At 43.1% G+C, this 54,795-nt stretch overlaps 1 protein-coding gene across 1 annotated transcript; it reads right to left on the bottom strand.

The window, feature by feature from the left end:
- Nucleotides 1-2,383: 2,383 nt before the first annotated feature.
- Nucleotides 2,384-46,294, bottom strand: LOC144489722 (cytosolic 5'-nucleotidase 1A-like). Its single transcript, XM_078207575.1, has 7 exons — nt 46,225-46,294; nt 27,759-27,822; nt 12,798-12,965; nt 12,215-12,344; nt 9,589-9,711; nt 8,755-8,933; nt 2,384-6,915 (listed from the first exon to the last, which is right to left on the bottom strand). The coding sequence occupies exons 1-7, from the start codon at nt 46,248-46,250 to the stop codon at nt 6,610-6,612; spliced, it is 996 nt and encodes a 331-aa protein (XP_078063701.1). The 5' UTR covers nt 46,251-46,294; the 3' UTR covers nt 2,384-6,609.
- Between the last annotated feature and the right edge of the window lie 8,501 nt (nt 46,295-54,795).

The raw sequence follows: 54,795 nt of genomic DNA, 5'->3' as shown, positions 1-54,795 counted from the left end.
CCAATCTAAATTTAACTTCACATTTTCAAAAATAAACCTAATCATTCTTGTGCATGCCCAAGTGGCTTGCTTTTCACATGTCCCTTTGCCTCTCAGTATTTCCATGAGGTCCTCCCCAGTAGCTACAGAATGCTGTGGTGGTGTAGTGGTATTGTCACTGGACTAGTAATCCAGAGGCCCCGAGTGATGCTTTAGGGACCTTGATTCAAATCCCACCATGACAGATAGCAATAATGACTGTGATACCATTGTCGTAAAAAAACCATTTGGTTCACTAATCTGACTCCAGATCCACAGCAATGTGGTTGATTCTGAAATAGCATGCTTTTCACATGTTTTTGCCTCTCATATTGCTTCCTTGAGGTCCTCCTCAGCAGTTACAGAATGCTGTGGTGGTGGGTGGCAGAAATGAGACACATGGGGCTACTTAAGTTGGAACCAAATCTGCTCTCTGCATTGCTCTCAGTAATCCAACATTTGAGGCTGGCAGTGCAATAAACTTGAGGACACTGAACCTCCACATTAACTTATTTTTGGGGACCTGGAGGTTGATTCTGAAATGACTTGGTTCAATAGGATGGGCTGCCAGCTAGCCAGCGATGCCCACATCTCATGAACGAAGAAAACTTACAGTAAAGGGAATTTCAAGTTGCTCTGGGACTAGAAGGACTGACTTCAGACTGGATCATTTCTGCCAGGGTTGCTAAGGTCTGGCTGGTTGGCTGACTACAGCAAAAAGCACTAGTGGGGTGTCAGGGATGAGAACATGAATGCAGCCATCCTGAGGTTGAGCAGGTTTGTATTCCAAGGAGACACTGCCACTTCCTTGAGTGGTGCCTCAGGATTCCTATCAATCAATCTGCTGGTGAATGTATTGCCGCAGTGCTTTGATACCCTCAAGGCCCCATTGAACACCGGTATCTAGACCCATGATGACAGCAATCTGAACTTCCACTTCTGCAATCAGACATTAACTGAGTGGCTTCTGTGTGAGCTAGCCTAAAATCTGAGACATCAGAAGGTCATAGAATCCTTACAGTGCAGAGGGAAGCCATTTGGTCCATCAAGCCTGCGCTGACTATCCGACAGAGCATCTTACCCAGGCCCTATCTCCTTAACCCCTTGTACTTACCCCACGAATCCCCCCTAATCTACACATCTTGGGACACTAAGGGGCAATTTAGCATGGCCAATCAACCTAATCTGTGCATCTTTGGACTGTGGGAAGAAACCAGAGCACCCGGAGGAACCCCATGCAGACATGGGGAGAACTTGCAAACTCCACACAGTCACCTGAGGGTGGAATCAAATCCAAGTCCCTGGCGCTATGAGGCAGCAGTGCTACCCACTGTGCTACAAGATGTACTGCGGTTGGTTCCAAAGGTGCGATGATGGAGGTGACAACTTATTGCAGATTGGAAATTATTGGCTCCAAGCTCTGCACAAAGAACTGTGCCAAATTGGTACTGGGCACCCTGTACCCCATCATATTGAGCACCAACTTTCCAACCAAGAACTTGGATGTCGACATCCAAATGTCGATGTCGCCTTCCTCTAGCCTGGTTCAATAATACCCTCATCTGAGTACTCAGCAGCAGAGCTCGTGGGCGCTCCTGTCCAGCGAGTTAGCATCTGTGCTATTCTTTTTCCCGCCATGGCTCCTGTCCAATTGTATCTGCTATCTCACCATGTGAGAATATAGGAATGCAGTGCCTGAAAGTGAGGTGGAAATGGACTAAATTGTGGTTTACAAAGAGAATTGGATAAACAGTTGTAGGGAAAAATATTTCAGGGCTACAGGGAAACAGTAAGGAAATAGGACCGACTAAGTTGCTCTGCCAGTGAGCTGTCATGGACTCGAGACAATGAATGACTTCCTTCTGTGCTGTAACCATTCTATGACTCAGTTTATGATTCTGTTGTGCTTTGCACCCACTTCTTCAGATTGTGAATTTTGTTGCTCTGGGTTTAATAGAAATGGTGAGTGTTATTGTTTTGTTGGGAACACCAAGCAGACCTTTTGCAGCAAGCACTTCTCAATATAAAGAGTAATGTTTCCAATAGTGCTTTTTAAATTTTTTTTACACACCAGTTGTTTTGCAGTCATTACTGCAGCCTCATCAGTGCAGACCCTAATGTAAAATCCAACAACTCCAAAATACCATCTGACTTTGTTGTTGTGCTGAGCTCTTTGTGAAACACCTTTGTGTGTTCCAATATTTGGGGGGGGGGGTTAATTGTGGCTTTATGATTTCACTTATGCCTTCACCTCTTCAAGCCGTGCTCTCCCAACTTGCTGAACAAAATTCTGAGATCTGTTTATTGTGATAAATTTATATATTTAAAGCCTCTGCTTGAAAGAACACAAAAACAACAGCATTTTGTAAAACCTGTTGGTTTTATTGTGGTGTTGACAGCATGAATCAACTCATTCTTTGCATAATACAGAGTAAATAGCAATCCAGGCCGCTAGCCATTTCCAAACTATTATACAATATACCATCAAAAAAGCTAATGTATTGTAAATTGGAATATAACAGAATTGTTCCCAAATCTAGGAGAAACAACTTGATGAAACCACTCTTCTTGCCTTTGTATAAGTGCAAGGACAATATTTTCTGAATTAGGAATTATACACTGCTCACATAATTAGTTAATAACGACATCCAAGTATTGAATAGTATTGCATAATTTGATTGAATACAACTTAATCTCAATTACATTTTGAGAATGAGTTTGGTAGCACTCTGGCAACAACTGAAACCTAATTCCCAGGAACTTTGGCAAGGAAAAGTTCTTGCCAAAGAACTTCGGTCACAATATTTAAAAGGATGAAAGCCCATTTGGATACTGAGAAAATAATTCCCACCTCACCACTTTTTTCTCCTATGAAACACAATATAGGCTGCACTGTGTTCCTAAAATGTGCATACAAAATGTGCTACTCTTTTACCATGACGGTACAAATTCTGGTGGTGCATTGCTAGACCGGGCAGAACCTAATCTGCTGCTTTTACCCCACTACCCTATCCCAAATCCTGCAGGCAGATTTGTTTGTTTGGCTGTTCATAACTTCATTAGCACTTAATCGTCTGGGGTAATGGAATAATGGTGCAGCCCCTCACTTCTCTATGAAAGGGTCAACAGACTGCTCTGACCAACAAATGCAAGGATTTAAAATACTTTCTGCATAGATTCTTCACCTTGGGCCCTAGATTCAAACTATAACCATCCTTCTAGGATCAACTGTTGTAAAATTTGTTCTTAGTGGGGCTCATATAGCCAGCAGTTTCTTGCAGGTAGAGGCATTTGAATTATCTGACAGGATCTCTGGGGCAGCTCAGAAAAGTGTAAACCCAAGATAATACCAGCATGGAGTGCAGAAGTGGAATTTAGGATCGCAGTTGTAAAGGGGCCAGAGCACAAGGTGCATGCCCACTTTCCAGCAAAGCATCCTAATTCTATCCCATGAACTTGTGGAATTTCCAGGCTAGTGTGTAATATTACCCATTCATATGTATAAAGAGTGTGCTATTCTTGTGTTAGATACACAGGGTGCGATTTTCCTACACCATCTTTTACCATAGAGACAGGGCATGTTATTATCCTATAAGGTCTCCATTCCCCATGTTTAGTGTTAATTTCCTGCAAGATGCAGGAAGATTGATATTTACAATATAACCACAGCCTTATTAAATTTTCAGCCCTTGTAACTGTGGAACTAAGTGCTCAGTGTTCTTTTGCTGATTTGAATTCAAATATAGATTATATAAATTAGTTGGCTCTTTGGCTTAGATCTTGCAATTTATGACATCATCTAATGTACCATAGGATATTGCCTTGTAACATTGTCTCAGATACTGTAAGGTTCATAAAATGCTCTTTAGTTCACATAATTCAAGCTATGCTACAGACTGCATTTTTATACCATTTTGCTCACAGCTAAAAAGGCTATCAGTGACACATTTAAGCAAGCTGTAGTTTTAAAATTGCTCTCAAGCTGGAAGAATGAGACTTTGGAATTTTGCAATGCTCAATTGCATTTTGGTTGTGCTCCGATAATTCAGTTTCACACTGATAGCACAGTTTCTACAATAATGAAACACTGCCATTTGTGAAAGTCAATCGGTAATCAGTGCTCCCTTTTCTGGTCTGAATGTATTGCTTTCTTTCTGGAGTATGGTTCCATTGGGTATCAATAGCCCTCTGATGCCTCAAGCAAATAATTCTCCATGTGCAAACCTAGAGAGTAAATGCCAAGTCATTAGTCCAAGGGAAGGGCAATATAACCAGGACTCAGGCCATCTTCCCTTGACATCCATATGCAGTCACTGGAAGAGTCACCAGGGTGATTGGAAAAAACCCAAGCCAATGCCCTCCTCAATAATCCAGGCATGTTAATGAAAACTGCAGCATCCCTACTCCTCCCCAGAGATCAAACTTAGGTTTTCCTGGTCTATACAGCCCACCGATGCAGTGTACAAACTCATGAGCCACTAAGTGGGGGTCAATAATCAGTAAGTATATAAAAAAGGACATCAGCTATAAAGAGAAACACATGTAAGCTAAGGAATAAGGCTCATTTCATATTCAAATACAGATTTTTATAAAGCCAATATAGAACATAAAAAATGGGAGCAGGAGTAAGCTATGTGGTCCCTGTAGCCTGCTCTGCATACTGTTGGAATGCAAGTAACCTGCAGGTTGTGCACACTAGCCGTGCTTAGTCTCCTGTCACGACTCATTTCCGAGATGTAATAGTTCAGCTACAATTTCTACTACCAACCTAATGCACATTGCACCACAAACCTTAAAGATCAGAAAAAACATCTATATTATTTTCAAATGCCTCTAATTTCCCTCACTAAATTACATATTTAGTTTGTCAGCATTACAAATGTAAAAAGAATACAACTGAATGAAAATATTCCACGCTTGAATCCCTCACCGAAAAGAACTCCTCGGAGCTCCAAAATTACAATATTGAACTGCACTAACACTTTATCACAGAAGCCAACAAGTGCACCTAAAGAAGCAACAGTGACTGTTCCGTGTATTCCTTAAACCTAATACTTCATCGTGGAAGGACCATAAACAGTTCTTTGTTTTTTTCATACAGTTAACACTTGAAAATGTTTCCTGTTGCAGGACCCCTTTATACCCTCTATTCCAGCAGTGAGGCACACATTATAGGATAATGTAAAACAGAGCCCGAATTCCTTCCTGGAATCTGTCTACCTTCCAATGTTTATATTAGTGTAGCTGCAAATTGATAGATTTCCACATGTGGTATTGCTCACCAGGTTCTCCAGCTTTAATGTTTATTGGCATATTGGAGAATATACAAGGCTCTGTAGAGGAGGAATTATTCTATGTATGAGCAACTATTTTAAAAATAGCTCCACAGAGCACATTTCCAGCAATGAGAGCTCTTCCCTTTGCGCTAACTTTCTGATAATATCTGAATAGCTTTTGACTCCCCAGTAGAAAATCAGAAATGGATGGTAAAGGAAGTGTGACAGCCAAACATTCTATTCAGGTGTGTCTGTGGGAGGTCAGGATGACTTTCTACTGACCTATTGGGGCCTTCATTGGGTGTCTTAAAAGATTCCATTTGTCAGTGTGACTATGATGGCTGCCCTGGCCAGGAGGTTATTAAAATTACCTCGCAGGGTCCTATTTTAGTGATAGGACCCAGACTCAAATATTATAATGAAGCATTTACCTGACTCAGGCAGATGCCTCAATCACCTGGCATTTAAACAGCTTGCAGGATGGGATCAAAGCAGGGAAAAGAGCTGCTCAATTTTAACTCATGTTCTGCCCTGGTGGAGGGAGTTAAAATGTCTCCAATGTATGAATTATTTTTTTATTGGCTTGTCATTTAAAAGATCTCCCAAAATTGTCAAGTTTACAAACAAAACACTTGAATTTTAGCCAGGCAATCAAGAATTTGACACCAAGCTCCAGTCTGGAGAGTTACAGCCTTTTTCTGTTGACTTTGGTACAACTCTCCAGTGCAACCTAAATTTAGGAGAACTTGAGGCAAATTAATAGAATTCCGGAAATCATAAGTTGTGGAAATCAGAGCAAAAAAAGCCTCCACCACTGATAAAATAAAAAAAGTTCATAAAACAAGTTGAAAATCAGCATCTTCAACTTGTTAAAACTTCTTTTAATTTTATCAACCAGGACACTGACTTTCTGATGGCAGCACTAGTGCTTTGATCCTTTTTAAAATAAATGTTCTGTGAATTTTGTGATTGCAAGTGCTGGGAATGGCACTAGGAGTAAAGAAAAACCCATAATTATTTTACAAGCGCTCTTCAGCGAGGGAGATTAATTTCTATGGTCTATATTTGGATGGAAGACTTTAATATACAAGGGTAAATTTTCCAATTTTGCGCTTCTTCTGAGGAGCCTCACCTATTTCAAAGTACATGTTGGTAAATTGTGCATACGCAGACCATGGTTTCAATGGATAGAAATTCTCGGCCTGTGAACAAGCCTGCTCCTGTGAAGCTCTGCTCCTAGAGTGAGCAATCAGAAAATTAACCCTACAATGCTAGGCAATATCACTGCCCATGAGAGGTAAAGGGCCACTTCAAACTATTCGCAGCAACTTGGCACAAAGCCAGATGGAATTCCATGTGCACGTGCCCCTTTGATATTACGCGCATTATCATCAAAGAAAATGTGAGGTTGGATCTGGGCTAAAAGAGGGCCTTTCGGAGACCCTGCCATAAAGAAAGCTTCATCTATCTTGAGTCCCCAGTTACGCAGTGTTTTAATAGCTCGTATACCCAGATCATTGCCACTTCTCGCCGTCACCAGGTATGTGCAGATTGGGTCATTCTCTGGGCTAAACTTCTTTTTCATCTCTCCAAGAATCATGGCAAACTCCTTCAAAGGGCCCTATCAAAAGAACATTAAATTATTAACAGGATAACAATGAGCTTTTAAAAAGTTAGCAAATATATGAAAGATAAAGGTGTTGGGGTTTATGTAAAATTTAATGAATGGCACTAACTGCATATGGTAAGTGACAATCCCATGCTGAAATTGCAATGGCATTCTTTTCCCCCTTTCTATTTTGCTGTTTACTCACCCTTGGATACAGCTCACAGGCTCGCTCTGATAGCTTGGGCAATAATTTAGAGGTTCAACAGTGAGTGTCATCAAAATTTTTGACTTTTTTGTTCTAGGGATAATATTTTTTCTGTCCATTTTAGTGAATCAGTAATGAACAGGTGTTTACAGATTAACTAAAATGAACAGAAATAGGAAAATATTTGTGCGGTGAATAAATATTGTACATACCAAACTAACAATACAAGTTTTATTTATTTGTGCCAACAAGTAGGCTTCCATTAACATTGCAATGAAATTACTGTAAAAATCCCCCAGTCGCCACACTCCGACGCCTGTTCGGGTATGCTGACAGAGAATTTAGCATGGCCAATGCACCTAACCAGCACGCCTTTCAGACTGTGGGAGGAAACTGGAACACCCAGAGGGAACCCACGCAGACACTGGGAGAACGTGCAGACTGCACAGATAGTGACCCAAGCCGGAAAGCGAACCTGGATCCCTGGTGCTGTGAGGCAGCACTGCTAACCACTGTGTCACCGTGCCGCCCTGGGAGCCATTTCCATCCAGTTTATGTTTGGGTTTTGGAAATGCAATCATATTGAGTGTACTTTCCATAGTCACGCGACGCTACAATGAGGCAGGCTACCTGTAGGCTGCCATTTCTAACGAGTTCAATAAAGACTCTCACTGAGTACACACTGAAGTAGTATGACTGTCCTTATGCATGAAACAGTTTACATTCGTGTTACCTGTGGCAGATTCACTGCTCCATTCACTGCCTCGTTGATTGTGGGATGTCGATCAAAGCTGATTTGCATCACTGCTTTCTCTCTTCCTCACAAATGAAACAAAATCCTTTTTGGACAGAGGGCTATTCCCGAAGTGCAGAAATCGAGTGAAAAAACATCTATTTGTAATTTTAATAGCATGATCTGCCCTATTATTCCCCCTCTCAACTCACTGTGGAGGTGTAGCACGGTAGCACAGTGGTTAGCACTGCTGCTTCACAGCTCCAGGGTCCCGGGTTCGATTCCCGGCTTGGGTCACTGTCTGTGTGGAGTTTGCACATTCTCCTCGTGTCTGCGTGGGTTTCCTCCGGGTGCTCCGGTTTCCTCCCACAGTCCAAAGATGTGCGGGTTAGGTTGATTGGCCAGGTTAAAAAAAATTGCCCCTGAGAGTCCTGGGATGCGTAGGTTAGAGGCTTTAGTGGGTAAAATATGTGGGGGTAGGGCCTGGGTGGGATTGTGGTCGGTGCAGACTCGATGGCCGAATGGCCTCCTTCTGCACTGTAGGGTTTCTATGATTTCTATGTGTGTTCACCCTCTGCTCAAAAACTACCCAGACTGCATGTCTGAAATCAGACAGCAGCACAATACACAAAGAACTCCAAGTAAGTATAAACCACATGCAAAAAGATTATGATCTACTACTAGCTAGCTATTACTACTGATCTAAGAGGCAAATCTCCTGATTGCAGTTCTCCATTATTCTGCCTGAAGAACTACAGCTGCTCGGTTAAACTGTTATCAGGTGTTAGGATGTAGCTAAGATGCTTCAGGGTGAAGTGTGAGGTATAATTGTGGAGTACAGAGAACATGGCCAAGCACTGAAGCAAAATTCTGAATATCATGCAACAAATTCTGATTAAAATATAAACCTCACCTCTCCCATAGGAACATGCTCCATGTCCTTCTCATACTTGATGACTCCGTCCAAACCCTGCTCTCTGAATACAACATCAGTCTCATCTGAGAACAACACTGAGTCCCCATCAAAAGCCACCTTTAGATGTTCGTCTGCTGTCTGACACTCGTGATGTAGCATTAGAGCTGCAGGAATGTCTTTGGGGGGGAAAGAAAACTTGCACTTTAATTCATATATGAATGGCATGTATGTGCATTTGTTTCCTATGTTCCAACAATGACTACACTTCAAAGTACTTCATGGAACATAAGAACTTTGAAATGTCTAGTAGTTATGAAAAGTGCTGTAGAAATGCAAGTCTTCCCTTTTCCCTTTATGACTATATTCATGAGGCTAGTGAACCTCAGCTCCAAGATCACAGTTGAGCTCCAGAGCTTGGGTGAGGAAATTAAAATTAGCCAGGCTTGCTTCATTGCTCAGGTGAATAACATGTACCCCAGAAATGTGAGGAATGAGGGTACGCAGACATTTCCACAAGGGACACTTCATTCCTGCAGCAGCCACTATTCTGGGTTCACCAGGTGCTTTGCACAATTATCTATGAGTATCTCTCAATTATTTGTACAAGAGTCTCATCCCCTCCTCTGGGTGTCTTTCAATCACAATGCAATTTCCTCAATGCTATCCCACATCCTTCGACGTGATTCCTCCTCCAGCTATCTCATTTTTCAAGAAATCTCATCCTAATGCCCAATAACCCACAAATTCTTCGGTGGAATTTCAAGTGCAAAGTTCTCAAGGAGCTCTTCTTTCTCTGTATAATGCACAAACTTCACAAATCAAGACACTTACCTTTTTTCAATGCATTACAAACTGCAGATTCACTCGCTGAAAGAAACAGCTTCACGTCATGTGAGTGTAGGTACACTGAAGGATCGCTTCCATTTAGAAAATAAAATTTGCTAATCTCCAAATCTAGGAATAAAAGATGCAGACTCTTATCAGCAATCTGGACTAACAGCTGATGCACAGGCTGGACCTTGTTGCCAACTGCTAAATTTTCTACCTGTTCCTAAATTGGCGTCAGTCGTTAGTGCTATCACCTACATGAGGAAGTTATGGGTTTAAGTCCCACTATTGAGACTTGAGCATAAAATTTAGGCTGGCACTTCACGGTGCACTGAAGGAGTTTTGCATTGTTAGAGCTGCTGTCTTCCAAGTGAGACATTAAACCAAGGCCCTGTCTTCCCTATCAGGGTGAAATAAAATATTCAAAGAGCTGGAAACCTTTCCTCGTGTCTTGGTCAACATTTGTTCATCAACATATATTAACAAACCAGCTTATTTATTTCATTGCTGCTGTGGAATCTTGCTGTGTGCAAACTGGCTGCGACGTTTCCCACGTCACAACACTTCAAAAGTACTTTACTGGCTTATAAAACGCCTTGGGACATCCAGAGGTCATGGGATGCACTGTATAAATGCAAGATGTTTCTTTACTGTCTTTCCTTACTCTCCAAAAAATGATAGAGTGTGCTTTTAGCCACAGCATTCAACTTGGTGACACAGCCAAGAAACACTGAAACTCAGCTTGCACAGATGCCTACATTCCAAAGTTATTTAAGATTAGTTGTTGAACCCTAATTTTTCTGGTTCAAAGCTTCACTAGGTTACTTACAGTTGCTGAAAAGAAAATCATGCTGGCTCCCAGAATTCATGCATAAGGTTGTTTCTAGTTGGTTCAGACAATGTTGTAGCCATCATATTGTCATTTACCAAATCTTACCACAAATATGCAGCGTATTCAAAGAATTACTGTATTAACTGCAAATGTTAATGACTAACTCATAAACATAACATTGGCTTTATTGTTAGTGCATTGACACACATTGAGTACAGGAAAGAGATAGAGAATCTGGTGAACTAGTTCAATGACAATAATGTCTCCCTCAATGTTAACAAAATGAAGGACACAGTCATTAACTTCAGGAAGCATAGTGGAGGACATGCTCCTGTCTACATCAATGGGGACAAAGTGGAAATGATCAAGAGCTTGAAGTTTCACCAATATCCTATCCTGGTCCCTCCACGCCAACGCGATAGTAAAGAAGGCCACCAACGCGTCTACTTTCTCAGAAGACTAAGGAAATTTGGCATGTCCACCATGACTCTCTCCAATTTTTACAGATGCACCATAGAAAGCATTATTTCTGTTGTATCACAGCTTGGTCTGGCTCCTGCTCTGTCCAAGACTGCAAGAAACTACAAATGGTCATGAATTAAGCCCAGTCCACCATACAAACCAGCCTCCCATCCATTGACTCTATCTACACTTCCACTGCCTCGGAAAAGCAGCCAGCATAATCAAGGACCCCATGCAACCCGGACATACTCGCTTCCACCTTCTTCCGTCTGGAAAAAGATACAAAAGTTTGAGGTCGCACACCAACCAACACAAGAACAGCTTCTTCCCTGTCCCTGCTGCCATCACACTTTTGAATGGACCTACCTCGGATTAAGTTGATCTTTCTCTACACTCTAGCTATGACTGTAACACTACATTCTGCACTCTCTCCTTTCCTTCCCTATGTATGGTATGCTTTGTCTGTTTAGCGCACAAGAAACAATACCTTTCATTGTATACTGATAAATGTGGCAATAATAAATCAAATCAAAACATGGGAGGTCCTGCTGCTAAAGCAGCTATATGTTGCAGGGGATGCTTTTTGTTTTACTTTATTTGAACCACTTGCATTTATGCTGCATTCGTAGAAGAGAACACTTGTCAGGATTAGTTAAGGAAACCTGATGACCATAAATAACACCAGTGATTGAAACAAAAATAAGAATCATTTTATACCATCACTGTCCTGACAAGATAGCTCCCAATGTTGATATAGAATGTACAATTACTCCGGATACAAAAAATGAGAAATTTTTTGCAAGGTGCTGATAATTATAACACCACCCAATGATTTAGTTGATCTCGGGCAAGGCTATAGTTGGGCAACTGCAATTGTCTTCAGCATCCCTGGGCTAGGAAAGGAAAAAGGATCAGCAGCCTTTCTGTTCTTGATCATGATACAATGATCCCAGCTGAAAACAACACATTTCTGAATAGGTTTAAGCTTGGATATGATACGCTCCAGGACTGAATGTGTTTTTCAACCCTCACGGTCTATGCTTGCATATGCAGAATGGTATTGTGCTTGATTATTGCCTCTGACGAGAGGAGACATCCCAGGGTAATCTGCTCCAGGCTTTTGAAAACAAAATAGATAAAGAGCAGATCGGGAAAGTTAAAATACTTAAAAGCAATTGCAAGATGAATTAAAAATCAATGGAAGAATACTTCTCATATATATGACATCCTTTCTTTACAACATGCAACAGGAGAGATGTAAAGGGTAAGCTACGGTAAAGTATGTAAGAATGAATGCAATTGTTGTGAACACGGCAGTTGTGTGCACCAACTCACCATAATGATTTACACTATTAATGATCCGCACCCCACCTTCAGCGCTGTGAGTTGAGAGAAGGATAATTTCAAAGAGTTGCTTTTCTTCAGGATTTCTTGCCCGTAACCTATTATTTACCATCTGAATGGCCTGAAAGAGACAATAAAGAAAATTGGGCTGCAATCTGAGGGCTAAGGGGGAGGGGGAGGGGGTGAGAAGTGATCATTTATCTATAAATTGCTGTTGCCATTCTTCAAGTACTCAGTTTTTATGCATGAAAATGAAACTATTATGGGTACCTATAAATGGCTTATCACATCAAGACCACCCAAATTGTTTCACAAAATGAAGTACCCTGAATTATCTGCAAGAAATGTATTAGCTGAATTGGGACATGTAGGAAAGGAATCATGTGAGGGTACTATCATAGAAACTGAAACTTAATGGCAATGACGTATTCAAGGATTGTAAAGAACCAAGGAGTTTAAACAAATTTCACACCCAAAACAGTAAAATGTTGCCAATGTGCTATTGTGTTGCTGTGATAGGCAGAAAGGTCATCGCATTATTGGAGGTTGACCCAGGACATGCATAGGAATTTACCTTGGTGAATGGGTAAGCGATGCCTTCCTTCAGAGGTATGTCTTCATTGGTGATTTGAAAGTTTTCAAACTCTTCCAGTCCTTCTGTCAAGAACAACTCATGTTCTTCTTGCATATCAAAGAGAGACCGGACTGAGATGGCAATTATTATGGCCTCTTTTGGGTCTTTCTGCAGCAGAAAGGTTGAGAAGGAGAGAAAATGACTGTTATAACACAGCATAACACTAAAATGTACACCTCACTTTGCCTCAGTACTCCATAACCTAACACAGTAAAGTTCTGCTCTTCATGGGAGTCCATTTCTGCGAAATTTCACGATGGGTGAAATTGTGAACGGCGAACATACTTTATAATGGAAGTGAATTAGATAGGTTCCAACCATCCCCAAATTTGATATTTTGACGGAAAAGAGACAATAAAAAATGTTCGAGTAAATTCAAGACAATTTTACTGAAGAAATTGTCATGGCTGGGCCCGGACATGGTCGGGGGGCAGCGATTGGGTCGTGGGGGGGGGGTCGCATGGCCGGCGATGCGGGGGTCGTGGGCCTTGCCAGTAATCGGGAGGCCGGCCGACAGGGGTCACTGAACATGCGCTGATCCTGGCACTGACAGATCAGCGCATGCGCAGTGGCCCACTCAGCACTATGCTGCCGGCCTCTCAAGTGGGAATAGGCCCCGCCCACTTATTTTCAATGTGATTTACGCTAGTGCGCTCTGCAGTGCACAGAATGTGGGAGATTCATTTTGAAACTCCTGCTGAAAAAAACAGCGAGATTTACTCGTTTTCATGCAAATTCAGCACTTTTTTAGGGAGAATCACCCCCATGGTCTTGGATTAAGATGTGCCTCTCTAGGCAATTATAATGGAAGCAAGGCACTTCCCCAGAAAGGAGAGAAAGAAAGGCTAGACAAAAACAAGAATGTTATGAAAAGTGTTACTTACCTAATGGATTCTAAGGCAGCCTTATTCTTAATGGCAGTTCCTTGCTTTACCTCAATGGACAAAGAGGAAAGGGAATATCATAGAATCCCAGTTCTAATACCAGCCCACAGCTGAGAGCCACAAATAAGTAGGCTTAGGGGAATAGGTTGCAGCATGTGATTCATGACAAGAGAAAGGATGGGCTGAAAGTGGTCACAGCGATATATTCTGAATATAACTTGATCCAACAATGGGAGCGAAATACCTTTCAATGAAGTCACAAATGCCATCCTAAAGTAAACCATCCCTCCTTCTTGACCTGTCTGCAGCCTTTGACATGGTTGATCACACCATCCTCCAATGCCCCTCCACCACTGTTGAACTACGTTTGGTTCCATTTTTCTCTACCTAATCATAGCCAGAATATCTCTGCAATGGTTATTCTTTTCACCCCCAACACCATTAACACTGGTATCCCTCAAAGATCCACATTTGGTCCCAAATATTTTTCATCGGTGACATCATCCAAAACCACCATATTAGATTCCACATGCATGCTTATGAAATCCAGCTCTACCCCACCACCACATCTCTAAACTGTTTGTTTGTCCAACACCTGTACTGGATAAGCAGAAATTTTCAACTCAACATTGGAAACACCAAATTCATTGCCTTCAGTCCCAAACCTCGTCCCCTAGCCTCTGACTCCTTCCCCTCTTCCTGACAACTAGAGGTTGAAACAGATTTTACGCAGTCTGGGTGCCATATTTATTCCCAAGATGATCACGAAGACTACCTATTTCCACTTTTGTAACGTCACTGCCTCCATCCAGCCTCAGCTCATCTGCTGTTGGAACCCTCATTCATGCCTTTGTTATCTCTAGACTTGACTTTTCCAGTGCACTCCAGGTCAGCGCCTCACATTCTACTCTCTGTAAACTTGCATCTTCCAAAGCTCTGCTGTCTGTATCTTGCCTCACACTAAATCCCATTCACCCATCATCCCTGTGCTTGCCGATACACACTGGCTCTTATTTAAGCAGCATCTCAAATTTAAAATTCTCATCCATGTGCTCAAATTCTTCTTGGCCTCACTCCTTGCTATCCCTTGTCATCGTCTCTGGCCCTATCACCCATTGAAATGCCAGTGCTCCTCTATCTCGACCACAATTGCTCCACCATCAGTTGCCACGCTTTTAGTTGTCTAGGCTCTAAGTTAGTGCCAGATGGCCTGACTGGAGACATTTTGGGGCAGTGACTCCTGCTTCCAACTCTCCCAATTGTTGCTTATCCCAACCCTTAGCAGCTTTCCTCTATAACTGCCATGTTCACTGAACTACATTGGCTCCTATTCAAGCAGCTTATTTATTTTAAGATTCTTATTCTTGTTTTCAAACTCCTTCATGGTCTCTGCTCCATATCTTTGTAATTTCCTCCTGTCCCACCCTCTGAGATATCTGTGCTCCTCTAGTTCTCTTCCCTGTGCACCCCCTATATGAATTGCTCGATCACTGCCTAAATCCCAAGCTCTGGAATACCCTTCACTTACATAGGCTCTCTACCCCACTTTCCTCCTTTTATGACACTCTTTAAAACCTGCCTCTTTGATCAAGCTTTTCACCGTCTGATAAAACATATCCTTCTGTGGCTAGGCATCATACTTAAGTTTCATAATGCTCCTGTAAAATGTGCTGGGTCATTTCATGGTGTTAAAGGTACTATATAAATGTAAACTGTTGCTGATTTAGACAGAGATGACCATTGTACTTTTGTATGCATGTGTAGGGAATGGAAAAGAAACAACTTTTCCGAAATGATAAACCACAATGATGAATAACGACAATCTATAAAAGAGGAAATTGCAGTTTCCGAGTTAGAGAATCAGATCAGATGTGTCATATTAGATCCTTAGGTAGGTTCGCGAGTGAAATGCATTTTCCATTATATCGTCAAGGAGCTAAGTCTGCAGCATATGAATTCTAATATTTTATTTGAAATTGAAACCTTGTATGCAAGATTAAGGCACTTGTGTTTATTAATCTCATCATCTTGATCAGGATTTACAAGACTAAAGTTAGAAAGCCAGATACGGTGAAGCTTTTTTGAGAAAACTATGCCATAGATTGCAAGTCCATTACAAGAAATAGAGATGGGATGTGGTTTTACTTGTCAAACCGACACACACACCACCCCAAACAATGGTTGCCGCACAATCAATGAGCTAAAAATGTGACATTTGACAGAACTGTGCAATCCACAGCTTTATATCTGACATTTCTGCTTGTGTTCAGTCACAATTGAATAAAACCACCGACAGTCATGATCTTTTACAAGTGCAGAGCTCCAGAATCTGAATCCACTGGGCTCACGACATTGTGGTTGTTGTATCCAAGAAGGGATCACTGGTGTATAGAACAATGGAAACTGCTTACAAGATACACCCAAATTAGTCCCATCCCCTGCCCTTTCCCCAAAGCTCTATAGCTGTTTCTTTACAAGTTGGCAGTAACATTGGAGAGACTTAAAAGGTCAGTAACTATTCCCAAATCTGAATCTTACTGGTAAGTGCCCTTGTATGAATAGTAGGCTGGGACAGAATCAGGTGTGGTTATAATATCCCCAGAGGTAAACAACTGTTAATGCACTTTAAGTGAAGAATACATACTTTAGTGGAGCAATGAGGGGACGCCTTCAATAATAAAACTGTACGTCAGTAAGACATAGGGAAGGGAGAGAAAGGTGGTGAATATTACATTTTCAGATTCTTGTAGGTTGTTAAATTTAAGAGGCACTCTTTTTGGGGTTGGGGTGGAGTTTAATGTTTTTTATTAAGTTTCCATACACTCTCGGGGCATGGGTTGTTAAATGTACATATAATAACACAGATTGCATCACTTTACAGTGAATGTTCAGTGAATGGCCATGGCCGTTCTTGGTCAGTGTGCTGAGTGCTTGTAAGTGGCACTGGTTATTAAGGCAAAAGATTCAGCAGCAGTTATTGTGTCCTGTCACCTTTTGAAGCAATTTGATTCTGTGGACTGAGCGAGTGGGAGGCTGGGCTGAAGAAAAGGGCCTTCTTATTTCCTGGTGCAATCCAACCCTACGTTCAGATTGTCAAATGTCACACATGCTTTGATCATATTTGGAGTGACTACTAAAAAAAGGACTGAATTTTCTCACATGCACATCCATGAGTCATACAACTTTTTGTGTCCAAAGCAGCCGAGTTGAGGTTGGGGCTGGGTCAGTCATAGCTTGTGTTGGTTCAGACAACACTTTCCATAAAGATGGAGGATGAAGCAAAATAGAATGTAAGGCTAAAGAGAATTCCTGTGACTGAAGTTCCGTCAGCAATCACCTCTCCTGATCAAGTAGGCTTGAGAACATTTGAGCAGTAAAGCATTACAAGTTGATCCAAGCACATTCTGTTCTGGTATTGAAAAGAATTAACACCATCTCAGCTGGATTCTTTAAATCATTGTTGATTCATGTATTAACATAAACTCTGTAAATCAAGGAGGTGATAGCAAGAGGATTCTTGCAAGCAATTACAAAATTAGCATCTTCTTCCTCTGAGCCAAAATTGACAACCTTGGTGGTCAAAGCCACATTCCATATAAATGAGGAAACAGTTCGAGTATGCCCTGATGGGTTTTAAACTTAACAACAGCTGCTTATGTGAACATGCAATTGTCAATATCCCCATGACACAGACTTGATCAACAATTGACCAGCAGCTTCTCCACACTGTTTGTTAATCCCTAATGGTCTTACGACATAACATTAGTTTGCAGATGACTGACAAAATGCTGACTATGATTTTTATTTGTCATGCCATGCAGCTGAAAGCACTCACATGCTGTACGAAAAATTGGGGCAAACCAGAGATGCACGTGGCCTTAAAAAAGGATGTGAAAGATTTAGTCCAGACTGTGGTGAAGATTTCAGTTTGAAAGCCCACCCCTCAGTTTTGTGTGTAATATTGCTGAAGCAGGAAGAATCGGAGGGAAAATAGGAGAGATGGGGAAGCAAGAGAGAAAATCGAAAGAATTAAGTACGCAATAAAAAGTGAGAGCAAGAAAATGAGTGTGTGAAAAAAGAGACAAAAGTTAGTGTGAGGCAAGGAAAAGAGAATTACATAGCAAGGTCCATGACCTTTGCCATAGCTTCCTTCAAATATTGGTGCATCTCAGCCACCGGATTCTGTTGATTGCTGACTTGCTCCACATTCTGCAGATTTTCAGCTAACATTCAATGAATTTCAGAAAGTGTATTTATTTATAACATGATTGCTTAAAGACGATTTTTGGGATATCCCCAAGCCTCCCTCTTCTCTCTTATACCAAGAACTGCCAAACCAATCAATAACAAAGATAAATAATAATGAGAATGAACAGTCAGAAGGCTGGCAGATATTATGCTTGATTTTGTAAGATTCAGGTATAACTAATTTTCAACATGACTGCAGTTGTGCCTTCACCACAAACAATTTGCCTCTTTGATCAAATTACTGGCTGGGACATCTGAGGGGAAGCCGATGTTATATATTTAAAATTTCCAGAAACCAAAGCAAGAAATGTAACTTTATAGAATTAATTTTAATGGTTGCCTCAAAATAATTAAAGTATAAAGATCTGGCATTGGTACTGGTTTCTGCTTTCTTAATTTCCTATGTTGTTCATAGCCTTTTTGTATGAATTAATTGGTTCAACATAAGCTCACATCTCTGCTTTCCAAATATTAAAGTCATTTTTACAATATCTGTTGTTTTACCAGAGTAGAAATAGTGAACCGACTAACCAGATGATACAAAAGTCACTTTTCAAACTGGTTGTTCCCTCCAGTAGAATCAATGAACTAGGCACTTGCTAGCAGGAAATAATTTAACTTTCCTATCAATTATTAGTAGGAATACAGAACAAGCTCATAGGGCTTAATAGCCTATCTCCTATTCCTATGGCTCTAAAGGCAGCAAAGTCAAGATACTAACACATCTCTCTCTCTACTCATGGCCTGCTGGTCGTTTTGCTTTCAATCTCTTTGTCTTGCAATTGGGAAGTTATCCCTTTTCTGTCTCCCAATCCCAGGCCTGGTTCTCTGTGGAGTACACGATTCATCTGTACCACTCTCTGCTTGTCCCATTTTGCTCTCAAAATCTCTCATCTGCTAATTTCATCCTGCACTCTCTCCCTGCCTAGCAATCCTGCCAGCACCCAGGACTATACTATCTAGCAACTTAACTTTTATACAGCCATTTAAAATAAATGAAGTACTGAATCAAACTGTAAATAATCTCAAGGTGCAATGGCAGCTTTTCTATCGAGTGATGGCAGCATATAACTACCTATAGGTGTCGCCCTCCAACTGAAAAGGAACTTTTAAATCTTATACATAGATCCCTTGTTAGGATACAGAACTACCTCCGATGCAAGTGGTTCAACTTGTCCTAGCTGCCTGTACACTGAACATTATCCTGCACAATTACAGGCTATTTTACCCCACAACAGTCAGTAACAGATAAAACAAATGCACCAGTGATAAGTGTTCAGCAAACAAATAGATCAACAGCATGGAGTGCAGCAAGGCTGAATTAAAATGTGGACAATGAACTTTTTGAAAGAAAATAAGTGCTTTTCCAATATTTTTGGGACGGCCGGGTGTAACCGGTGGAGTGCCCCAAGTATTGGTTTGGGTTTCAGTTATTTACATATACGCCAATGACTTCAAGAGAATATAGGCTGGTGGAATGGGTGGACATGAGGTTGATAAAATTTATTGCAGAAAAGTGGGAAGTGATGCATTTTGGTAGGAAAAGTGAGGAAAGGCAATATAGGATAAATTATACAAATCTAAAGGGGGTGCAGAAGGAGGGCCTGAGGAATACATAAACAAATCATTCAACAGGATAGGTTGAGAAGTGGTTATGTTTATGAGATCCTTGGTTTTATAAATAGAGGCACATAGTACTAAAGCAAATAAGTCATGGTGAACCTTTATTACACTGGCTCGACCTCAATTGGAGTATTGTGCTCAGTTCTGAGCATCGCATGTTAGGAAGGATATGAAGGCATAAGTGAGGTTGCAGGAAAAATATACAATAATGGCTCCAGGAATTTCAGTTATGTGTTAGACTGGAGAATCCGAGGTTGTTCCTCAGAGAGAAGGTCTAAAAGGAGATTTGACAGATATATGGGAAGTATGAGGTAATATATGAGGTATGAGGTAAGACAAAGGATTACACGAAGATCGGTAGGATCCTGAAAAATGCTGAAGATCAAGGGGCCTTGAAGTGCAAATAAAAGAGGCAGCACGGTGGCACAGTGGTTAGCACTGCTGCCTCACAGCGCCAGAGATTCAGGTTCAATTCCGGCCTCGGGTCACTGCCTGTGTCTGCGTGGGTTTGCTCCGGGTGCTCTGGTTTCCTTCCACACTCCAAATATGTGCGGGTTAGGTGATGGGCCTGCTAAATTGACACTAGTGTCAGGGGGGTTAGCACGGTAAGTATGTGGAGTTATGGGAATAGGGCCTGGGTGAGATAATGGTTGGTGCAGACTCGATGGGCCGAATGGCCTGCTTCTGCACTGTACAGATTCTATGATTCTATATTCAAAATCACGAAGGATCCAGATAGAGCAGACAGGGAAAACTGTTCCAGTTAGCAGAAGAGTGGAAGAGCTAGAGGGCATTGAGTTGAGGTGGTTGACAAAAAAAGACAAGGGCGACATGAGAAAAAATGGTTTTACGCAGCGTGTAGTTAGGATCTGGAATGCACAGCCTCAGACAGTGGTGCACCCAGGCAGATTAAATTATAGTTTTCAACAGGAATTCGATAATTATCTGAGGAAAAAAAATGCAAGACTACAGGAAAAGAGTGGGGGAGTGCAATGAACTGAGTTGTACTTGTAGAGAGCACTTGGACACAATAGGCTGAATGGCCTCCTTCTGTGCTGTAACCATTCTATGATTCTTTATCCATCAATGCAAGGAAGATACTTCTAGATGATAACTAACATACGCCGTTAAGCTCCCTTAACAGAGAGCACCCCTTGATGGTTCAGTTGATAACTGCAGTGGGTATAACTAAGAAGATAAAGTTTCGGTTCAGAGTCACTGCTCTCTTTGTACTGAGTCAGCTTCTATCAACTGATAGAGCAGCCAGAGGATAACAACTTACCTCACTATCTGTGGGCTGGGACAGAAAGGCGAGTCAGAATTTTAGTTTGTAAACTCTCACAAATGGCTCTTGCCAAAAGAATACATTTGTGAATACTAGCCGAGGACAGGATCAAGCTGGACTATGATTAAATTGACTACCAATATCACCAGGCCCATGTATGGGCAGATATTTTACCTCTGTGGCACTGGCTAAACATGTAGTCAGTTACTTACTTTGTGCAGCCTGCACAGGGGGACTTTTCCCAGTTTTTTTTTTACTGTGTTACTGTTTAAGTGCACCTGGTGTGTTCCTAGCTGTGTCATGCACCAGGAACATGAAGGTCTTGAACAGGAGCAAAAATTTCTTAAAGTGGAAATGACATTCATATTGTAGCAAATTTTGAAACTCCAGACATACTCTCTTCCATCTTCTTCCATTGGGAAAAAGATGCAAAAGTCTGAGAATACATACCATCCGACTAAAGAACAGCTTCCTCCCTGCTGCCATCAGACTTTTGAATAGACCTACCATATATTAAGCTGACCTTTCTCTACACCCTTTCTGTAACTGCACCACTATATTCTGCATACTCTTCTTTCCTTCTTCCTTCTGTACTCTATGAACAATATGTTTTGTCTGTATGGCGCGCAAGTAACAATACTTTTCACTGTATGCCGATGCATGTGACAATATTAAATCAAGAGGTGAGGTTGGATAGGCTTGGGTTGTTTTCGTTGGAGCAGAGAAGACTGAAGGGTGATTTGATCAAGGTGTACAAGATTATGAGGGGTGTGGACAGGGCGGTAGGGAGCAGCTGTTCCCCTTAGTTGAAGGGTCAGTCATGAGGGGACACAAGTTCAAGATGAGGGGCAGGAGGTTTAGGAGGGATGTGAGGAAAAACGTTTCCACCCAGAGGGTGGTGGTGGTCTAGAATGTGCTGCCTGGGAGGGTGGGAGAGGCGGGTTGCCTCACATCCTTTAAAAAGTACCTGGATAAGTACTTGGCACATCATAACATTCAAGGCTATGAGCCAAGTGCTGGTAAATGGAATTAGGTAGGTAGGTAGGTCAGGTGCTTCTCACATGTCGGTGCAGACTCGATAGGCAGAAGGGCCTCTTCTGCACTGTATAATTCTGTGATTTTGTAATAAAAGCACATTCCATAAGTATTTAAACTGCAAGTGGCTACGAGCCTCAAGCCATGGAGCAGTGTAAGCTTCCTTCACCACCCACTGTTTGTCCATTAGAAAACCAGGACAAGCAAAAATCAGCACAATGACTCTAATCCCATATTCCACTATCCCTGTGTCCAATGTGCAAATCATCACCACATATAAGAGGAGAATTTTAGCCCCTTGATAAATATGGTGTGGAGGTGACATTGGCAAGAAACAGCCCCTATGGACAGGTACTCCAGCAAGTCTCTGTATCTTCAAAAGAGTTAAAAAATGTCAGAGGTAATGACATTCGTGAACCTTTTATTTCCCCCAGGTGATTATGGGCAATGTAGCTGAGATGCTCGGCAGATAGCCTACTTTCAAGCCTCTGTGGTGTCACAATGATGGCGAAAAACCCTGTATTATGTATGGACAAACTGAACCCTTAATTAAGTGGCATTTTTAAAAATGGATATACAAGATGACTGAGGATGTAAATTCTGGAAATGTCAATTCAGGCACTGTCTGAGTTGCTCTGGTGGGTGATACTACAATGGAAGTCACATGCTGTTTTCAGAGGGGGACAGATCAAAGGCACAAAAGCCATTCAAAAACTGTCATCACCAGTGGAGATAATGGAAGCTAATTATCTTCGCAGCAGAAATGATATCCTGTAAATAACGTCCCAGACCAGTGTGTGGACTTTCATCTTCCAAGAATATATGAGACTGGGATAAAAGCCAGCTACAAAACCTGGTCTGTGTTGACTAGTACAAAAACAGAAAATACTGGAAAATCTCAGCAGTCTGACAGTATCTGTAGGGAGAGAATAGAGCCAACGTTTTGAGTCTAGATGACCCTTCGTCTAGGGATGCCTTCCCTGAAGAAGTACCGCTCTTCGCCACTGTGACAACGAGCGTTGGGTACATCAAAGTGGGTGACTCTGAAGCAAAAATACATCAGCAGTCATCCCTGCTGCTCTGAGGCAGGTTAAAAAAACACACAAGTCTCGCTCTGATTGCTGAAGCAAGCCAAGTCAGCAAAGCCACAGCTGAAAAGGAAGCAAGACAACTTCTCATCTAAGTTTCAGGACACTGGAATCTCAAAACCAACTACTCAACTGCTGAAGTCAGCACTATTGGAATCACGAATCTCAATGGCCACAATACTTCAGCACCTACTCCTCATGGACAAGTCAAAGACTGATTTGTATTTTTTTAAACTTATGTTTGGATTCAATTCTTATTTCTAATCTGTGTGAATGTATGTGCATGTGCTATTATTTTTTCTCACACTTAGTAGCTAATAAATCCATTATTATTTAACTCAAGAAAGCCTGGTTTATTAGGCTCCTTTTGAAACAAAGAAATATTTGAGCTGGGAAAGGGCATCCCACAAGTGATGGGATCATTTCTGAAGTAATCTAGTTGCGACCAACCAAGGGGGTGAATAGAGAAAAGGAGCCAGTTCTTTACCCTCCTGACCCCAGGGCGTACCAATCCAGGGTTATTCCATCGAGAATTTAACAAATTGAGGGATCTCATCTGGGGACCCATCGTAACAACGGACATCACCCAGCAAGAAGCAGACAGTACTGAGCTGGTGTTCAGACACCCTTAAAACTTTCCTCACTTCACTTTGGGGCAAATTCCTTTCTCTGTTCCACCCTCCAATATCAACAAATGCTGAAATGTCTCAAAGCATCTCACCATACAAATTATTTTCGAAGTGCATAGGCTTTAATGCATGGACATATTACATATTCTGGAAGTTGGTTGAAATCAACATTAACACGTACTTTCCAGCATGCATATTCTCAAAAGGAGCCAGGCAGTGGATGCTCTGTGGTAAGTCTTCTACTATCACTGGGTACATTCAAGATGATAGTAGCAGATTTACCCGAGTGCTCTGCTAAATGGTAGATTTAACGTTTTTGAAAATTGTTGTCAACAGTGTCTTTTCTGCTTTTAGAAATGATCTAACTTTGCGTGAGCAGCACAGCTGGACCCAATGATATTGTCTGCAGAGCTAGCTTCATTGGGATGATGAATCTCTTCTGAGCAAAGCACGGCATCCCTTTTTAGCGATGTTGCAGTTACAGAACTGTATGCGGAACCCTGTCTCCTAACTTTCTAAAGAATGTTAATACAATGTATATCTTGCAACAATGCCGGGCTCTCAAGACTGAGAAATTGTAACATTTCAAAGCTGCCAAGTATGAGAAGTGCAGCAAAAGTCAGACACTACACAGATAGATCAAAGGCATCTGAAGAATCTGAGAGGCTGCTCGATATGGTGACGAGAAGGGCTGGGGCAATATCATTTAAGTACTGAATTTAAAATCATTAAACAAAAGCACAAAATTAACTCTAATATGTCTGAGATTGTTATCAATATATGGACCTGGGCTCAAGCTTGGAAGAGGAATGATGCACTAACAGTTTAGAATTAACTAGTGTATGTAGTACATTTATGAAGATGTGACTAGGGCGGTTGATGGAGGAGAACCGGTGGATGCGGTGGATGCGGTGTTTTTGGATTTCCAAAAGGCGTTTGATAAGGTGCCCCATAAAAGGCTGCTGAAGAAGATTAGGGCACACGGAGTTGGGGGTAGTGTGTTAAAGTGGATTGGGGACTGGCTATCCGACAGGAAGCAAAGAGTCGGAATAAATGGGTGTTTTTCCGGTTGGAGGAAGGTAACTAGTGGCGTGCCGCAGGGATCGGTACTCAGGCCGCAACTGTTTACCATTTATATAGATGATCTGGAGGAGGGGACGGAGTGTAGGGTAACGAAGTTTGCAGACGACACAAAGATAAGTGGAAAAGTGAATCGTGTGGAGGACGGAGAAGATCTGCAGAGAGATTTGGACAGGCTGAGTGAGTGGGCGAGGATATGGCAAATGGAGTATAACGTTGAGAAATGCGAGGTTATACACTTTGGAGGAAATAATAACAAATGGGATTACTATCTCAATGGAAACAAATTAAAACATGCTACCGTGCAAAGGGACCTGGGGGCCCTTATGCATGAGACGCAAAAGCCCAGTCTGCAGGTACAACAGGTGATCAAGAAGGCAAATGGGATGTTGGCCTATATCGCGAGGGGGATAGAATATAAAAGCAGGGATGTCTTGATGCACCTGTACAGGGCATTGGTGAGGCCGCAGCTGGAATACTGTGTGCAGTATTGGTCCCCTTATATGAGGAAGGATATATTGGCATTGGAGGGAGTGCAGAGAAGGTTCACCAGGTTGATACCGGAGATGAAGGGTTTGGATTATGAGGAGAGGCTGAGGAGATTGGGTTTGTACTCGTTGGAGTTTAGAAGGATGAGGGGGGATCTTATGGAGACTTATAAGATAATGCGGGGGCTGGATAGGGTGGAGGCGGAGAGATTCTTTCCACTTAGTAAGGAAGTTAAAACTAGAGGACACAGCCTCAAAATAAAGGGGGGTCGGTTTAAGACAGAGTTGAGGAGGAACTTCTTCTCCCAGAGGGTGGTGAATCTCTGGAATTCTCTGCCCACTGAGGTGGTGGAGGCTACCTCGCTGAATATGTTTAAAGCGCGGATGGATGGATTCCTGATCGGTAAGGGAATTAAGGGTTATGGGGATCAGGCGGGTAAGTGGTACTGATCCACGTCAGATCAGCCATGATCTTATTGAATGGCGGGGCAGGCTCGAGGGGCTAGATGGCCTACTCCTGCTCCTATTTCTTATGTTCTTAGTACTGAATGCATGGAACAGATTGATCAGGAAGGTAGAGAATGTGGAAAAATGCAAAGGAGAACTGAGTAGATATAGGACAGAATAGGCAATTTAGGGGTATTTATTTTTAAAATCAGTGCTTTTTTCTATCTCCTACTCTAAAGTATAGCGATAAACCATTATCACTTATGCTAAGGTAAAGTACTGCAGCCATATTGACTTGGTTAATATGACTAGGTTAAAAAGCATTGTGTTGCAATCTCTGAAAGGAAAATAGCATTTAAAGATAATTTAGAGCTCCAGTTAATAAATGAAGGAATGACAGGAAATTTGGCATGTCAGCTATGACTCTCTCCAACTTTTACAGATGCACCACAGAAAGCATTCTTTCTGGTTGTATCACAGCTTGGTATGGCTCCTGCTCTACCAAAGACCGCAAGAAACTACAAAAGGTCGTGAATGTAGCCCAATCCATCATGCAAACCAGCCTCCCATCCATTGACTCTGTCGACACTTCCTGTTGTCCAAGCAAAGCAGCCAGCATAATTAAAGACCCCATGTACCCCGGACATTCTCTCTTCCACCTTCTTCCGTCAGGAAAAAGATACAAAAGTCTGAGGTCACGTACCAACCGACTCAAGAACAGCTTCTTCCCTGCTGCTGTCAGACTTTTGAATGGACCTACCCTTGCATTAAGTTTATCTTTCTCTACACCCTAGCGATGACTGTAACACTACATTCTGCACTCGCTCATTTCCTTCTCTATGAACGGTATGCTTTGTCTGTATAGCACGCAAGAACAATACTTTTCACTGTATGCTAATACATGTGACAATAATAAATCAAATCATTAAGTTTTTACATTTTAAAACATTTACTGTAAAAGCACTATTGGCTAAAACTATGTTATTTTTGTAGGCAACTGATACTTTAAACTAGAGAGGAATATCACTTTTTATACTTATCACAAATTGCACTCTCCAGTCCTTTTAACAAACAGTCCAAAATTATCCACGTTTCCAATGGGTTTCCAAATTCCCATTTGCCCAGTAGCAACTTCAAGTGACCAGTTTCAGGTGCTTTCCTCAGTTTGTAGAGAGATTCTTAAATCCAACATCAGCAATTTAGCCTGTTCAACGTTCATTTTCCAGCCTGGCTATGCCAGGACAAATCTCCTGGAGATCTTCGGCAGAATGTGTATCTTCAACTATAGACCGACTCCCTCTTGCATCCAACTCTGGTAGCGCACAAAGTCAAGCAGCCTCTACTCTCTGCAGACAACAGAATTGCTGTCTATCATAGAATCCTTACAGTGCAGAAGGAGGCTATTTGGCCCATCGAGTGCACCGACTCTCCGACAAAGCATCTTCCCAGGCCCTATCCCCATAACTCCACATATTAACCCCACTAATTTCCCTAATCTATACATCTTGGGACACCAGGAGACAACTTAGCATGGCCAACCCACCTAACCTGCACATCTTTGGATGTGGGAGGAAACTGTCTGTGATATTAATTTCTTTGTAGGGAAGCCTGTAGCCTGACCTCAAAAATGGTTACCTTGGCCCTCTTCCCCAATGCAACTTCAAGTATAAATGCTAATTAGCTATTCATGACTCCAATTCCCTTTCATCTTAAAAGTAAAAGGACAATTCACAGCACAGCAGTTTAGAACCCAATATCATAAACATATTTCTGAGATTTTGAGAGATTCAGAGTATGGGTGTAGTAAACTCAGAGGCTGCTGCCATTGTGTCCAATTTAAGCCTTCTTTTTAACTCTATCAAACAAATCACCAAGGCTTATTATCAGGTAGACAGCAGAATAGATCAAATGACTCCCTTTTTTGACCCTAAATTTAATGCTACAGTCCCAAAATTGTATAAACCTTATAATTGTAAAACATCAGCATTAACACATTTTAACACATATGTAACTGTGAGTATGAATTCAACTCATGTGACACACGAACACAGACTCATCTGTTGTGTTCAGAGGCTAATGCTTGTACATATTTACCTGTTTTATTCGAGTGTTTAAGATAACTTCAACCTTTTTGTCCATCTTCAGTGCACAGTCAAACCTGAAACAAGAAGATCCCCACCATTAGGAAGCTATTATTTATTTTTTCTGTATCTCAACCGTCACACCATACAAACTATACTGGAAGAGAGTTCAACACAACACTTGTGAGTGAGTGAGTGGGACATACAGGCCAGGGAGGTTACAGTATTAATTAATGATATATACTGTTAGTTGATCTCAGCCAGAGTAGCATCTTACAATTGACCTTAGCACTCCTGGTTAGGAAGAACAAATATTAGAGAAGAATCTTTGTTCTGTTTGCCTTCCAGTGATTCCCTCTAGTTTTCACCAGGTCATGGTCTTGCGAAGCTGTGATATTTGTTCACATTCCGAGAACTTGCCATCGCTCACTGTAAGCTCCTATGAAGAATAGTCACTGAGATGCTGTGGAACCACATGGAATTCGAGCCTTCAACAGAAGCAAAAACTGGCAAAGAAAACTAACAGTTGAAACAACTGGAAATTACCGAGTCCTAGCCTACCAAGTCTCATGTCACAAAGAGCTCTGATTACTCAGATCAAGCCTAATGCTCAATAATAATAAAAGCAAATTACTGCGGGTGCTGGAATCTGAAACCAAAAGAGTAAATGCTGGAAAATCTCAGCAGGTCTGGCAGCATCTGTAAAAGAACTGACGTTTCGAGTCCAGATGAACCTTTTGTCAAAGCTCGAAACATCAGCTCTTTTCTTTCCTTACAGATGCTGCCAGACCTGCTGAGATTTTCCAGCATTTTCTCTTTTGGTTTCATAATATGCCTAACGCTCACTTTAATTTACCTGATAATTAATATAATCCATTGCAGGCATAAGAACATAAGAACTAGGAGCAGGAGTAGGCCATTTGGCCTCTCAAGCCTGCTCCACCTTTCAATAAGATCATACTGATCTTTTTGTAGACTCAGCTCCACTTATCCGCCCGCTCACCATAGCCCTTAATTCCTTCACTGTTCAAAAATCTATCCTTGCCTTAAAGACATAATGTATAACATGTTTAGGGTGGACATTTAAACTGAGTAACAAGGATAAATATTCCTGATTATAACCTGATGCAAAATCACATTCATGTTCTCTATGATTTCCTGACAAATAACAGAGTAGTTCTCCCTCAAACGTTTAATTTTCCTCTTTATTCATGCTCATGTATGGAGTTAGTAAATTTTAAAAGAATGTTTATTACAGCAAAAAGAACACCAGAGTGCAAGCCACAATCTCTTACTTTGTCCTGCCGTGGTCTAGTTTCAGCTTTGGTAACATTAACCCTACATTGCACAGATCTACCACAGGAATGCTGATGACTAATGTTCTTGTGGTGGGTTTCCCAATCTCTACTTTTTGAAACTTCTGGTGATTCAAATCTCTGCTGCCTCTCTTTTATCCGGCACCAAATCCTGTTCACCCTTTCCTTACAGTGCAGAAAAGATTTACTAGGATGCTACCGGGACTTGATGGTTTGAGTTATAAGGAGAGGCTGGATAGACTGGGACTTTTTTCTCTGGAGCGTAGAAGGCTGAGGGATGATCTTTTAGAGGTCTATAAAATAATGAGAGGCATAGATCAGCTAGATAGTCAATATCTTTTCCCAAAGATAAGGGAGTCTAAAACTAGAGGGCATAGGTTTAAGGAGAGAGGGGAGAGATACAAAAGTGTCCAGAGGGGCAATTTTTTCACACAGAGGGTGGTGAGTGTCTGGAACAAGCTGCCAGAGGTAGTAGTAGAGGCGGATACAATTTTGTCTTTTAAAAAGCATTTAGACAGTTACATGGATAAGATGGGTATAGAGGGATATGGGCCAAATGCGGGCAATTGGGACTAGCTTCGGGGTTTAAAAAAAAGGGTGGCATGGACAAGTTGGGCCGAAGGGCCTGTTTCCATGCTGTAAACCTCTATGACTTTACTGTTCTACATTGGAACAAACTCCCAAAGTCCCTCAAATTGAAATTGCCATCCTCTGTTTAAATAACCTTATGGTTTCCCTCTGCCCAAGCTCAATTCCACCACCCTGTGTATTCTGCTTCTTCTCTTTCCTCCAACATTGAGGAGGCTGCAACTTTAGTTATCTAGGGATCTTTCTTTGGAGTTCCCCCAATTTCCACCATGGTCTGCATCCTTGTCTTCCTTTAAGGCCCTCCTTAACAGGTATTCCTTTCACTAAGCTTCTATGAAGCATCTTGGAATGTTTTCCCATGCTAAAGACCATATACAGGTTTCTCTTCTTGTTTAATCTGTATACTACAGAAATGAAAATGGTACAGAACGCTGAGAAATGATTTGATCAAACATGCTAAAAGGATTGGAAGGTACAGATTCAGGGAAACATTTTTTTCTGCTGGGGAAATCAAGAACGAGGTACATAATTTTATATTAGAGCTAGGCCATTCAGGAGCAGAATCAGGGAGCACTTATTTTTAAACACATAGGGTAGTAGAAATAGGAACTTCCCACCCCACCAGGTGAGGGGGGGGGGGGGGCGGTTTGCTGAGGCAATTGGAGCTTTCAAGCTGAGATGACGGATTGCTTCTCTATAGGTAAAGGTATCAAAGGATATGGAGCAAAGGCAGCTAAATGGGGTTGAGGTTCAAATCAGCCATGATTTAATTGAATGGAGGAGCAAACCTCAAGGAGTTGAATGACCTATTCTTACTCCCAATGGATTTGTGCATTATATTAGAAACTCTGGCTTCCTCCTGCGGCCTAGTGATATAGGTCACTGAACTGACAAACCACAAACCCAGAGCAATGCTCTGGGGTCCCAGGTTCTAATTTCACCATGGTAGATGGTTAAATTTGAATTCGGAACTATATCAGACACTTTGTTCCTTTGTAGCAGTCCCTCATTAGAAAACCCAGAATTCAAACTGATATTTGAATTTAACAACTAGTTGAGATTTGTTTTTTTCAGCCATGTGTACTTGAAGTGCAACTCATAGAATCCTAAAGTGTAGAAGGAGGCACCGTACTGCCCATAAAACAAGAAGGTAGATTACGACCTGAATGGCTGTAAATTGGGAGAGGGGAGTGTGGGCATAGAGGCAAAGAATCCTACAGTGCAGAAGGAGGCCATTCGGCCCATCAAGCCACAATCCCACCCAGGCCCTATCCCCATAACCCCATGCATTTACTCTAGCTAGTCCCCCTGACACTACGGGGCAATTTAGCATGGCCAGTCCACCTAACCCACACATCTTCGGACTGTGGGAGGAAACCAGAGCACCCGGAGGAAACCCACGCAGACATGGGGAGAATGTGCAAACTCCACACAGACAGTGACCCAAGCTGGGAATTGAACCGGGATCCCCTGGCGCTGTGAGGCAGCAGTGCTAACCATTGTGTCACCATGCCATGGTGACGCAGTGGTTAGCACTGCTCCGCATTTACTAAAAAACAGATGCCACTGGAATATTTATGTAGGCATATATTTGGATTTGAGATATGCCTACAAAGTTAAATTAGTTCCAGTTGATGTGTGGCTGCATGCCATTTAGTTGACTCATAGCACCGAAGGCTGATGGTATATCCCTTCTGAGGGTCTGAACAATTCAATGGTGCTACTTGCTTTGTCACTGTACTTATCTATATTGTAGTGGTTGATCATTTCTCAAATTTAAAAAGTGTTTAGTTTCCAACTTTTTTAAATGAGATTTTAATATATATTTACCATGATTTGCTGTAGCAGTGCACTGAATTGACCTGAATGAAATTAGTTGGACTTCCCTTGCTTATTTAGTTTTTTGATTTGTTTAGTTGCTGAAACTGAGAGCTGATAATGTAGGAAATCGAAGGCATCTGTGAACAGGGTAAGTAATTGTGCATGTCCTTAATTAATCAGATTGAAGGGTTTTGAAGTTAACAGTGCAAGATCTGAAAAGAAGTGTAAATTTGAGTGGCTGAATTCAGTGACAAATTAGGTCCAGAAAGGGAAATATAGAGAGGGAAAAAATTAGATTATGGGAAAGATAAATTAAGGTAAAACAAAGAAAAACGAGGTTTACAACACTTTACAACGGTTAAAATCTGAAGGAATGGGATTTGCTACTTGCAATAGTTAATTTTCTGCATCACTAGCAGTAATTAACTCATATTGGGTCATTAAAAAGTCACTTAGAATAGAATGGACAACTTTCCATGGTGATGTTAGGTCATGGCTACTGTGCAGGTACAACTTCACACCACTCAATACATTTCCATGGTGAGGCAGATAGTGAGATGCTTTTCTCATAAAGCTAATGGAAGAGTCACGCAATTTGGACATCCACATTTAGCCACACTTTTGTCCTTTGCCTGAAGATTCTGTACCATTTCCGCATAAATGAGAGTGAGCATGATTAGTCTCAGTCATTTTGTGAGCAAAATCTAGCATAATGGGATTGAACTTTTAGCCCCCACCAAGGGCAAAGATGAAGGCAGTTAGGCACAGAGTTCTATACCACCGACTTGTCTGCTGCTTCCCTGACTCCATCCTGTCCTGAGCCATTTTCTTGGAGGTAGGGTGGGGAGAGGAGGAGCTGGAAAGGCTATCTGTCTGCAAGTAACGGGTGGCCAATTCACATTGTTAGTGATCACTCAAAGTCAATTGAGGGTATATTCCAGTAGGTCTTCAGGTTCCCGAGGGCAGCATGGGTCAGTTGAGCAGCTGGAGGTAAAACAGTAGCTACAGGTTGCAATCCTCCCCTCCACAATAGCAGGCCAGCTGCTAAATCTATATTTTTGCTTCAGATTTGTAAAAGTTGGGAGAGTGGGTACCACCATTTTGGGATGCATTTTCTTTCACTTACATACCATGGCATCCCGATGCTGCTTTCAAGCTGGAGGGCTTCCTGGACCAGTGTTGAGAGGCCATCCACCATCCTTAATATGATGAAGAGCCTGCCCTCTGTCTACAAAATTGGCCAATTTAGGGAAAATCACAAATTAGCCTCTGTTTTGTACACAGTGCAGGTTTTGGATTCCCATTTGACAGTGGGGTTCTAACAATCCTGCCCCCGTTTTAGCTCTTTTTTTTGTACAGAACCTTAAACAGTAAAAAACTATTTCCTCCCAGTGTTCCTTTACTTCAACGTTCTTCAGAATTTTGGAATCCAAGTTTCCCACCATGTCTTCAATGCTTCTCAACTTCTCCAATTTTTCAGTCTTGGTGATGTCCTGCACTATGACCCCCTTGTCCTTTTCACTCTGGACTATTAACTTAAAAAAAAGGAATCGAGGAAGGGCAGATTCCAAGATTTTTCTAATGCTGCTATTGAAGGTTATCAAGATCCACATAGATGATTCCCTTGTTATCTTGCTACTTACCCTTCACCCAACACCCAGCCCCGTTGAGAGGCATCCATTTTACATTCAGAACCTCAGTCAATGATCAGGAGGGCACTGAAATTTAAATGTTAGTTCTAGGCAATGGAATGCTTAAACATGCTGTTTTCTGATCGTTTGTCTTTCTGGACATGAAGGTAACGGCATGGCATGCTGCCTGGATTTGGTTTTAAGGTGCTTGCCTGTGTAAACAATCCCTCTTCAAGTTCTGAGCAATTGGACAGAAACCTCTGGCTCATTAAATGCTAACATATGCAGTGTTACTACTGTGGAAACAGACACTTTGTGGTCATTTAGAACCTATGCTATTTGTAACTGGAGTAGTGTACCCACATCTGGGCATTGTACTTAGAGAAGAACGTGAGGGCTTCGAAGTGGGTGCAGATAAGATTTACAATAATGGTTCCACAGTTGAGAGATTTCAGATATGAATATAGATTGGAGAAACTGGGACTCTTAACGAAGGTTGAGATGAGATCTGATGGAGGTGTTCAAAATCAAGAGGGCTTTAGACAGAGAGAAACTGATCCCTTTGGTGGAGGGGTCGAGAAACAGAGTACACAGATTTAAGGTGATTCACTGACAAAAGAACTAAAGACAACAAAGAATTTTTGTCTATGTGCTGAGTGGTTAGGATTTGGACACACTCCCTGAGAAGGTGGTCATGCCAGATTCAATTGTGGCTTTCAAAACGGGAATTGGATAAAACCCTCAAGATTTAAAAAATTGCAGGGTTACATTGCAAGGGTGCTGGGGTGGGGTTACTGGTTAAATTGTTCTTGCACAGAGTTGGTGTGGATTAATGAGCCAAATGAACTCCTTCTGTGCTGTAACTCTGATAAGATTCTAGGACATAATAAATGCTCACAGATTGAAAAACCATCTGGGCCAGAACAATAGTTCACACTTCATAAATATTGAAGATACAACTGATTAAAAATGTGTTTATAGTTGATTAAAAAATATCCTGATGAGGATTTCTGATACATTGGAAACCTGGATCAGGAATAATTATCACAGCATTTCACCTAATCTCTTTAGCCATATTTCCATTTAACTTCAGTGAGCTGTGGCAGTCCCAAAACACTATTTGGTAGGGAATCTTGTGATACTGAAAGAAAGGTGATGCGAGTCCAAATCAGAAAGGTGTGTGATTTGGAAGGGAATAACATTGCTGTTCTTACTCTCCTTACAGAGATGTACAGGTTTGCAAGGGTCCCAAAACAAAAATAAAGAATAAGCTCATTTGATCAGGTTCCGTGGAGTGTCTGACCCCAACAATACATTCACTTGGTGAATCCATGAGTCAATATATACTCTTATCAGTTGAAATTTCACACCAAACAATAGAACCCTTGGTTCAAATTCCACCAGATCTTGGATTTCAGCAATACACAGTCCAAGAATGTGCCAGTTTCCAATAAAACACTTAATATCTTTAAGCATCAAGGTTCCAGACCCAACAATATACTCACTCATTCAAATCCCAGGTAGTCTTGAACCCCAACAACACACTCTTTAATTCAAACTTTATTGGTTTTTGGAGCCATCAATTCACTCACCAATTCAACTTTCACTCATTCTCAGAACTAACAAACTGCACTCCTTATTCCAAATCCTAGGGGAATTGAGACCCTACTAATACATTTAATTTGTTAAATTCTAGAGAGCGCCTGACTCTGATAATACACTCCTTAGCAAACCCCAAAGGGTTCTAGCCCCAACAATGCACTCACTTATTCAAACTCAGTGAAACTTGGTTGCTTATTGAATCAAAATCAATTCTCAGCCAATGCACGACACTGTATCACAAGAGGGCTAAAACACTTTGCTTGAATCAAGTACTTAATTAATAATTTGCTGCGCATAAATGGCATTTGACGTTGATATACTCCAGAATCAATTTTTGCCTTCCTCAACGTGGGCAACAGAATAAGAGTGTTAAATCGATCCTGAGCTACTTACAGTTTCAAAGAGGGCAGTGAGCTGGAGTGCTCCACAGTGCAGCTTTTCAAACTGTAACTAAATCAAACTAAGGTACAGAAACTGCAGGATCACCCGATTAATACAACAAGTGAGGTTTATATATAATATTTAGCCCAAAGGAACTGGAACAACCAACATCAAGAACAAGACTCTTCACTGTACTAAATTACAAGACTGAAACCACATAAACATACAGGTTCACTGCTTTCCGAGTTTTAAATAGAAGTATTTCAACTCAAACCAAGACATCGCTAACTGTTTCCAGGCCTGTGAGCTTAAAATAAATACTTGATGGCAACTTTAAAAAAAGAAACTTCAAATTAGCAAGAGATCAAATAGTTTTAAATGGCTGGTTCATATTCTTCTTGAATCGTACACATTTAGAAATTTTGATTTCCACTGCTCATCCTATCATATCAAAATGCTTGCTCCTCTGCCGCTGTGCCACCCACCCCACCCCTTTCCAGCCACCTCCCCACACCGGCTTCCCAAGTTTGTAAAGATACTGGTGCTGCAAACAGTGCACAGACCAGAAAGGCTCCAATGTTCAATTGCCAGTCTGTGCTGAGTTAAATAATCTCAGCCAGGAGGGTTTTGGGGCATTACAATTGACTTTGGTCACAAGTATAGAACCATTAGTTGGGTGAGATTCTAGAGGACAGCTGATGTCTGTATCCCAAACCGGAACAGAGTAAGACGGTAAGAAAATCAGGTAAAGCTAACAAACAAAAATAATTTCCCTGAGAGTAATCAGAGGTAAAACAAAAAGTACTTGAAAAATGTAGTGAAGGCTAAAAATGCAGTTCTGCAACAGCCTCCGAGCCCCTTTTGGCAGTCTTGGACTAAACTCTGACTTGGATGAGTCAAAGTTTGAAGTTTATTTTCATTCTGTTTTAAGTTCTAATAAACACAAGTTTAGTCCGCCAGGAAATGTTCTGTGGGATTGGGATAAAAATATACAATTTCTGAATCCTTCTACTCGCAGAAGAAAATTTCAATCATTCATCAAGTCAGAATCTAAAGGTAAATTAAAATAAATATGGTGTATCAACTGGCTGAACATGATAAACCTCAAGAAATAAACTCTTATTGGTCGTCTGTGCTCCAATACTAAATTATAGTTTTCTCTTTATCCACCCGACCCACTCCTACTGTTTATATATATCACGGCTGGAGGAATGGTTCACCAAAATGGAAACTACAGAAATATGGTTTATTGTAGAGTTGATTTAGACTGAAGGCGGCAAAGAAATTGGAACAGCATTACAAACAGATAAAACTATCATGCAATTCCTATCAGGGCACCATTTTTTAATTGAGGGGGGGGGAACAAGAATATTAACAGCAGATGGTATTATGACAGATACTGTCTTCATGCGATTATTGCTGAAAAAGAAGACCTGCTGTTGAAGCTTTTGGTCTTGCACTCACCAGGACAGATTGGCAAGAATGTCAAATTTCAAAGGGAACAACAATTTATTCTGCATGAGAAGAGAGTGCTGATTGGTTGCCAGGTAGACTCCGACTGGTTGAGGAATTGCTATGCCGAGTCCACCAGGCAGCAGGTAACTGCCAAGATTATGGGTGGTATTTTACCATTGTTTGTCTAAGTGCTGGATGGACTTGAAACTGGGAGAGTTTCAGATCCATCTTTTGGCTGTGCTTTTAGGTGACCATGATGTGGAGATGCCGGCGTTGGACTGGGGTAAACACAGTAAGGAGTCTAACACCACGAAGTTAAAGTCCAACAGGTTTATTTGGTAGCAAACGCCACTAGCTTTCGGAGCGTTGCTCCTTCGTCAGGTGAGTGGGAGTTCTGTTCACAAACAGGGCATATAAAGACACAAACTCAATTTACAGAATAATGAATTCATTATTCTGTAAATTGAGTTTGTGTCTTTATATGCCCTGTTTGTGAACAGACCTCCCACTCACCTGACGAAGGAGCAGCGCTCCGAAAGCTAGTGGCGTTTGCTACCAAATAAACCTGTTGGACTTTAACCTGGTGTTGTTAGACTCCTTACTACTTTTAGGTGACCCCATACGCACTCTGCTGGCAAAATTCTGAGCAAGCGTATTGCTCACTGCAGAAGCCTGTGGGCGGGGCTTAACATGCCCGAAACCCTGCAGAGGGAGGTAGTGCGCATGTGCAGGCTCTGATGCTGCACATACACATTAGCAGTAGCAGTGGTCTGACAAAGAGAGAGCTGTCAGGCGCCTGCTATTGCAGGCAACCTGAAGCAGCAGTGCCCCCCCCTCCCCCCCCCCACAATCACAGGGGCCCACAGCCCGAGATACAGCCCCCGCTAACCTCCCCGGCACCCGGGCCGATCGCAGACTCCCTCCCTCCCCACCGATCGCGGCCCCACTGCTCTCCCCCCACCAATCGCTGCAGAGTGGCAGCGGACCTCCTTGCTCAACAACCCCCCCCCCCCCCCCCCCCGCCGTTCGCTGCAAAGTGGCAGCGGGCCCCCCTCCTTCCATTCCCCACCAATCGCTGCAGAGTGTCAGTGGGCCCCCTCTCCCCATTAGCCCTGCCCCCACTGGCCGCTCCCCTACTTGCTCCGCCCTACTGACCCCTCCCCACTAGCCCCCTGACAGTGCCCAGTGTGCATTCCCCAGGTGCCAGGGTTCCACCGGTGAGGCCAAGTCGACTGCTCCCCGTTCATGGCGAGCATGTCTACTCCCTGCCGGCGAGAACCTTTCCCGGTGAGGTCACTGGTTGGGGGGGGTGGAGCTCGGACGTTTGAGCGCCAGGCTCGCTAAGCAGATATCAAACAGCATTTAAATAGATTTCAATACGTTAACCTGCCTCTTGCCCATTTTCAGCGAGAGGCTGACCGAGCCGGAAATCCGGCACTTGTAAAATGGCGCTGGTCGCGAAAACCAGTGCCAATCTTGCTAATCGCTTTACACCCTACTTTATGACTGTGGGCACAATGCGATGGTAAAATCGCCCTCTTTGTTTAAATTTACCTCAGGCAAGTTGACTCAGATTGGTCAAGGAATTGCCATGAGAAATGAACCAGGGAATGTCTTCCCCCAGGCTTTTGTTTAGTTGGAAAAAATGCAATGTGTGGACATGTTGTTTCCATTTGAAAAGGACAGGGCCGTGTGTAAACATATGTAGCTTAAGTGAACTACACTGCGAGCCCGACTGATAATCCTCAATTGGTTTTTGGTGTAATTCTTAACGCGTTGTCCAATTGCGGAATCACATCTAATTTTTAAAAATTTATTATTAGTGTCACAAATAGGCTTATATTAACACTGCAATGAAGTTACTGTGAAAAAGCCCTAGTCGCCATACTCCGGTGCCTGTTCAGGTACATTGAAGGAGAATTTGGCATGGCCAATGCATCTAACCAGCATGTCTTTCGGAATATGGGAGGAAACTGGAGCACCCAGAGGAAACCCACGCAGAAACAAGTAGATCGTGCAGACTCCACACACCGTGACCCAAGCCGGGAATCAAACCTGGGTCCCTGGTGCTGTGAGGCAGCAGTGCTAAACACTGTGCCACCGTGTCGCCCATTATGTGGACACTATGTCCTGAGTTTTGAAGCACTGACTGGTTGCGTAGAGTGTTACGATCCCAGTTGGTATTACCGCTGGATGGGAAAGTCCCAGAATGGAACCCTGGCTCTGAAGATCGTGACTTTTATTTTATTTTTTAAAAAACATGAAGGAACAGAGTCACAGGACCACTAAATAGTTTTAACAAGATAAAAACATTTATTAGACATGAAAAGTTTGATTAGAATGCAATACCCCTTTTACTTCCCCTTTAGCTTTACAAATGTATAGTTTTCAAAAATAACACCCCACTCTGAACCAAATGGCCGATGCCACTCAACCGATTTCCTGTGGATTTCTCCCCCAGATGATCATCATTGTGGTTTCCCAAACTCCACTCCCAAAAATCTTATTTCAAACTATACTCTTTTGTTGCTGTTTGCAACAAAAATCCGCTCCAGGTTTAATAGCTATCCTTTAAAACAAAGCTTCAGCCCAACTTTTCAACAAGGGTTCCAGCACCTGGTTTTCCACCTCTCCTTTCAGGCTTCCTTTATCATGAACTGCAACACGCATCCAAAATTCTACACAAACTCAGGTCCTCAATCCCCAACAGAACACTATTGCTTCAAACTCTGGAAATAGGGACACCAAACCTTATGATTACTTGTCTGTAGCCAACCTCATCAGCTCTTCCCTTGCCAGATCTGATTTTGACTTCCATAAGCAGTATCCTCCTGCAAAGGCAGTTCCGCTTTGGTCCTTTTTACCTCAATATTCCTGGTGCTACTTTTCAATTCCCTGGTGTCTAGAACTAACTGTCCTTCAGTTCCCTTGGAGCTTGCTTTTGTGCACCATATTCCATTGTATGGCATTCCTGCTTCTAAATACTATTTAAATACTGACCTCACCTCCCAGCCGATTTAGAACATAGAACAGGCCCTTTGGCCCATGATGTTGTGCCTAACCTTTTCCAAAACCAAGATCAAGCTATCCCACTCCCTATCATTCTAGTGTGCTCCATGTGCCTATCCAATAACTGCTTGAAAGTTCCTAAAGTGTCCGACTCCACTATCACAACAGGCGGTCCATTCCACACCCCAACCACTCTCTGAGTAAAGAACCTACCTCGTACATCCCTCCTATATCTTCCACCACGAACCTTACAGTTATGCCCCCTAGTAACAGCTACATCCACCCGAGGAAATAGTCTCTGAACGTCCACTCTATCTATCCCCCTCATCATCTTATAAACCTCTATTAAATCGCCTCTCAACCTCCTCCGCTCTAACGAGAAAAGCCCTAGCTCTCTCAACCTTTCCTCATAAGACCTACCCTCCAAACCAGGCAGCATCCTGGTAAATCTCCTTTGCACTCTTTCCAGTGCTTCCACATCCTTCTTATAGTGAGGTGACCAGAACTGCACACAATATTCCAAATGTGGTCTCACCAAGGTCCTGTACAGTTGCAGCATAACCCCACGGCTCTTAAACTCAAACCCCCGTTAATAAACGCTAACACACTATAGGCCTTCTTCACGGCTCTATCCACTTGAGTGGCAACCTTCAGAGATCTGTGGATATGAACCCCAAGATCTCTCTGTTCCTCCACATTCCTCAGAACCCTACCTTTGACCCTGTAATCCGCATTCAAATTTGTCCTACCAAAATGAATCACCTCGCACTTATCAGGGTTAAACTCCATCTGCCATTTTCCGGCCCAGCTCTGCATCCTATCAATGTCTCTTTGCAGCCTACAACAGCCCTCCACCTCATCCACTACTCCACCAATCTTGGTGTCATCAGCAAATTTACTGATCCACTCTTCAGCCCCCTCCTCCAAGTCATTTATAAAAATCACAAATAGAATTTGTGATTTCCAAATAAATCTGTTGGACTTCAACCTGGCGTTGTGAGACTTCTTACTCTTCCTGCTTCTAACAGTGCTGAGAGAACTGCCTTTTCTCTCACTACCTAGCTCCAACTACTATAAGTGTAACTAAAACTAAACTCAATAAGCTTTCTCACCCTAAAGGTGCCCCTGGTTACTAAGCAATGACTTTACACTTCTCCCAACTTGTTTACTTTAAACTCCTCTCTCAGCATATTAGAAGCACAGTTTGAACTGAGCAAACCCCTACGCATACAAATACCTTTCTTTAGCATGAATCTAGTAATAGATTTATCCTTCCTTATACAGAAACACTAAATAAACCCACCTAAAATTATACCTTATTTCCAATATTAAACAATACGAAAAGCTCAGTTAAAACTACCTCTGTTTTCCTGACAACAGTCAGTGCTTTGACTCTTGAGAACTAGGCAGTGAATCGAGGCGGCACGTTGGCACAGTGGTTAGTACTGCTGCCTCACAGCGCCAGAGGCCCGGGTTCGATTCCCACTGTCTATGTGGAGTCTGCACGTTCTCCCCGTGTCTGCATGGGTTTCCTCCGGGTACTCCGGCTTCCTCCCACACTCCAAAGATGTGTGGGTTAGGTGGATTGGCCATGCTAAATTGACCCTTTTTGTCAGGAGGACTAGCGAGGGTAAATGCATGGGGATAGGGCCTGGGTGGGATTGTGGTCAGTGAAGACTCGATGGGCCGAATGGCCTCCTTCTGCATTGTAGGATTCTATGATTCTAACTGCTGAAGGAACATGATGTTTGATACAATCCACCAGTCATTGGGATGTACGGCCTACATAACTGGTATCTGTCTTGATGAGTGCAAGACAAAGAGCTTTGGCACCATGGACTGAATTCTCACTAAAAAATTCGAAGTGTTGAATTCGTAGGAAAACTGGAGTAATTCATGTTGTTTTTTTCAGTGGGAGTTCACACTAGAATCTCCCACAATCTGCAATGCAGAGGACCACCAGCATGTATATCATTAGATTTCAGGGGGCGGGGCCTATTCCTGCCCAGGAGGCGGAAACCAGCGGGCCTCTGCACATGCACAGTGGCCCCGAACTGTCAGCCTCCCATTTGCTGGACAGCCCCACGACCCCCACAATGCTGACCCTCCGAACCCCCCCCCCCCCCCCACCATGGCCCGATCACGGGTCCCCCGACCCATTCCCGGGCCAGCCTCAACGCTCCCCGCCCCGATCTCCATACCCCCTGCACCCCTACACCAGTGCAGACAATCCCAGCAGGCAGACCCCCCCCCACAGGCACAACATCCTACCCCTAGCCCACCCCGATCGCTGGCCTCCCTCCTGCACACATCGATCCCAATGGCAGAGGGACCCCCCCACCCCCATCGATCCGCCCCCACCATGCCCTTCCCCTTTGACATTACCTGGTGCCTAGATGGGCTGTGCCAAGGTGCACCCTGCCAGGGGCGCTTTGGCACTGCCAGGGTGCCCATGACCAGGGGGCACCCCCCTCAATGCCCGACCCCCTGTGGGGCCCCGATTTCCCCTGTGCATTCCAGTGGGTTCAGGCCGCGAGTTCCCTGAAAGTGGGGAGCTAGTGTAATCCTCGCTGGAGTGAAACACTCTGGCGGGGTAGGCGATGCTAGTGGGCCTGCAGAATTCAGTTCCGGGCCGGCTTAAAGCATTTAAATAGTATGTTAAATACTATTTAAATACTGACCCCACCTCCCAGCCAATTTCCAGCATGGCGCAGACACCACCAGAAATCCTGGGAGACGCTCATGGGAACCCCGCGAATCGGCCAACGCACGATTCTCCCAGCCTGCTGCGCTAAATAATTAGTGCAGCGGGACGGGAGAATCACGGCCCATGTCTTGTTTTCAGCAATATTCAAGTTCTGTGTTACTGAGTAACTATTTAACTGACTATATTGTCAGGAATGAGTACTTGTGTGTGTGTAAAATATTTTAGTCTAGTAACAAGACTTTACATGTTCATCATTACAAACCTGGTATAGTGCTTATATTCTGAGAACTTGTTGAATTGCGACTTGTTTGTATTTTATAGGTGACCTGGTGTGTCTTAGACAAGTATCTTTAGAGTGTCTTTCAGTGAAACATACCAGAATTACGCAAAGAAGCAGGTAAAGAAAAATTGTACTCGAAATATTTAGAGTGAAGGCTTAATGGTGGGGACGGGGTGTGCGTTTGGCATAGCAAGGGTTAATTTGGGACTTGAGAACAGTGCTGCCCACAGTACGATGTAGAGACTCATGATAGTAAATGGACAGCACGGTGGGACAGTGGTTAGCACTGCTGTCTCACAGTGCCAGGGACCCGGGTTCAATTCCGGCCTCGGGTGACTGTGTGGGCTTCCTCCGGGTGCTCTGGTTTCTACCCACACTCCAGTGATGTGTGGGTTAGGTTGATTGGCCGTGCTAAATTGCCCCTTAGTTTTAGGGAGATTTGCAGGGTAAATGCACGGGGTTACAAGGATAAACCTGGGTGGGATTGTTGTCGGTACAGGCTTGATGGGCCAAATGGCCTCCTTCTGCACTGTAGAGATTCTAAGGTTCTAGACAGGAGGCAGAGTCATATGGAGAGAGTCAAGGACAAGTCAGCATGGAATTAGGCCTAGTTTGGGATATATTTTTTACATATACAAGTTATGTGTTTCCAATAACCTTACAAACCTCTGAACCCCTTTGTGAGATCTACTGAACAAATCCTCATAGCAAGGTGGTCTCATCAAAATGTACAAAATTCTTACAGGGCTCAACAAGGTAGAGGCAGGAAGTATGTTTCCCCTCTCTGGTTGAGGAGTGGGGTGGAGCTAGAAACAAGGGCACACTCTCTCATAATAAGGGTCAAGCCATTTGGGACTGAGATGAGGAGGAATCTCTTTACTCAGAGGTTGGTGAATTTTTAGAATTCTTTACACAAAGGGATGTGGAGGCTCTGTCACCGAGTATGTTCAAAACAGGCATCAAGGTATGTAGGGAGAGTGTGGGAAACCATACAGGTAGATGATCATGGTTTAGTCAAATGGTGGAGCAGGCCGGCCGTATGACCTTCTCCTGCTCTCATTTCCTATATTCTTAACAATTGTGGCCTCAAGGAGCCCTAGTAAAACTGAAGTCAATGGGAATCAGGGGAAAATCTTTCCACTAGATGGAGACATACCTTTCACAAAGAAAAATAGTTGTGGTTGTCGGAACCAAACCATCTGAACTCAAGGACTTTGCTGTCAGAGTTCAGTAGGGCAATGTCCCAGGTCCACCCATCAATGACCTGCCCACCACGGCAAGGTCAAAAGTGATAATATTCATTGATTGCACCAAGTTCAGCACCATTCACAGCTCCTCTGATATTGAAGTTGCTCAATCCGTGAAACCTAATCAACATTCGGGCTCGGGTGGATACGAGTTGTGTACTTAAACCCATGAATTGAGGTTTGACATGGAGCTGAGAATGTTACCATTGGGCCGATGTCCTGGGACATCCCAGGAAATAATTATTTCCACCATGGAGCGGGCAAAAGATAGTTAAGAAAATAATTGCAGTTAACTCACTCAGATTTTTGTAATATATTCGTTCATCCTTAATTGCCCTTGAACAATGTGATTTCAGAGGACATTTAAGAGTCAATTACATTGCTGTGGGTCTGGAGTCACATGTATGCCAGATCAAGTAAGGGTGGCAGATTTCCTTCCTAAAGGACATTAGTGAACCAGGTGGGTATTTTACGACATTACGAATAGTTTTGTGGTCATCATTAGACTTCTAATTCCAGATTTTTATTGAATTCAAATTTCGGCCATGGTAGGATCTGAACCCGGGTCTCCAGAGCATTTCCTTTGGGTCTCTGGATCATGATTCCAGTGACGATACCACTACACTATTGCCTCCCCTATTCATGACTATCAACAGCTTTGCCTCCAGCCCTCTAGCTCCTAAACTCTAGAAGTCACTCCTCAAACTTCTTTAAGACATTGCTTAAACCTACATATTGTTGATTGTTATAAAAACCTATCTGATTCACTCATTCCATTTAGGGAAGGAAATCTATCATCCATATCTGGTCTGGTCTACATGTGATTCCAGATCTATAGCAATGTTGGTGACTCTTAAATGCCCTCTGAAATAGCCTAACAAGCCAATCAATTCTATCAAACTGCTACACAAAATTGGATAAAAATGAAAGTGGACAGACCACCCAGCATCAACCTAGGCACAATAAACAACAGCAGCAAATCTAGGCCCATCGACCCTGCAAAGTTTTCCTGATCAACATCTGGGGGCTTGTGCCAAAACTGGGAGAGCTGTCTGAGCTCAATGTTGACTATGTCAACAGCCTGACATAGTCATACTCTCAGAATCATACCTTACATACAACATCCCAGATACTACTGGATATGTCCTTTCCCATCAGAAGGACAGACCCAGCAGAGGTGGCAGCATAGTGGTATATAGTCACGAGTTGCCCTGGGAGACCTCAACATCGACTTCAGTCCCCAAGAAGTCTCACGGCATCAGGCCAAACATGGGCAAGGAAACATCTTGCCGATGATCACATACCATCCCTCCCCAACTGATGAATCAGTACTCCTCCAAGTTGAATACCATTTGGAGGAAGCACTGAGAGTGGCAAAGCTGCAGAATATACTCTGGGTGGGAGACTTCAATGTCCTTCACAAGAATAGCTCAGTGCACCACAACTGACGGAGCTGGTTGAGTCCTAAAGAACATAGCTCCTATACTGGATCTGTGACAGGTGATGAGGAAACCAACAAGAGGGGAAAAGCATCCTCAGCAACTTGATTGCCACAGATGCACCTGTTCATGACAATATTGGTAGAAGTGACTACTGCACAGTCCTTGTGGAGACGCACTCCCATCACATTGAGGATATCCTTCACTCCACTGTGCTAAACAGGTTAAGTTTCAAACAGACCTAGCAACTCAAGCCTGGGTAAACATTAAGCACTATGGGCCATCAGCAGCAGCAAAATTGTACATAACTACAATCTTTAGCTGTTACCATCAAACCCAGAGGATCAACCCTTGTTCAATGTGGGGGGGACAGGAGATTGTGTCATTCCTTTGGGGGCATATGGAAGGGAGGTCTGGCCTTGGGATTGATGGCCTTCAGTGTGGTGGGATCACAGGGGATGGGGATGTTTCAAGGCTCAGTTCAAAGATTTGCAGGTTAGGTGAATTGGCTGTGCTAAATTGCCCCTTAGTGTCCTAAAGTGCATAGGTTAGAAGGATTAGCAGGGTAAATATGTGAGATCACAGAGATAGAGCCTGGGTAGGATTATTGTCAGTGCAGATTTGATGGGCCAAATGGCCTCTTTCTGTACTGTAGGGTTTTTATGATTCTATGGATGGTCAAAACCGGGTGGGTGGGTGGGTGGGTGGGGGGTGTTTTGGGAGTGAGTGGCCTCTGGGGAGCAGTGAAGAGACTCATGGGGTTTCCATCTGGGTCTTTACAATAGTTACCAAGAAGTGGTTTTAATTAAATAATTCAGATGTTCCCACTTAGGAGTGATTTTAACCACAGAAAAAAGTTTCAGTGGACGACAGGAAACGGTAAGTTTGTTTTTAAAGAAGGGCAGTTGCTGAAGTGAAGCCCGGAGAGGCTGCAGTGGTCACAGACAGGGTCTATCCATAGTGCACAAAACCGCCACCATCAACACTTAATCTCCACACTCACTCTGTGCTCTCGGCCCGCCGCGCCATCTGGCCGCCGGATCGGTGCACGCCGGGACACAGCGACCTCCACCAATCACAGAGCGGCCCGACCAAAACAAACTACAATTCCCGGCAGAGCATGGGGCCAAAATCAACTACAACTCCCGGCAGGCACCGCGCCACAACCAACTATAACTCCCGGCAGGCACCGCGCCACAACCAACTACAACTCCCGGCAGGCACCGCGCCACAACCAACTACAACTCCCGGCAGGCACCGCGCCACAACCAACTACAACTCCCGGCAGGTTCTCCCGGAGGAGAAGCAAAGGGGGCGCCAGAGAGCAGAGGCGAGAGACAGGAGGAGAAAAGCAGGAGGGGGGAGGGACAGTTTTAAGTTTATTTATTCGTGCCGCAAGTAGGCTTACCTTAACACTGCAATGAAGTTACTGTGAAAATCCCCTAGTCGCCACGCTCCGGCGCCTGTTCGGGTCCGCTTCAGGGAGAATTTAGCATGGCCAATGCACCCTAACCAGCACGTCTTTCGATGGCTCTGACAACCATCATTATGAAGCGCTTCGAAAGGTTGTAAATGGCATGAATCAATTCTGGCCTCCCAGAGTGCCTGGATCCACTACAGTTTGCTATGGTCGGAATGGGTCCACAGCAAACACCATCTCCCTGGCGCTACACTCAACCCTGGAACACCTAGACAACAAAGACACCTGTGTCAAACTCCTATTTATTGACTACAGCTCAACCTTCAATGCCATTATTCCTACAAAGTTCATCTCCAAATTCCATGACATGGGGTTCGGCTCGTCCCTTTGTGACTGGATCCTGAACTTCCTAACCCACAGACAGCAATCAGTAAGGATAGGCAACAACACCTCCTCCACGATCATCCTCAACATCAGTGCCCCACAAGGCTGTGTCCACAGCCCCTTAATATACTCCTTATACACCTATGACTGTGAGGCCAAATTCCTCTCCAACTCGATTTTCAAGTTTGCTGATGACACCACCATAGTGGGTCAGATTTCAAATAACGATGAGACGGAATACAGGAAAGAGAGAGAATCTGGTGAACTGGTGCGATGACAGTAATCTCCCCTCAATGTCAACAAAACAAAGGAGATAGTTATTGACTTCAGGAATTGTAGTGGCGGACATGCCCCTGTCTACGTCAACGGGGACGAAGTGGAAATGGTCGAGAGCGTCAAGTTTCTAGGTGTCCAGATCATCAACAAACTGGCCTGGTCCCTCCATGCCAGCGCTATAGTTAAGAAAACCCACCAATGCCTCTACTTTCTCAGGAGGCTAAGGAAATTTGGCATGTCCATTACGACGCTCACCAACTATTTCAGATGCACCATAGAAAGCATTCTTTCTGGTTCTGGTTCACAGCTTGGTATGGCTCCTGCTCTGTCCAAGACCGCAAAAAACTACAAATGGTCATGAACGAAGCCCAGTCCATCACGCAAACCATCCTCCCATCCATTGACTCTGTCTACACTTCCCGCTGCCTCGAAAAAGCAGCCAGCATAATCAAGGACCCCACTCATTGTGGACATTCTCTCTTTCACCTTCTTCCGTCGGGAAAAAAATATAAAAGTCTGAGGTCACGTACCAACCGACTCAAGAACAGCTTCTTCCCTGCTGCCATCAGATTTTTGAATTGATCTTTCTCTACACCCTAGCTATGACTGTAACACTGCATTCTGCACTCTCTCCTTTCCTTCTCTGTGTGGTATACTTTGTCCATGTAGCACACAAGAAACAATACTTTTCACTGTATGCTAATACATGTGACAATAAATCAAAAGAGCGGTGGGTGCAGAGGTAAGGGTGTAGAGAGGAAGGATGTGGGAAGAGGGGAAGTGCGGGTGCAAGGGAGGGAGAAGAGAGGGTAGAAGGGAGAGAGCAGAGGTAGAGGGGACAAGTAAAATGGGAAGGGGGAGAGTGGACAGGCAAAGGGACAGGTAAGATAGGGCTTGGGAGGCAGAGAAGGGGGTAAGGGCAGCTCTTTTAACATAGGCAAATATACTAAGGCACTTCACAGGAGTTTAATCAAAGTACAAATAGGCCAAAGGAGGAGATGTGAGAAAATATGACCAACAATATTGTCCTGGAGATGAATTTTAAGGAGATTTCAGTAATTTTTAAAACTTAAAGGAGGGGAAAGTTAGGAAAAGCCTAGAGATGGAATTCTAGATGTTGGGGGCCTATATGGCTGAAGGCATGGCTATCGGAAATGGGGCCAAGGAAACACATTCTTGGACAAACACTCCTTTTCTCCTTTAGATCCTTCACCTGCCATGACACTGTTGCCTCTGTTAGCTTGTGCAACAGTTTTCTTGTATGTGCTTGCAATCCTCTCATCCCAATTGGATGCCTCTCAGTTTCTCATTCCTGCAATTTCTCCATGGTATTGTTCTCACCTTCTCTACCATAGGTTTGAGGGCTACAGACACTTGGCATGTGACTAACCTAGTTGTCCACTGTCGCATCTGATTTGACCATTTTAAACAGAACCTCCCTCTGCAGCAAAATTCTCCAGCTAATCCAAGATAAATCGTAATGACAATTTCAAACTTCTTTTTTTCAAAACCAAACACCTTCTTAAATTTCTTTCCATATCACTTTGCCCTCATCTTCAGTGCAAGAAGCTGTCCCTCTCAAAGATGGAACCTTTCTGTACAGCTGCAGTATCCTCTTTTCTCATTTTATCTCACTCTGTATAACATTACCAGCTTTGATCACACTTATTGTGCTGAGCCAACCTCAAATCCATTGAACAGTTGCAGAGTTTGACACTCCTGCCCTCTGGGTCCCCTTTACCTGCCTCACTCACAGACACACCCTCTGGTCCCTGACCACTGACCAAATCAGAAGACCCTATCCTAAGAGGAGCGACTGCCTCCTGATACAAAGCATCCTAGGGTGGCAAGATGGCACAGTGGTTAGCACTGCTGCCTCACAGCGCCATGGACCCAGGTTCGATTTCCAGCTTCGGTCACTGTGCGGAGTCTGCATATTTTTCCCGTGTCTGCGCGGGTTTCCTCCGGGTGCTCTAGTTTCCTCCTACAGTCCGAAAGACATGCTGGTTAGGTGCATTGGTCATATTAAATTCTCCCTTTGTGTACTGTGTACCTGAACAGGTGCCGGGATGTGGCAACTAGGGGATTTTCATAGTAACTTCATTGCAGTGTTAATGTAAGCCTTCTTATGACAATAACAAAATTATCTTTAAACTTTAAGATAACTTTCCCCCTCCCTGCTGTGTCAGAGAGTCTGCACCTTAGCCTCCAGCTCAATGATTCTGAGCCAAAGTTCCTCAAATTGCAAACATTTACTGCTGATGTGTTTGCCCTGGATCACAATGGTATCCAGGATTTCTCACATGCTGCAGCCTTGACACATCACCTGTCCTGCCATCTTTAATATGTTTTAAATAATTACTTAATTGAATTATTCACTAATTTATGTTGTTTTTAAAAAATATATTTTATTAATTTTACCAGCAATTTGTACACTATTTTAAACCTTAGGAATAGAATAGATCTTAACCACTTACCAGATAGTTGCAAGTTCCCTTTCCTGTGCTGGAGTAAGAACCAATTTCTACAGGGTGAGAAAGGTAGAAAAGCAAAAAGAAACAAACACATCACTGCCCTCCCCACCCCGCAACCCCTGCAACCCCTTCCCCATTCGCCCAAACCCCCACTCACCTTCCTTATTGAAAGTGGCCATCTCCAGAAAGCTGCCAGTCTCTGCAAACGACAGGGGTTTGGGGGCAGCTTTACCACAGGTAAAATGTCGGTGAGCCTTCTAAATCACCCCTAATTGGAGCTGTAAATACGCAAATTAGCTGTCCACCTACGTGCACTGGGAAGCCAATCTGCATTCCCGATTCCCCCTGGCAAACTTCCCCAGTGGCTGGACTACATCAGAGAGCCCTCGTTATGTAGTTTCCAACTATTTTCCTACCCCCTCCCCATCCAAATCCATCACTGGGGCACTGCAGCCCCAAGTGTCAGAGAGAGAGAGAGAGAGTGAAGGAGAATCTTGGGTGGCATGGATTGACATAGAATTGCATGGAATGTACAGCACAAAAACATAAGAACATAAGAAATAGGAGCAGGAGTAGGCCATCTAGCCCCTCGAGCCTGCCCTGCCATTCAATGAGATCATGGCTGATCTGATAGTGGTTTAGTTCCACTTAGCCGCCCGCTCCCCATAATCCTTAATTCCCTTATTGATCAGAAATCTATCTACCTGTGACTTAAACATATTTAACGAGGTAGCCTCCACTGCTTCAATGGGCACAGAATTCCAGAGATTCACTACCCTCTGAGAGAAGAAGTTCCTCCTCAACTCTGTCCTAAATTGACTCCCCCTTATTTTGAGGCTGTGTCCTCTAGTTCTAGCTTCCTTTCTAAGTGGAAAAAATCTCTCTGCCTCTACCCTGTTGAGCCCCTTCATTATCTTATATGTCTCTATAAGATCTCCCCTCAGCCTTCTAAACTCCAATGAGTACAGGCCCAATCTACTCAATCTCTCCTCATAAGCTACCCCCTCATCTCTGGTATCAACCTGGTGAACCTTCTCTGTACTCCCTCCAAGGCCAATAAATCCTTCCGCAAATAACGGGACCAAAATTGCACACAGTACTCCAGTTGCGGCCTCACCAGTACCTTGTACAATTGCAGCAAGACCTCCCTGCTTTTATACTCCATTCCCTTCGCGATAAAGGCCAACATTCCATTTGCCTTCTTGATCACCTGCTGCACCTGCAAACTGAGTTTTTGCGATTAATGCACAAGGACCCCCAGGTCCCTCTGCACAGTAGCATGTTGTAATTTTTCACCATTTAAATAATAGTCCATTTTACTATTATTCCTTCCAAAGTGGATAACCTCACACTTGTCAACATTATACTCCATCTGCCAGATCCTCGCCCACTCACTTAGCCTATCCAAATCTCTCTGCAGACTTTCCGCATCCTCCACACAATTCGCTTTCCCACTCATCTTTGTATCATCCGCAAACTTTGTTACCCTACACTTGGTCCCCTCCTCCAGATCATCTATGTATATGGTAAACAGTTGAGGTCCCAGCACCGATCCCTGCGGCATGCCACTAGTCACCAACTGCCAACCAGAAAAGCACCCATTTATTCCAACTCTCTTCTTCCTGTTAGATAGCCAATCCTCAATCCACGCTAACACTTTACCCCCAACTCCGTGTACCCTAATCTTCCGCAGCAACCTTTTGTGAGGCACCTTATCAAACACCTTCTGGAAATCCAAAAACACCACATCCACCGGTTCCCCTCTGTCAACTGCACTCGTTACATCTTCATAAAAATCCAGTAAATTCTACACTAAATTCTACACTAATTCTACACTAATGGCCCCAACTAATCCATACTAGTCTTTTCCCTTTCTTCCTCGTGTCTTCAAGCAGGTTCACCTTACTTACAGCAGCAATTCACCAAAGATCCATAAACAGCACCTTGCAAACCCACAACCACTTTCATCTGGAAGGACAAAGGCAACAGATACATGGGAACACCACCCTCTGCAAGTTCCCCTCCAAGCCACTCACCATCCTGACTTGGAAATATATTGCTGTTCTTTTGCAGTCGCTGGGTGAAAATCTTGGAATTCCCTCCCTAATGGCATTGCGGGACAACCCAAAGCTCATGGTTTGCAGCGATTCAAGAAGGCAGCTCACCACCACCTTCTCAAGGGCAACTAGGGATGGGCAATAAATGTTGGCCAGCCAGCAACGTCCATGACCCACAAATGAATAAAAAGAAACCTGGAGCTATGCTGTCCACCTCCATGTGGTACCAAGTTTCACGTAATAGGGGAGGCAGTGGCACAGTGGTATTGTCACTGGACTAATAATCCAGAAACCCAGGGTACTGCTCTGGGAGCCGAGCTTTGAATGCCAACTGAGCAGCTGGTGAAATTTGAATTCAATTAAAATCTGGAATCACAAGTCCAATGATGAACATGAAACCATTGGTGATTGTTGTGTAAACCTGTCTGGTTCACTAATGTCCTTACCTGGTTTGGCCTACATGTGACTCCTGACCCACAGCAATATGGTTCACTCTTAACTACCACTCAGTTCAAAGGATGGGCAACAAATGCTGGCTTTGCCAGTCACGCCCGCTTCACATGACAATATAAAGAAAAAGCATTCTCTGTAAAGAATCTATACTTGATTTATTAGCCTGTAATTAACTCCTTAGCTGATTGAAGTAGTGTAGAAGCTTAAAAAATCCAAAGAAGGCAACACAGGCAGAATTGATTTAGTTACGTTGGAGGTGACAAAAAACAGTGGGTTGAAAGACAGTATTATTCGGCCCTACATCAAGTGGATGTTGATTGTTTGCAGGATCAAAGGCATGTTTAAATCTGTGCGGAGTCTGCACGTTTTCCCCGTGTCTGTATGCTCCGGGTGCTCTGGTTTCCTCCAACACCGGGAGAAATTAGCATGGCCAATGCACCTAACCAGCACATAAAGACGTGCTAGTTAGGTGTATTGGCCATGTTAAATTCTCCCTCAGCGAATAGGTGCCAGAGTGTGGCAACTGGGGGATTTTCACAGTAACTTCATTGCAGTGTTAATGTAAGCCTACTTATGACACTAACAAAATAAACTTTAAACTTTAAGATAACTTTCCCCCCACCCTGCTGTGTCAGAGAGCCTGCACCTCAGCATCAATGATTCTGAGCCAAAGTTCCTCAAGTTGCAAACACTTACTGCTGACGTGTTTGCTCTGGATCACAATGGTGGGTTTCCTCCGGGTGCTCCAGTTTCCTCTCACAGTCCAAAGATATGCAAGTTGGGTGGATTGGCCATACTAAATCGCCCCTTCGTGCCAGGGGGACTAGCTAGGGTGTCGCTGGCATGGCAGGCATTTGCTGCCAGCAAAACACCAAGCTTCTGTTTTGCTTCCTTGCTACTGCCAATGTTTTTACTATTGTTTCTTTTCTGCCTCTCACACTGGTCTTTTGCTTATTGCTGACTCTCTCATGCTCAGTTTGATTTCTCGCACCTTTTACTTTCTCTCTTTGCTGTCTCTGTTGAGATATTATATATATATAATATATATATACATATATACACGTATCTCCCTCTGCTATCCTCCTCCCACCCTGTTCTGTTGTCTTGCAGCTTCTGTTGCCATTACTATCTCACTCTCTCTCATTTTCATGTTAATGATAAAACTGAGCAAATATTATATCATCTGGTTTTGGAGCTCAGCTAAATTTCCTGTCAGAAATTGCAAACTAGTTCAATCGGTTAACAGCAAACGGTTTTGCAATACACAAATTGCATGGAAACTAGAGCAGTGATTAATGAGTAATGTTCCACACCTAACTCATACACTCCATCCATTGTATATTGTGTAACATACTCCAGTCCAGGGATTAGTGTCTTTCTTTGGAGTCATTGTTTAATGCCTCCAAAGAGTCAAAGTGGCCTTGAAACCTGGTTACTCAGCCCCTGTTTCCCAGGCCTTACCTGGCATCCCAGTATGATTGGCAGGCAGCACAGACACGTTTCTTGCTCTAAGTGTGCCAGCCACAATGGTGGATGAGATATTGGTGTCGGGAGGACATGTCGGGATTATTTAAAAGCCTAGAATATTATATTTAAATTAGGACTCTGCAGGACCTGCTTTAGTTTCATTTTCAAGCACCCAAAGTCATACTTGCCTCGTACTGAACTTGCAGGACATAACAAATGGCATTAACTCTCAGGAAAGCCGCCTCACCTGTGATATTTAAGGGTTCATGCAGTACTTACAGGTTAGTTGCAGGTTTCTCATTTCAGGCTGTAGGTTAACTTTTGGATAATTTCTGCTCTGTTTTATCACTATGGAAACCTTTCTTTGTCTGAACAGAGCAAGTTTTTGCTAGTGTATGTTTTTTTGGCTGCCCACTAATGGTTTGAATGTAGCCAGGTCGGTCTGGTAGGAATGTCTTTGAGACTGGAGGAGGAGGGGACTGTAAAAGTAAAGTCGCCATAGTCCAAGATGACCAAAGCTGCTGTCCCCTTGAGAGGGAGAACTGACTGGTGGTGATTTAACCTGAGGGTCACCATAACTCGGGTGAAGAAGACACTGGTAGGAGTAGTCTATAGACCCCCTAACAATAACTATACTGTAGGACGGAGAATAAATCAAGAGATAATAAGGGCATGTAAAAAAGACTACTTTAATCATGGGTGACTTTAATTTTCATGTAGATTGGGAAAATCAAATTGGCAGGGGTGCCCATGAGGAAGAATTCACAGAGTTTTTTCGGGACAATTTCCTAGAACAATATATATAAAGGCAAAATACTGCGGATGCTGGAATCTGAAACAAAAATAGAAAATATGGATGGCACAGTGGTTAGCACTGCTGCCTCACAGCGCCAGGGACCTGGGTCCGATTCCCGGCTTGGGTCACTGTCTGTGTGGAGTTTGCACGTTTTCCCTGTGTCTCTGTGAGTTTCCTCTCGGTGCTCCGGTTTCCTCCCACAATCCAAAGATATGCGGGTTAGGTGGATTGGCCATTCTAAATTGGC

This window comes from Mustelus asterias, unplaced genomic scaffold (genome assembly GCF_964213995.1).
Source record: "Mustelus asterias unplaced genomic scaffold, sMusAst1.hap1.1 HAP1_SCAFFOLD_2474, whole genome shotgun sequence".
In the NCBI taxonomy this organism is placed as follows: Eukaryota; Metazoa; Chordata; class Chondrichthyes; order Carcharhiniformes; family Triakidae; genus Mustelus; species Mustelus asterias.
The sequence above is the reverse complement of the archived record's forward strand: the minus strand, read 5'-3'. Positions and strand labels throughout refer to the sequence as shown.

Excerpts from the sequence above, each read along its gene's own strand:
- LOC144489722 (XM_078207575.1), bottom strand. The coding sequence starts at position 46,250 with ATGGCGCGGCGGGCCGAGAGCACAGA. Across the intron at positions 12,966-27,758 it reads TAAACACTCGAATAAAACAG|AAAGACCCAAAAGAGGCCAT; the intron begins GTAAATATGTAC and ends TTTCTGCTGCAG. Across the intron at positions 6,916-8,754 it reads AGCATGTTCCTATGGGAGAG|GGCCCTTTGAAGGAGTTTGC; the intron begins GTGAGGTTTATA and ends TTCTTTTGATAG.